This window comes from Ambystoma mexicanum, chromosome 2p (assembly GCF_040938575.1).
Source record: "Ambystoma mexicanum isolate Mex_15411 chromosome 2p, UKY_AmexF1_1, whole genome shotgun sequence".
Taxonomy (NCBI): Eukaryota; Metazoa; Chordata; class Amphibia; order Caudata; family Ambystomatidae; genus Ambystoma; species Ambystoma mexicanum.
The window spans coordinates 138289118-138361206 of NC_090923.1; positions in this window are offsets into that span (position 1 = coordinate 138289118).

The following is a 72089-nucleotide window of genomic DNA, read 5'->3' on the forward strand; positions in this document are numbered from 1 at the left end:
CATCCTAGGTCCATTGTATGTAGAGAATCAAGCCCATATATAATCATTGGTGCCATTACTTGGATATAGAGCTGACGCGTTCCCCAAAGGGTAAAGCCACCCTGTTTTTTTGTAAATGAGGCAATGAGTGAAGTGACTTGCATGGCTCTCATGGAGCGCCCCTGTCTGCACAATGAGTAAACCCCTAGGGGTTCAATATCCACTCCGAGGTAACGGTAGGAAGGAGCATAAGGGATGACACTTCCATGTACCATAAGATTCACCCTGGATGCTTTTTAATGGGTTTCTGGGATGTGTCTTACCTGTGCTTGTACAGGTAGGTGAGCTACAGAAGATAAATTCACTGTCCACTGTGTTTTAGTTGGTTCCAATGTGCCAATGTGCTTTTCTCACCTGTTGAGATTATTCTATGTTTCTGAATGTTGTCCAATAACCAGTGGCCCTTCATGCAGCCTGCATTGTTAGGGTCCCCCGACAAGGGAATTTCGTGATACATCCTGATTGCCTTAAATGCCTTTAGCGCCTTATTCCTATTTTGGTCAGAGACCTCCACAACCACTCAGGATGTTTTGTACTTCACTTCCATATGTCTCTATATACTGAACTTTACTCAGATATTGCAAACTGTTTTTTAACTGTAAATTGCTTTTAATTGTATGCAACATGTTCTCATTGGATGGGCACTATGATAGGTTTTCTGCAGATACTGACACTCCCAATTATTTTCCCCTTTGTTGGGATTGACCCAATGTACTTTGCATGTGACAAGGTGAGGATGTTATCTATGTTTCTCTTATATTTTCGCCTATGGACCACCACTATCATTGACGTCTACACATTTGAAATAGAAAGAACATTTAAACTATGTGGACATTCTTAATATTCCAATAACTAGTAATATGACAATGTTACTAAAATATGAACATACATAGACCTTTCTATGTATAGACTACTATGGGACAAAGGCATGAGGGCAATAAATAGAAGAATACCACCAGATATCCCAGGTCAACTCACTTCTAATGGTGTGAGAGGTTATTCGACAATAGATTAATTTATGGTGGGATAACATTATTGGCATTTGATATGCAAGATTGGGATCATAGAATGGGAAAGCAGTGATGTGTCGTCACTACATTAGAGCTTAATAAGTCAATTTACCAAATGAAATGAAAACTACCAAAACACATTTGTTAACCAAGGCAATATTGACGATTACAATGGAACGATCAAACAAGTGCCAACAAAATGGCTTGATTTTTGGTGGATAACATTGCATCAGATTTGTTTGGTCGAATCATCCACTCCAGAGGAAAATGTTCTTAGCTATAATATAAAAAAGTGGCTTGGTTTAGTTTATTCAACAACAGAATTGCATCAATTTGGTTGGTTTGATACAGCTTGTACAGTTAGTAAAATAAATATGTTGTAGGAACTTAAATCTAAAAACAGGCACAATGTTATCAGGTTAAGGAATATCTGAGTTAATGCAGAATATCTGGGAAGAATTGATTACAGCAGCAGTTGACCATGACATGTCTATTTTGGGAAATGGTAGCTTCAGTCGCAAACCAGTGTGTCAATATGTATGATTATGTCAGGGTGTGTTGGTCTGCAAACATATGAAATAAACCCCATGTCAAAAAATAAATAACCACGATGACACGGTCTATTGGGGTAATTGTTTCATTTTTGGAGAAATTTAAAGCACCTCCCTTGACAATGTTTATGCAGGTAAATAAGGCAACGGCCTAATCAAAGGCATTGGCCCTCATTACGACCATGGCGGAGAACCATGGTGCTATTAGCACCATGGTCCATGGCGCTAAGTTGCCAACTCCGCCATGGTGGTTGGCGGACTTACCGCCCCATTCCGACCTTGGCGGGGCGGTAAGTCCCCAATCCCCATTTACCCTTCCCCATTCCCATTTTTGCCCCATAGGGCATAATGGGAGTGGGGAAGGCGTTAATTACGCCACCGTAAATTACGGTGGCGTAATTAACAACAAGGTCCCTTAGAGCCATGGATTTTAATGCCTGCAAAAAGCAGGCGTTAAAATCACCATGGCGCTACGGGAACTCGTACTCAGGCGGTAAGGGTCGGCGAAGTTTACGCCGGCGTAAACCCCTTACCGCCTGGGTCGTAATGAGGGCCATTGTATGGTTAGGGTCTTTGGTGCCGCCAGATAGTAGGTAACCTTCAGAAGAGGCTAAATGCATTTTGCAGAAGATTATTAGCACTTCCTAAATCTGCACCATCCTTTGCTGCCCACAATAACGTTTGCATACGTTATTTGGAAGATTCAATTTAGCTTGCCCTGTAAACATGTTTTTGAGAATAGTGGCCAATAGGAAACATAAACTGAATAATATAATACAGAATCACGTGATGCAACCTGGCAGAGGTGGCAAGATAATCTGGGTTACATTCATTAATACAAAACTTTCCAAGGTGCAGATTTCAAGTGCAGCTGCTTATTGTTCTACTCTATTGTATTGTGCTTGTCATTTGTATAATGCCTTTTACCATTATAATAGTCTCAATGCGCTGTTAGTGGTAACGCACTCCGAGGACCGTAGTACACAGTGTTGGGGTATGATTACAATGCGTGTGCGCATTTGGCCAAAAAAGGCTTAGCAGGGCTGGCCAGGCTCCAGTAGTGAAGCAACCCTTGAAATCATGCATGTGGATGGGTGCTGAGAGGAGTTAGGAGATGGCATGAGTGCTAGAGACTCACTATGTGTTCAGTGGGCCGGAATTTGTCATGGGTCTGTACTGCATTCTGTTGTCAGAGGTGTTGCAGTGTACTCTGGTGTAAGTAGGCGGAGAATTATATGAAGATCACGATGAATTTTGACATAGTCCTTGCTGTATACTGATGTGTGTGGCTAGTGTGGCCAGTGATGTGGAGAGTGGTGTGGATAGTGTGTCCAGTGGTGTGTTATATGTACCTTGATAAAATTGATGGAGCTTTGTTGTTTGTGCGCACACACAGGTATTTGGCTTCGTCTGTCAGTTCTTGTGGCTTGCCTTGCATCTTACTGTGAAGACTGGAACACTAATAGTAGTTTAAACAATTTAGATATGTTTAAAAGAGAAAGAGAAGACATTGAATTGACCAAACCATTACATCAGGTTGTATTGGCAATATCTAGTGTGCCATTGCCCAAACAAACCCAAACCATACCTTATTAAGAGCATTTTTGCAAAAGACAGATGCTATACTACCTGGCTTTGTTTTAATTGCCTCAAACTAAACACTAGATGTGTTAGCCTCCAGAGGGTGATTGATGCAACCTGTCTCGTTTGCCCAAATTCCTCAGAATCCCACTTTCATATGCTGTGCTTTTGCCCAAAGTACAGTGTGCCAAGGTGCACTTTGCTTTATGCCATTCTTCAGAACAGAAATCTGATGCAATACCACAAGTCATTTATTTATTTACTTTGTGTTAAAGATAGATCAGTTCCATGGTCCATTATACGTTCTCGAAAGGTAGCTTTTCCTATCAGGAATAGACTGATCAAAGTGTAGATGTGGGATGCTAATGAATTATCAATTTTGTATATTTTTGCTTTTTATGTGGTGTGTATTTTTGCATTAAATGCATATATGTCTTAAAGTAGACATGAACATGTATTTTTTTAGTTTGTTATAATTTGTTTTTTTAATCTTATTTGTTTGTATGCTTTTGATGTTTATATGGATTATAGTTATCCGAAATGTACAGAATAGGGACTGACTGAACATGTATAAATAATTCTCACATTAATATGCCAGGTTTATAGGTGTGTGATGCAGATCACTATGCAGAGTTCAAATCTGTTTTTGGTTTTAACTCAAGCACAGTATTTAAAGATTATAGCCGATGATTTCATTTTGCAGCCATCCCAAATGAATCCATTCTTTTTTTCAAAAGCTCTGCACGACATACTTATGGAAGTTGATCATTAGCAGACATTTGCTGTACACATTGCCTGTGACCTCTGGCCATGGATCACACATCCGATAGGTAATAGTGTAATTGCTGTGCCTCAGACCAAAGAAGCCAGGGTTTTATGAAAATCTGCTTTTTTGTAGCATTGTTTTACTAAAGGACAGGCCCATGACGTTTCTCCCGTTATCCCTCATAAACTATGTAGATCCACAAAAGTGTTTTTTGGCATATATAGGCATTCATTTCTGTTTTTTTTCAGGTGTAACATATGATGTGAAAATACATAACGGAGTCTATTCAGCTCTGCTCACTGGCGTAACAGGAAGGGGGCCCCACTTATGTAAAAAAAAAAAGAAAAAGTCTTTTTTTTTTACATTTTCTTTTTGAATTCACTCTGCATGAAGGGCAGAGTGAATACAAAAAGTCTGGTGGCTACCCCCACTCCATGACATGAAGACCCTAGGCTGTAGGCCTCCATGTCATGGGGTGGAGGAAGCCCTATGACTTCAAAAATAAATAGTTTATTTTTGCAGTCACTCTGCCTTCATAAAGAAATTATTTCCATTATGTTTTCGTCCTTAACAGAAATAATTTATTTATGAAGTCAGAGTGACTTCAAAAATTAAACAATGGGCCTCATTACGAGCATGGTGGTAGCCGTGCCTGCATGGCAGGCACGGCTTCCGCCATGCTCGCTACCTGCACCGCCTCCTGCGATTAGGCAATAACCGGCCCATTACAAGATGAATGGGCCGGTAATTGCCCATTCACGGGTAGCGGTATTGCCGGGCTCCCGATCCCCATTCTGCCGTATAGGGCAGAATGGGGGTGGGGAGCATTGTTGCGCCGGCACCATTGTTAACGGTGCCGGCGCAATTACGAATTATGCTCGCTGGTGCCGCACAGCCCACCAGGTAAGACCTGGCGGGCTGTCGGGAACCTGCGAGCAGAACTCATAATGCGGCGGGACAGTATGAACGGTGCCGGTGCCCTACCGCCACCGTTCATACCATCACCGCCAGGGTCCTAATGAGGCCAAATGAATTTTTGAAGCATTATGGCTCCCCTCAACCCATGACATGTGCATGTGTGAGTGTATGTTGAAAGAGTGCACACAAATGTATGGGTGGCTGGTTATGCGTGTGTTTGTGTGTGTACGGTGAAAGTATGTACACTTAAATGTATGGGTGGCTGCCTGGGTATGCCTGTATGGTGAAAGTGTCCACACTTAAATGTATAGTTGACTGTGTGAGGGTATGCTGAAAGGGTGCACACTTAAGCTCTAAATGTATAGGTAGCTGCCTGTGTGAGTGTATGGTGAAAGGGTGCACACAAATGTATGGGTGGCTGGGTGTGCGTGTATGGTGAAAGGATGCACACTAACACTTAAATGTATGGGTGGCTGCCTGGGTGTGCCTATATGGTGAAAGGGTGCACACTTAAATGTATGGGTAGGTGGCTCGGTGTATGTGGCTGTGTGGTGAAAGGTTACACACTTTAATGTACGGGTGGCTGCCTGGGTGTGCCTGTATGGTGAAAGAGTGCACTCTTAAATATATGGATGGCTGGGTGTGTGTGTGTATATATGGTGAATGGTGTGTGTGCTTGTGTTCAGGGGCGCAACAAAACCTACATTTCAGGGAGGCTAACCCTTCAAATGATGGGAGAGGCGCTAACTTCATGTGTGGTGGGGAGGAGAAAACTTATTTGTGTGGTGCCATCTAACTTTTTTACGCATTTTAATGAGACTATTCTAGTGCAGCTTCAATGTTACAAGCAGTTAAATCTCTCCTTTAGTTCTGAAAGCACCCACTTATGGGCTGCTGTGAGAATGACTGGTCTCCTGTTTCCTCTCTACCCTTCAAATCACTTCCCTGGCAAGCAAGTACTAAACCCACATCGCAATTTCAATTGCTTAAAAAATTTGGTATTTGAATGCAGGTACTAAGAGTGAAATGCTGTACATTAGTAATTGCTGGGCCGGGCCCTTGTTAACGGCAAAACCCAGGTGCCGTTTAACATCTGTGTCCTTTTCTGTCCGGCAACTGCTCTGTAGGTCAGCCAGGTCAATTCAACATAGCCCACAATTTCAGTGGGGGGAGGGAGTGCTGAAACCCAGTCAGCTCAATGGTGTTGCACCACTACTTGTGCTTAATGCCTTGATTAATTAATTAATTATTGGTAATCGTCTTTCACCTATCCCTATTCTTCCTCATTCCAGTACTTGTGTATGAGGCACTATGCCTCATACACAAGTACTGGGATAAGGTAGAGGTACATGAAGGTATTGCCTGACTTAGCTACCTGTAATCTTCATGACTCCTAGTCCCACTCTGCCCCATCCCAGTACTTACCAGTGAGGCAAGGAGCCTCATACGTAAGCACTGGGACAAAGAAGAGGGACATGGAGGTAATTCTGGGCCAATGAGCTGATTTTGGAGGTTGGGGTAGGGGATGGGAGGGAGAAGGGGTGTGTGGGGCGGGGGGTTGTGAAATAAATCATAATGGTCGTCCATGTCCATGCTAGGCAGGCATGATATGTGGCATTAGTGGCTAGAGAGGCATTTTGGTGCAGCCAGTCTAGTCCTTCCTCAGTTTGGTATGACTTTTTTTAACTGAGCATTTCTGATAGAGCAGTGTAAGTGCTAAGTGTAATTACCTAGCTAGACTGACATTTGGGTTCTGCCAGTCTAGCCGTTTCTTACTGCGGCACTGTATATTTGGGCATCTGTGATAAAATGATATGTTATGATATGATAAGTCATATATAACACACCTGTACACAAGTGTTTTTAGGCACGACAAGACAAGGGAAGGAAAACTGAGGGAGGACAAGACAAATGATCTTACTAAGCCTTGTGTCATTCAGATCGTGCAAGTTTGAGAACGAGAAGTGCAAGGGGAAAGGGAGGGGGGAAGTGCAAGGGAGAGGGAAAGGGAAAACACGGCAGCAATGCTCTGAGTAAGTGCCGCCAGTGCAGCGTGGATCTGGGTAGTGCAAGGAGAACAAGGGACTGTAGGGTTACAGTTACAGCCCCTAACTGCGTGGTAGGCCTGGAGGCAGTGCAACGGTGACTGATCAAGAAAGAGCCTGGACTCAGTGAGACAGAGGGTAGCCAAGCAGCCAGTTGGTACAGCGGACAGGTAGGTCAGCAGGGGAAGGAAAGGGAAAAAGCAGAGGAGAAGAGGAACGTTTTGAGCTGCTTCCAGAGCGTCAGGTGGTCCGGCTAAAGTTTGGGAGGGTCAGGGAGGCCATTTCAGAGGGAGGCACCTGCAGGGGAGAAGGATCTACCCCCCGCCACTCTCTGCCTGGAGAAGCATCTAACCTTTAGGGCTCGAGAAGGAAGGTATTTTGGAAGATAGCGTTGGATGTAGTGCATATCTCAGCCCCAGAAAGCCTTGTGGAAAATGAAAAGGGTCTGGAACTTGATCCTTCCAGCCACCGAGAGCCAGTGGAGAGGTTTCATGGCTGGAGAAAGACAGTCCCTGGGCTTGAGGCCAAGGATAAGTCTCACAGTCCTGTTCTGGATTAGTTGCAGAGGGCGGAGAGTAGAGGAAGGCAGATTGAGAAAGTGGCTGTTGCAGTAGTCCACCCTAGAGAGAACCAGTGCTCTGGAGACAGTGAGTTTCTGGGGGAAAGTAAAAAATGTAAGAGTCCCTTTGAGGAGGTGCAGCTGGTAGTGGGATTTCATGGCTACGTCCGAGATGTGAGGAGAGAGAGAGTGGAGTTGAAGATGACACCTGGAATTAGCGAGAGAGGAGAGGCTGAGGGGAGCCTGAAGGAAAGCTGAGTGTAATCCGCAAAACACTGTATATTAGAGGACAAGGTAGAGATCAGGTGGGTCAAAGGGGCCAAGTAGAGGTTGAAATACCAGGGTGACAGGATAAAGCCCTGGAGAACGCTACATGTAGAGAGAGGTGGCGGAGTGAAAGGGACCAAGTTGGACCTGGGAGGGGCGGTCCAAGAGGAAGGAGGACAGCCACTCCAGGGCCTGATCCATGATGCCCAGGTTCTCACAGAGTCAATTGATCAGGATGGCGTGGTTGACCGTGTCGAAAGCAGAGGAAAGTTCCAGGATAATGAGGACCGAAGGAATGCTGGAATCAAGGTTAGAGATCAGATCTTCACAGGAGAGCAGTTTCAGTGCCTCTGGCAGCTCTTAAGCCAGACTGATGGTCATGCAGACAACCAACAGATTCAGTATGGAGAGTAAGCTGGCAGTTGGCCAGCTTTTTCCAAGAGTTTTTGAGAGGGGAAAGTTCCAGTGGCAAAAGTATGATTACAGAAATGGATCAAGGGTGTCAATGTGGTCCTTAATGGTTCTGGAGGAGCAGGCGAGCACCTGTTTCGCCGACACTTCCAGAGGTGGGAATTGTCTCGAAACCTAGTCAGGTGTTAGAGAGAAAGAGGAGAAAGGAGGAGGAGAGGGAGAGATGGCCAAAGGGGGCCCAGAGAGTAAGAGGGAGAGGAAGAGGAGATGGTGTACAGCATGTCCTGAGTTTTAGCGGAGAAGCGAGAGGCCAAAGCTGTACAGAGGACCTGTTGAGGGAACAGGAGAGGTAGGAACCGCAACAGGATTGGCCAGTTCCTTGCAGATTTTAAAGAGTTTGGCTGTGTTGTTAGAGGCTGCCGAGACGCAGGCTTGAATGTGCGCTCTCTTCTTGATGAGTCTTATTGCTTCGACTGGCATTTTTGTGTAACCAGTCTAGGCATGTCTTAATGTGGCCTGGCATGCTTTACTGTAATGTTATTATGTGTCTACACTGGTCTACATTGTGCAGCCAGTTGGACATTTTTTCATTGTGGCATGGCATTTTTAATAGCAAAGCATTCATGTTCATGTACACTGTTGGTGATTTGCATGTATTGGATTGCTGTTACCCTACACAACAATATCAAACACTGTGGCTTTTTAGCCAATTTTTCTCAGAAAGTGTGCTGTATATTGCAATCAAACACATATTTATATCTTTCTCCTAGTGCAGTGTGTGGTATACCCCTTCAGCAACACGTTTGTGCGTATTGCGCTAGCGTGGTAATCTAGGCCAGCCCAGCGTGTGGTGCGACCCGTGATTTGTTGCCGAGTTGGGGGGGGTCCCTCAGCATGGCTTGCAGGGGGGCCCCAGACCATGTGTTGCGCCACTGGCTCTGCTAATTGATATGTTACAGATTAATGGTGTGTCTGTTCTTCCACAAAGCTGACCTCTGATTGTTTTGTACTGAGAGCTGTTCTCTGATTAAGCACAGGCCAGGTTTACAAGATTCCAGCTGCATATAACCTTGAAAGTGAAAAAGTGGAAAACAATGGTTATGCTGTACTGTTCAATAAGCGAACACTTACCATTGTATGTCTTATCAACAAGTGTAATTCAATCAGCATAATAGATATTGTGTTACTGCATAGATTTGTAATTTTCTCACAGAATATCAGAATACACTTTATGGGTCAGTTATGTAACATGATTGCACACATATACACTGTTTACATCAAACATTTGCAGAGAGCATTTTTTATTTTGTGACATTAACATTATAGGGATGAAAAGCCATGCATAATGCACCCTATTTAGTAAATGTGTGTTACATTTATATTGAGCCAACTTAACAACTGAAAAAAACTGACACCCCCTACACATTTCCATAATCCAAATGCATTACGGCTATCCTGAAAACATGGATGGGTTTTACACTTTAGTGTGTCAATGGCCCTGATCCTAGTTCATGTTGGATGAATAGTATGAGGAAAGTGTGCTACTTCTAACCTAGACCCTTTCATGAACAGAAAACCTAAAATACATGTAAGCTCAAACCAGTGCTGCAAAGTTCCTCATTTGCATTGTATGATATATGTATACTTATGTGAACAAAAATAACTTTAATATAAGTATTTTAAAATGTTACTCTGTCCAAAATGCTTCAAATGTGTTGATTATCTCCCCAGGCCACGTAACATGCCTCCTCCAAATATATGCCCTGCATGTGCCTATACATTCTGCTAACTGGTACATCCAACCCAAGATTTGCTGCTTCCTCTCTGATGTCTTTTCTAGCACTTTTTCATATTTGAGAGGGCTGTAGAACAATATCTTTTTTAGCTACCCTATCTTTTAATGCATACATTTGCAGCCTTTGGCTCTCCAAATATTCTGGACTTCAACTGCCACGATCCCTCGTGATTGATTCTGCTGGATAGACATGATGGACATTGTAGTCCAAAATATCCGGAGAGCCATATTGCATCATTAAAGGCAAATGCATTGTTATAGGTTTATAGCGGCCTCCTATTCCAAGGCCTTCTGGTATCTGCAGTTTTCAGTTAGCATCACAGGGCTAATGATTCCTTAGGTTAGTTTTATACTTAGTTTCACTTTTTGTTAAAGACTTTCGACTGTACGAGGAGGGGTTGTACCCTTGACTTTACCCTTGTATGACCACTTTGAATAAACATCCAGTGTAATCATACTGACATGCATGCACCATACAAACAGCAATTCTGATTATATCTAATTTGTGGGTATACCGTCATGAAAGTGATATATGATTATCCTGGGTCAACTTCCAGCTTCCAAAAGTAGCGCAAACACAGTTCGCCACAACACAGTTTTGTAAAAAACCCTAACAGGTTAATAAACAAAAAAAAAAAAACAAAAAAAAAAAAAAGATATATGATTATCATACATTCATAGGTAGATTCATTTTTTACAAAACACATTCTTTTATCCACTAGGTTATTTGTTTTCAACATGACTTGAGGCATCAATGCCACTTTCTCAGACAACCTGTCCCATTCAGCCTCAAGAATCCTGGATACCCCCCTTGCTGAAAAAAACACCCCTGGAATCGGCGATGCCCTCCAACTCCCCTCCAATTACTACAGTACCCTTCCTCCTTAAGATCCTGGAAAGAGCAGCCTACATTGAGATCTAACATTACCTGGAATCTTATCATATCCTAGTGATTCGGCAATCAGGCTTCCGCCCGGGTCACAGCACCGAATCAACTCTATTGGATCTAAAGATCCAACTGGATGCCTTCAGAGATGAGGGCACACCAGCCATCCTTCTCCAATTGGATCTCTCGGCTGCTTTCGACCTAATAGACCATGAAATCCTCTGTCACAACCTCCCCATCTCTGCTAACTTCTCCAAAAAGGCCATTGCTTGGATTGCATCTTTCCCAGAAGGCAGTCCATGAGAGTATTCTCTGACATTGCGAGTACTCTGCCTATACCCATACCTCGTCCCTCAAGACTCCTGCGTCTCCTTCTCCCTGTACAACATATTCACCAAACCCCTATTTTACTTACTGGACGACATCAGCACATCCTACACCAACTATGCCGATGACACCCAAATACTCCTCCCCTGTGAGCTCCTACGATGAAAACTCCCTCAGGCTCAACAATGTATACACAACTATCCAGACCTTGATGACCATGAACCACTTATGTCTGAATGATGACAAGACAGAGAAGTTACTGGTAGGCTCTCCCGTTACACAGCAGAAGCTCAGCCCCCAGAAAACCACTTTCAGGATAGATGGAATACAGATCCCTATATCAACTGTAAAAACACTCTGCATCTATCTGGAGACATCCCTATCGCCCATCAAGCAAATGAGTGCAGTGGTCTCTTTAGGCAGTTTACACTGCCAAATGTATCAATTCAGCTAGACAATTCCTGTCACCCAAGAGCTGCCTAACTATTGCGAGAGCAATTGCTGGGGCAAAACTGGATTAATGCAATGAACTCTTTGGCGGGACCTCAAAACGGAACATCAATAAGTTACAGATATTTCAAAAGAACTCTCTCTGACCAGCCTTAAACATTCCCATTACAGACCACATCACTGCTGCTAGAAAAAAAGTGCATTGGCTCCTTATTAGAGAAAAGATTATCTTAAAAACATTATCTGTTACCCACAGATGCCTGAGCAGCACTGCCCTGCAATACCATGCTAAAGAAATTGTAAAATCAAATTCCAGCAGGCCAGTTAGGTCTATCCACGCACATTGGCTATACCTGCCCAAAGTGAAATGAGCCAAAGGAGGCAGGGTGAGCTTCCCCTTGGTGGCCGCAAACCAATGGAATGCCCTCCCCATGAACTAAGAGGACTCCTACTGGGCCTCCACAAAGCCCTGAAAACATGGTTATTTGCCTAGCAGCCCCCCTTAAACACGCCAGAGAACAATGGCTCACTGTATTTTCTGTGTTTTCCCTTGTCTGTGTGTCATGGGCAGGAAGACACATTTCTGATGAAGCTTTCGTATCATGTAACTGGTTTGCAACAGCGCCCTGATGCCTATGCATAAATAAATAAATAGATGATGCTGTGTATGAAAAGAACTATGAAATCATCCTACTTCTCTCAAACACTACTGATTCAGCAATCCAGGCTTTGTGTCTATTTGGCCAACATGTGTCTGATGGTGAACCTCAGAAGGGAGGAGGCAAGCATGCGGCACAGAATGAATGAGGTAAATGAGATGCGACATCCTGGAGAGGAGAGAAAATAGGAGGGGCAAGTGTGGCTCCTATGGGCATGAGAACATGGAGAGCAATTGAGGAAATTGGGGATGGGAAACTAGGGGACAATACCAGGAACCTAAGGCTATGAGTTGGCTAAAATTAAAAACAAACTCTCTACGCCCGCTCAGCATACTGGCGGACGTTTGAAGGGTTTGTTCATCTGTTCCATACAAAACGGTATATCTTTGCCCAGGGATAATATGTAGAAACGTGTAGGGCCTAGAAAGCCCTGACAAAGGAGATGTCCAAGATCAATAACGAGAAGAGTAAGTGCAGTGTAGGAGTATCAAGGAGACTGGAAAGAATTGTTATGCACATGTACAACCCTCAGCACTGTGAGTGACTGTAAACTGATCATAAATCAACAGGTCTGGAACCTAGACTGAGATGTGCTCCCTAAAAGACCAGGGCATGATTACCGTTTTAGCAGTAGTTCCTCAACAAATACCACCACATTCATTTACCATTGCTGCATACAATAAACACAGGGTACTCTTTCTGTTAACACCATAGGACTCCGTGAAGTGTTTCATTAAAGATATGTGGTAATTCCTGCATGTGGTAAACCATATGTATTTATGATTTTGTGTTGAGGTGCTTTACCCCATACAAAAACAGACTGTAAAAACAGTTTTAGTAATGAAACTTGGCAGAGTGGTAAAACATTTTAATTAATGTATACTTTACTACCGACAAATTCATAATTACCCGTTACAACTATTACAATTTCCTGGTCTACCACACATTCATGATGATAATGCTTTTCGAAGAAATGTCTTTTATGTCCACTATGCAGACCTGTGTTCCGTGCTCCTACATATCAATGAGATTCTGGCAGCAATGCAGAGCTCTCTCCCCCAAAAGAATAGACAGATGTGGAAGAAAAGGCTTGAAAAGCTATTGGCCCTCATTCAGAGTTTGGTGATATCCCACCAGTAATTCCAGAGCGATGTCACAAAAACAGATCTAGCATTCCCACCGTCTGACATCCCGGTATTACCTAGATATTATGGTCAGCAAGAATGCCAGTAACTACCAATTTCATGGAGTCCCATAAACTCCATGGAGGGGGTTGCTGCAATTACCAGCGCGGGTCGTACAAGTGCCGGTGAATGCAGCATTTTTTTATGCTGGGTTCCTGATCGACCTGCAGGTCAGGCCTGAATGTAGATCTGTAGCCCCCACGGGCAAACTTATGTTTCCCCGGTCCAGTAAAAATGCTGGTGCCGGAATTACTGTCAATTTTACTGCCATTTTTTCTAGACCAGAAGAACTGTAATGAGACACATTCTCCCTGTTTTTACTGCACATCCTCACCCTACAAAATGGAGGTGTAAAGAGTAGAATGAGTGAGCACTGTACTGGTGGAGCACAAAAGGTTGCTGATGGGGAACACTGTTGAAGGAGCACTGGGCCTCATTACGAGTCCGCCGGTCCGGACTTAAAGTTTCCGGTATATCCATACCGGCACCGTTTACCAGATCGGTGAATTCTAACCATCAAATCCGGAAATACCACCACCAGAAACCGCCACCGTGGAGTCAATGAAGCCGAAAACTGCATCGGCATGGAAACCCCCCGTTACCGGCAATATGTAACACTGTGCGCATTACAAGTAGCACGGACATGGAAACTCTGCCATAAAAATGGCAGAAATTCCGTGGACACGGTGGCGGTATCGGTGCCACCTGGGACATGATGTTAAACAGTGCCTGGTGAGCTGAATCAGTCCACAGGTGCACCAAATGAGCCCATCTGGACCCAGCAGACCACTGGGAGCCTACAAAAGAGCCACACCCCCACCCAGGCGGACTCCAAACACAACTATGCAGGCAGCTGCAGTAACAGCATTAGGAGTGGGTTCTATTGAACCTACAGGCAGCACTGCACATGGTGGCACTAATGGTGCAAAGGACGAGGAGGAGGAGGAGGCGCAGGCGGCAGTTAGCGAACCCTGCACCCATGCCAAACCCAACTGTGCAGGTGGCACGACCCTGCAGGCAGCCTGCAATACCTCACATGAGAGCCTCACCCTGGAACCTGACTCCAAGTCAGATCTACACATTATACCGGCTGGACCATCCAACAATCATGTACATCACCACCATGATTGAGGACGACATCAGCAGCCGCATTGGCATTTCGACCGCAAACCCCCCTTCTGAAGGTGGTGTCGGTACTGCATTTTCTTGGTATTGGAACGCATCAGCACATTGTTGGTGAGCTGCACGGGCTCTCACAACCCTGTTTTTCAAGTATACTGAGCCAGGTACTTGATGCCCTTCTGCACCATGTGTCGGAACACATCGCCCTACCCCGTACCCTTGCCCAGTTCATTGCCACCAAGTTGGCCTTCCATGCCATTGCCGCCATGCCAAATTGCATTGGTGCAGTAGACTGCACCAACATAGAGCTCACAATACCACGAGCAATGGAGATGGAGTACCGCAATGGGAAACTGTACGACTCACTGAATGTACAGATGGTATGTGACGCTGGACAAGTGATAACACATTGCAGCACACTTTTCCCTGGGTCAACACATGATTCAATGGTCCTGCGGAATTTGACATTGCCACGGTACATGGAACGCTATGCTGGACAAAGCACATGGCTATTGGGTGATTACAACTGCCAATGTACAGGCCCTGTGAAAGGGGGGGCTGCCCAGGGCAATGACGTGTGTGAGTGGCCTGCTACAACTGCAAATGCATCACCCCCTGCTCCATGTAATGGATAGTCACCACAACCTACAAGTCACAAAGCTACACATGACAGGTGGCCGCAGTGTGCCAATACACGCCCTGGCAAAGGAGATGCAGAACCATCAATCTGCTAACACTCTTTCCCGACTCCCTTTGTTTCCTCCCACCCTCTTCTCTTTCAATTGCTGACTCTAATTATAATCTTGCTCTTTATCTCAACACTAACTAAACCTTTTCTAATCATATCTCAATTACATCTTGTTCTTGCGGGTTTCATCTTATCAACATTCGGAAAGCTCTCCCTTTTCTTATGTTCAATGTCACTAAACTTTTGATACCTTCCTTAATTTCTCATGCCTCTACTACTGTTCTACCCTACACTTTGGTCTCCCTGCTTCTTGTTTGGCTCCACTAAAAACGGTTTTTAATGGCTTTATTCCTTTGTTATATTTGCTTCCTTCTCATGACTCTCTTTCAATGGCACTAATTTCTCTTGGACGGCTATCCTTTCATTCACGCTAAAAATATAACTTTCTTTGTATTGTATTTAAAGCTCTCTGTGGATCTACCACTGCCCCACCCCAGTATCTGTCTTGTCTTGTGTCTTTTTAGGTCCCTTCTCCTGTATTGCGCTCTCAGGCTCAATTCTTGCTACCAGTTCCTGGACCTCCTTGTATTAAATCGCAGTTTCTTTCTCATTGCTTGCCTCTTCCTACTGGAATTATCTTTCTCTGTCTCTTCGTTCTATTACCTCTTATTTTTTATTTTATTTTCTTAAAAGCTACCGTCTTCAGTCCTAAATTGAAATGTTGTATACTCCTTTAACTTACATTGATTGTATTGTAAGTGTATTCTTGTTTTAAAAAATACAAAATGTCCTTGAATAAAGCACTGATGGAGTAGAGGGGAAGGCCTGTGAGGATGTGGAAGCAGTAGTCCAGGCTGTCTAGAACATGGTGGATCTAAAAGCCTTGATGGAGAAGAAGGATAAGGGGGTGAATTCTGGGTGCTCACGTTTTAGGTTGCTTTCAAAGAGTACCCACAGGTTGCGATCCATAGGGGATGGTGTGATGACGTTGAGAGGAGAGGTGTGAAGAGGAAAGTAGAGATGAGGGGCACAAGGGGCCAGGAGATAGATAACCTCTGGTTTTGATGAGATCAGCATAAGTGAGCGAAGTTTAATCTAGTGATCAATGGCTGTCAGATAGTACATGATTTTCGAAGAGAGATCTTGAGAAAAGCAGGTGAATGCAAAAAACCTTTAGGTGTCATCACTGAAGAGGTGGCAGCAGATACCAAAAGAGGAAAGGAGCCTACCCATTTGGGAGATAAAGAGAGTAAATATAGGGAGGCAAATAACAGACCCTTGAGGGACCAGGACTGGAGTGTCCGCTTTTTTAAATCCATTTGATGATATGGAGAACAAATGACCAGTCAGATAGGAGGCAATGCTGGCAATGGGCCTCATTACGTCCCTGGCGGAAGACCATGGTGCTTTTAGCACCATGGTCCATGCTGGTAAGTTACCGACTCCGCCATGGAGAAAGGGGGAATTACCACCCCATTACAAAGTTGGCGGGGCGGTAATTCCCCCTTCCTCCATGGCCCTTCCCCATTCCCATTTTTGCCCCATAGGGCTCAATGGGAATGGGGAAGGTGCTAAGTACGGTGCCGCAAATTGCGGCACTGTAATTAGCACCAAGGTCCCTTTGCGGGTCCCTACTTTAACGGCTGGTCTGCAGCCTTTTACGGCGCCGTTAACTCATTAGCGCCTGGGTCGTAATGAGGCCCAATGGCTGTGCCCTGAAAGCCAAGGAGAGTCGAGAGCTGTGAGAAGTGATGACCAGTGCAAGGAAGGAGTAGAATAGAAAGCAGTTGTATGTGGTGGGAAGTGGTAATACAATAAGAGCTGTTTCCATGGAGCAAAATCCATGTAAGAAAGATGGGATGGCGGCGGTCATTGAGTCCATAAGATTACAGATAAATGTTTTTTTTGATTGAAGATAGCACGCTCATGTATCTTGGAATAATGAAGTCAAAGAGAGACAGGCAAGTTATTGTCAGGGTTGTTGGCATCATTACAATATGCAACTAACACAAGGTGCTCAGACATTGCTGGTGAAATTCGTATTAATTTTTATTTTGTACTTTTAGGTATCGCTTGCAACACCTATAAGCCTAAACTATTGGAATAGAGTAGAGATAGGGAGGAATGGCATATGAGGAGTGACACACAGTCCATTGGTGTTGTTTGGTAATGAGGCCACCCATTGACTGCACATGGCCATGCTAATCCCTATGACCATTCCCATCCATTCCTGCCTCTCCCTGCCCAAAACACTTCCTCATGCAAACTGTTTATGCTCGCTTCAATCAAGCCTTATCATCAACTTTGCACTCGAAATGCCTGCCAAGGTCTTTTCAAAGCAGTCTTCTGAGAATTAATGACGTAATTGGAGTTGTAAACACGCTGCTGGTGTAATTAAAATGTCATAACCAGGTCTGTCTTCAGCTGCTAGTTGTGTAGTCCCTATGCATGTCTTTCACTGAAGTCCTGTTAAAAGCAAGCATTGGGAAAGCCAACAGTTTTGTCTTGTATATAAGTATTAGACATATGCCAGGCACAGCTATTAAATGCCCAGTTATTTGCACCATTTTGCATCTGGTATCATCAATGGGCAGTTAATACCACTATTGCAGTGCCTGAGAAGTGCCTTTACTATGTCTACACACAGGCCCAGTCTATTGGTATTGCCAATGCTTGTTTTGTTTTTGGAAAATAATAATGTTGTAATACATCAATTCATATACTACTGATTTGTGAACCATTTTTGCACTGAAAATTCTGAAAAATGATATTTAAATATTTTTTAACTGAGCGAAGGGTGTACTGTACTAAATGGCCACTCTACTTCCTAGGGGCTCGTTGTGTACTAGGAAGCCACTGTACATAGAACCGGTTGTAGTAGGAGGATAACTAGGCCTTGGCACCAAGAATAAAGTTGTCCGCAGTCGCAAATCGCAGTTTGCGAATGTGTGAGCACATGTGATGCATAGGGTGTATTTGAAAGCACATTGGTTCAATAGCACTGCTCAAAACGTCCAGGTGCGCAGGGCCCTAAAAGATGAAGCTGGCCCACAGTAGACCGTGGCTCCTAGCCTTTTAGCATTGCCCTGTTCACTATAGGCGAGTCACCTATGTGCTATATGTATATTGATCAGAGGGAGTGGCGTGCTACAGGCATGGCACTAAAGGGACACGCAAGGATAAACCACTGTGCTAAATTGCCCCTGTGTTGAGGGATTATTTACTGAATGGGCTTTGCACTAAAGAGCCGACACAATGAGGGCCACACTCACTGTGGCAGACACACATTGGCCTTGGACCGTAGGGCTGAGCGAAGCCACACAACCATACACTTGTGAAAAAAAATCAAGCTAAGAAGCAGTGACACATGGGCCCTCATTACGACTCTGGCGTTAACCAATGGTACTAATAGCACCATGGTTAACGCCGGTAACTTACCAGGTCCGCCAATGGTAAATGGGGAATTACCATTCCAACCATTCCAAGGTTGGCGGGGCGGTAATTCCCCATTTACCATTGGCCTTTCCCCATTCCCATTTTTGCCCCACAGGGCTCAATGGGACTGGGGAAGGCGGTAATTAGGGTACCGCAAATTGTGGTACCGTAATTACCTCGAAAGTCCCTTTGCGGGTCCCTACTTTAACGGCTGGTCCAGACCAGCCGTTAAGGTCGGGAGCCGCAAAGGGACCTCGTAATCAGGCGTTAAGGGTTTAACAGCGCCAACACCTTTTACGGCGCCGTTAACCCCTTAACGCCAGGGTCGTAATGAGGGCCATGGTGTTAACTTTCTGAAAACGTTCAATTCCACACCACCATCTTCATAAGACTGTGTGTGGCAGTGACTGATGTGGGCACGAATCCACTTCGAAACAAGCTGGGTGCAAACCAGGTGCAAACCAGAGCCTAATGATCACTCACTATCTGAAAGATATGCCCTATCAATTATCCTGCAACACCGCGGTCGTTAACACGTGTAATCAAATTATCATCAAGATCCATTCCGCCAGGTACCCCCACCTTCCCCTCTCGCACCGGCCTGCATTGTTAGCTTGAAAACGAGAAGGCATAAGGCAGAACACCCCCTCCCCCATCCCACCCACCCGCCATCGTCTGAGCCTGGAAAGGATCTTATCAAAAGGAAACTGCTGCTCCCTAGTGTTTAATGCAATTTTGTGATGAAAGCATTTCAAGAGCCAGAGCCAGGGCTCGGGAGAGCTCGGCGAAGCTCTTGAAGGAGTGCCATGCAATAAGCTAATGGACCTGGGCGGCGCAGGGCTGCGTCACAGCCGGGGCCTTTGTTGTCTGCTCACATATTGATTGCAGTCCCAGCGGACAGATCTTAGGTTTTTCTGGTTGGAGTCCTTAAGTGAAATTAAAAGCCTGCAATACATTACACTGCTCTCTTGTCCCCCATTTCTGGCCTAGTGCCACTTGCTGCAACCCAATCGCACCCCCGGGAACGTAAACCACACGATCTATCCATGCATCTATATGCAGGGGGGCGTGAGCAGGCAGATTGTTCTCCCTGGATGCTAGACATTGCACTTTATTTTTATCATTGAAAAAAAAATGGCAGTAAGCAAACAAATCATGCCCCTGAAAACCAGCGTCCCATTCGTGCACTGCCTACAATGGTCACTAGTGGAGCCCTCTTGTAGGGTGAAGAATATTTAAATGCGCAAATGATCCATTGTTACTGAGCAGAACTTGAGCCAAATCTAAAACAACATTGTACGCTTTGCAGGAGCATTGTAATTGTATCATTCAGTTTCAAGCTAGATATAAAAGAAAGACTCTATAACAGGGATTGAGCAGCAGCCATTTGGAAAGAGAGACAAAACGAAGTCACCTTTCTAATTTATCCTTCCACAGTAAGTCAATTTATGATATTGTTCTTTTATAACGTGCTTAACACCAGCGAGTGGTGTCTAAGGGCATGATCAGGATTCGAGCCTGTGCTGTCTTGCTTCAAAGAAAAAGGTGTTGGTCCCTGAGCTATCTGTCCTCGCCTTTATGAGCACCTGAGTAGCCAAAGCATAAACCTGACTCATAATCATAAAACAAGCTGTGCTTGCCCTCAGCCTGTGAAATTGGAGCGTATTTTCACATTCTAGCATAATTGCTAAGTGTATGTGTGCATTGTTTCTATCAATGATACGTTATGCAATTAGAACTCACCTGCTATATGAAGAGCAGAACCTACCCTCAATAACTGTTTACAGGTGAGCTCTGCTGTTACAGTCAATCCCGGTGCTGTAGTGCCCGTGCAGCGCCTGCCTTTTCAGATTGGTTGAATGTGAGCATATGGTGGGTGGGTGGGCAGCCGGCTGTCCTGACTATGGCCAGTTAATAGGGGAAGCGTGGCTAACCATGCTGGGACTTCTCGAAATCATCTGAGGAAGGCCTCTTGAAGTAGAGACAAACTGTGGCACAAAAACAGTCACACAGGCATACAAAAAGTAGACCACATTTGAGAATCTCAGTTTTTCCAATTTCACAAGAAACTCGGGCTTGGGGTTTATATGTTAGGAAGGTGTTTATCGGATGGTGTGTTTGTTGGGATGCATTACAGCATCCCAGCCAGGCAAAGAGGTTTGAGTTGAGGAAAACCTATTAGAGATCAACATTATGGAAAAAGAGCAAAGGTTGTGCTGTGGACAGCACATACATTGTATTAGGTATGACACATATTAAATACTCACATACAGCAACACAGTAAGACAGAGGTTATAGATAGGGAGGTAGTGTACACCCTGTGTTTAGTTGATGTATTGTAGTGATGTAGGACAGCATGATGTGCGGAAAGGATGGAAATCACCAGAAGATGGAATAAGCAAGGTAGTTTGTTAACAGTGAGGTTGGTGTGTTAACTTGACAGAAGTGATAATATTTTAGAAGATCAGGTCCGGTACACTATGAACAGACGAGATCAGAGATCACAGGCCTTGGTGTGGAGCTGCGGCTCTGTTAGTTCAGCTCCAAAACAAATCCCCTTTTCCTGTCCCCGGGAGAGAAGCCGAAGTCATAGACACCCATGGTGGTTAGATAAGCACTAATGGTATCCAGCTGCAGGCCTGAATGTGATGGGAATGGAATGCCAGTTGATAGAAGAGCAGGAAGGGATGCACCCGTTGAAGGACAATTTCATGAGAATAAGATACGAGGCTCTGAGATGCCAATGAGGCAGGCAAAGATTGAAAAAACGGCTGCCCCACCTCTGGGCAGACACCCTATATGAATTACACCTAGACACACAACTTAAGCAAACAAATCTTTGAAAATCAGACTCAAGAGCAGAGCCCTAGTCACATAATTCCTGAGCACCTGTGGTTGTGAGGAGATATGGGGGGAGTCGTGTCTGGAACAACTTGTGACACGGGACAGGAGGAGCAGAGGTGATGCCAATACATTTAGTACAAGGTCGGGGTGGAGCTAGCGAGCGTCATGGCGTTTGGGTTAATGCGGCAGTCTATTGTCTCATCATAAGCATGGTTAGCCTTGCTACAGTTCCTTGATCGTGTCTGTAACAGGTGGGTGCACATCATGTGATGGCCCCAAGTTTACGAGCTTATAAATAGGTACCCACCAATTACACAATTGGGTTTGGCAGTGATGATGTGGAGGACCATGTGTCTAGGAGACGGGGGTAGTGTAGATGTGTCCAATTGGTCAAGGGACTATCAGGAACAATTAGCATGTTCTAAATGTGGTAGCCAATGAGGGCGGCTACATTATGTTGTACTCATTATTATGCATTGCAATGTTAATTTGTGTTTTCCCCGCTATATAAAAGTTGTAACATCTTGAGATTAGACGAGCTCCATGCCAGTTTGTTTCCATGGAGTCATCTGAGACCTTGTTTTCCTTGCAAAGTGGTGCAATGATTAGTTTGTCCATTTGGATTGTTTTTATTCTGTGTTTTTTTAGCTGCGTCCTTTCAAATTTTACGGCAAAGTTGGACTAACACCATTGGTAAAGCTGCTAGCTGCACAATGATTTCAATCCTCAAACTGGAAAAATGTGACTTCTTGGTCTGGCCTTCCAAGCATTGATCAATATGCCAATCCTGGCTAGAAGCCGTATGTGAATGCAGTAACCATTGAAGTTCCTCCAAAGATAGGGAATCCAAACCACAAAGATTGACAGTTCATAGGTATTAAATTACACCAATCTGCATGAGGGTAGTATTTGAACCAAAATCAAAACACTAGCTGAAGTGAAATTCCAAGAGATTTAGTGGACATTACAGGAAGTGCCATCACATGAGTTGTGCCTGTCAAACTATAAACAGACCAAATTGAAAACACAAAGCTGCCACATGTTTATAATCATAGATAAGAATGAAAGAGTTCTAGACGTTTATTTTACAGTGGTCATATTTTTAAAGCATAGGGGCTGTAAAGCAGGCAAAAGGGATTTCCAGCCTAGATGTAAGGGGGTTGATTACCAACACACGTTGCCCCCAGATGACAGATGATCTGCTTCAGAGAAATACTACGTGTCCAGTGTAGGTCTTTCTTGTAAATCTTCAGAATTTGTGATCACGAACAATTCAGAAACTACAAAAAAGGGAGTGCCACTGTAGGTGCTCTGATAACTGTCCAGTAATCCTCATTATCATAGTCCTACTCTTTCTCGTCACAGTACTCAGCACTGATGGCCTGCACCTATATTCATCATGTCAATATTCATGTATCCACTTCTCATGGCAAGAAACGTTTTATTGGTAGACAAATGGGGCACGTGCACCGGGCCCATCCCTTGCAGGGAGGGCCTCACCTGCTGCCCAACTTGAGGGGTGGTGCATGGGGCAGTACTACTTTGGGAGAGCAGGAGTCAGCACATCATGGTGTGTGGCCAGAAATCATGTTGAGCTCTTTATTTCTCTCTCTCAATTACATCATAATTTAGACACTGAAGAACATATGCTTTTTGTGTGCATGCCTGTACACACATTTGACAAACAAGAAAAACAAGAATCTGGCGGTGCCAACAGTTTGGGCTTTTGTGTAGGTATGGGAAAGGCACTTGCCAGGCACTGCGTAGTGCTATTAAGTGGTTGGTGATGGTAGCTGGTGCAAAATGGCGCAGCACCTGGCAAATGCATAATACTTATACCAAAGCAAAAGGTGTTGGCTTAACTAATGCTTGTTTTTAAAAGGACTACAGTCAAGGACACGCATAGTGCTTATAAATCGAGTGGATAAAGGCAGACCTGGGTCAACGTTTTATTACACCATTAGCGTGTTTGTAACTCAAATTAAGTCAACTTTCAGAAGAATGCTTTGAAAAAAACTCTTGCAGGCACTATGAAAACAATATTTGATGGTAAGCCTTGACTAAAGCTAGCTGAAAGAGTACACATGAGAAGGTGTTTTGGGTGGGCAGGGGTAGGAACTGGGAGGAAATGGCCGTAGGGATTAACGTAGTCATGGGTAGTCAATGGGTGCACAACTATCCAACAACACCGTCAACCTTTGTGCCCCACCTCAGATGCCATCTAATAGCCCAAACTAATGAGATGTCTCATCATTGTTTTTGTCAGACTGTGCAGCCCCACTACATGGCAACCAATCCGTTTGCTGATTGGACACGTGCTGCTCACTGCTGGTGCTAGAGCAGGGATGACAGGCAGGAACTAGGACGTTAAAAAACGCATTAGAAATGCCAACAGTTTGTCATTAATGTAGACATAGGAAAGGCTCTTTCCAAGCACTTCCACAGTGGTATTAGCTGGCTATTGATGGTAGCAGGTGCAAAATGGTGCAAGTACCTGGGTGTCTAATCGCAGTGCCTGTATATGCCTAATAATTATACACAAGACAAAACTGTTGGCTTTGCTGATGTTTGTTTTTAACAGGCCCTCCGTGACGGACACACAAGCGCTTATAAATCGAGTGGCTGAAGGCAAACCTGGTTCAGATATTTTTATTACACAAGCAGAACGTTTATCACTCCAACTAAGTCAATACATCTCAGAAGACTGCTCTGAAAAAGCACGGACAGGTACTTTGGGTCCAAAGTTTGATGGTAAGGCTTGTTAAAAAGTGAGCTCAAAGAGTTCCCATGTGAAGTTGTTTTGGGCGGGGAGGGCAGGAATAGTGGTGCAACACAAAATGGGGGGCCTGGGAGCCATGCTGTGCCCCCCCCAACTCGGCAACAAATCACGGGTCCCGCCACACTTTGGCCATCCTAGATTAACAAGTTTGCGCAATAAGCACGAACGTGCTGCTGCAGGGGTATGCCACACACTGCTCTAGGATAAAGATATAAATAAAGATATGTTTTAATGCAATGCACATCACACTTTAAGAGAAAAGATGACTAAAAAGGCAGAGAGTTTGCAATTGTTTTGTAGGGTAACACCAATCCAAAAATCCAATATTTGCAAGTCACCAACAGTGCACAAGAACATTACAGCGTTGCTATTAAAAATGCCATGCCACAAGGAAAACATGTCCAACTTGCTGCCCAACATAGACCAGTGTAGACACGTAATAACATATTACAGTAAAACATGCCAGGCCACATTTACACATACCTAGACTGGTGGCACCAAAATACCAATCGAAGCAATAACAATTATCATGGTTCTTTTATCAAAGATGCCCAGAAAAATACACAATGCCGCAGGAAGAAACGGCTAGACTGGCAGCACTCAAATGCCAATCTAGCCAGGTAATTACACTTAGCAGCACTGCTTTATGAGAAATGCTTAGTTAAAAAAAAAGACAAGCCAAACTAAGAAATGACTAGACTGGCTTCACCAAAATGCCTCTCTAGCCACTAATACCACATATCATGTCTGCTTAGCCTGGACATGGACAACCATTATGATTTATCGCATAAACCTGCATGCCTAACCTGGACCTGGCTGACCTACAGAGCAGTTGCCAGACAGAATAGGACACCGATGTTAAACAGTAACTGGGTTTCGCTGTTAACAAAGGCCCAGCAATTACGAACGTAAAGCATTTTACTATTAGTACATGCATAATTATTTAGGCAGTTGAAATCGTGATTTGGGTTTAGTACTTGCATGACAGGGGAGTGATTGGAATGGTAGAGAGGGAAGAGGAGACCGCTCATTCTCACGTCAGTCCATAAGTATCATGGTCACTAGCATGGGGTCCCATTCCTCACTAGCACAAACACATGGGAGAAGGTGGAAAGCACAAATAGGGGCAGAATGGGTAAAGGCCTAGCAAGAAAAACATTAATTTAGGCATTCATAGAGTGTACTTCACTCACATTGATCTTATTCTGGCATAGCCTTTATTTCCAGTTACTTCCTGTGCCTCCAATATGGGTGCCTGTGTGACATCCAGGAACTGTGTAGCCCGTTCTAGTGTCTGGCCGTGGCTGCCTATATAAGCCATGCCCAGAGACTAGCCCATGCTGCACGTGCTTTCTGTAGCCTTTGGCACACGCTCACCAAGGGTGTTTATAGAACTTTAGTGGGTTGGTTAAACACCTATCTACACCTATATCTAAGGATGGGCGCAAGTTTCGACCATCAAATAATAACAGCGCAGTGGTAGTCGAGTTTCTGTCAAAATAAAAGGGCCTATACTAATAAACCTATTGCCAATCCTTACTTCTAAATACAAAACTGTGTGGGACAATGTATGCAAAAATAAAAGATTTGCAAGAAATATATCAGGAAAAGTTTAATCTTTGTTCTTGCGCTCTTTATACAATGTTGCCGCTTGCAAACTTGACTGCAACACAGGCCGGTCTTGCATCGGTCTCCTCAACTCACCAGCTGTGTTGATCTCTCTGGTGCTACTTTGATCTTGGAGCCAAGGACGATACCATGGTGGCTGCTGTTCCTCCCAGACTCGGTCAGCCGTGCAGGAGAGTCCCAGGTATCTCCGACACGCAATACAGGATTCTTCAGTCTGCTTCTCACAGCTTCTCACCAAAAAAGGTCAAGGGTATTTCTCTGTGTGTGTACCCTTCTTGATTTGCCATCTTCCTTCCTTCATTCAGCTGCCGTCGGAAAAGTACTGTTCCTTCGTGTACTTTGCCTCGCTCAGAGTGTGCTCTCGTGCTCCGTCTTTTATCCGTCTGGGGAAGTTTAATGGAAGTCAGGTGTGAGTGATCATCAGTAATTGCCTGACCTTGCCTGACCATTGTAGTGGGCATGTCAGGTACAAAGATTAGGTGTGAGTCTGTTTTCTCTCAGAGTGGGCTGTACATGTGAAAGTGTGTTTGCAGGGAAAGAGGGCAGTGGTGGGTTTGAGTATCTAAATATCCTATTGGGTATGATGGGGCAAAGGTGTTACAGGGAGGGAGATACTGTGTCTCGCCATCAGCTGTCCCACTCCCTCTCCCCGAAGGGCCCTCACCCAGGTGATCCTCCTGCACTGGTCCACCCCCAGGGTCTAGATCCAAAGGTGATGGTCATGCCCTGGTAACCTGAAAGAGAAACCCCCGGGGACTAGCGGGTGAGATACCTTCTGGTTTCTAACACCTGTTATAGTTCATGTTTGGTGAAGGGCTGGCATCCACACCCTAGCCACCAGCACCAATCAGTACCTAACTAAGGTGATGGATGACAGCAAAATAAGAGTGATAATAGGCAGGACAAGTGTGATCTATTTGTCTGCATACAGTGAGACGTTGCACTGTGGGAGGGGGCTCCACCCTGCTACCTGGCAAAGAAGTTATTACACTTTTTTAAAGACTTAAACACATCATGGCAATGGATGGTGTGCTAACGAGGTATTGCAAGTTCAGATCAGATCTACGGAAACTCTAAATACCCAGTTTGTGCATTCACAATACAACCTTTGTTTTGATTCCATCTTTCTTTGGGTAAGATATTAATAAAATGCAATAATCAAAGTTAAAATTAATATTGATGAGTTTCACCATGGTGAAGAAGATAGCTCAGTGAGTTAAGCACATGTTGCAGAGATCCCTGTTCATGTGCTGGGGGTTCAAATTTGTGTATGTACATGCTGTTGATAGAAGCTCTTACTGTGCTACTAAACAAAATACCTGCCATAGAAATAATTAGTTGTGTAAACTAAAATAGTGTCATTATGGTGCTGGTCTATTTAGTGGTGGTGCGTGTCTTTCCTCAAACCAATCTTTTTTGTAGCAAGAACAGCATTGCAAGATAAATGATAGCTGTTGCATTTCTCAGTAACACCCATCTACTATTTCATTCAGAATGTGCAATGGGAAGTGTTGTTAGTGTTTCTCAAAGCCTCCTTATAATTGTACTCGTCATCTCTTCTTTACTTGACTTTAATGTTTGCTTTCATTGAGAAAAATATTTCATATTATCATTCCCCTTTGATCAATGTACTGTTATTTTAAATCAATTTCGTAGCATGATGCATGCCACAATTTAAAACGTACACAGTATGAAGAATTGCCATATGTCAAGGGTGCAAAGCCCTAGCTTTTTTGATTTGTGTTAATACATAAAGTGCCCGTTTCATGGAATTCTTTGCATGTTCAAAGTGACCTTTTGCACTGCGGACACAAACCCTGATTCATGGAGCTGTGTATTATTGCAGTGCAAAGTCGGCCTGCTAGGGTCTGTGGGATATAAAATAACATTGCAGTGATGCTGTCTTCCTGCTACAGTATTAAAGACAACACCTAACTCGAATTTATATGTGACTCATTTTACTGATAGAGAGTTATCATAAATGAAATATGCATAATATGTTCAGGACTACAGCAGGCTTGAATCACTGTCACAGATATGTCACATTTAAAATAATATCTTTCTCTCGTGTTCCCAAAATTCTCTTTGATATTATGCAAAGCACCAAGAAGTTTACATTGCATTATTTGTCCTCCTTCCCTTTCTCACGGATCCTCCCATGGGTGATTTCAGCACCGGCTGAAAATGTTAGTGATACGTTAAAAGTTTGGGGTGAGTCTTATGACAGCAAACCACATTTAAAATGAGACAGAGGTTATTTATTTATTTATTTATATTTGCATTTATTAAAGCGCACAAATCCCTTGGGTATCTAGGTGCTAGTTACATTGAGGAGAAAGAACGGCGGAGGGCAAGCAAAGAGGAGGGATATGCATCAGGATAGGTAGCGAGCCTTAGAAGGTGCTGTGTTACTTGAACAGCCAGGTCTTTCGATTTTTACGATTTTTACGGAACGTCCAGTAGACAGGTTCTTTTCTGAGGACTGGTGGGAGATTGTTCTATAGTTTGGCGGCTGCAACTGGGAAGATCTTGCCCCCCACCGAAAGGTGACTGAAGTTGGGGATCTTGAGGAGGGGACAGTTTGCCGATCTGAGTGGTCGGGAGGGGGAGGATTCTTCTGCGCAGTGTGAGAGGTAGGCAGGGTCTGTGTTGGAAAGGCATCTGTGGACTATGGACAGTGTTTTAAATGTTACCCTCTCGCAGATAGGTAGCCAGTGTGCATTTCACCTGGCTTCTGAGATGTGGTCAAATTTGAAGAGACCTGTGGCGGCTCGGAAGGCATTGTTTTGAATAGATAGTAGATCTAGTAGGTCTAGTTCAAGTTGCACTCTGAGGTGCCAGCGAAGAAAGCATTGCAATAGTCAATCTTATCTCCTGTGATGGCTCTTGCAATTGATAGGCGGTTGGGGATGGAGAGGAATGGTTTACTGGCATGGAGCAATTTGGCGCTGTAGGCTGCTGATGAGGCAATAGAATTCAACTGCCACGAGAGAGCAAGGGCTAAAACCAGGTATACACCTAGGGTTTTGGCTGCAGAACAGGTGGGGATTCGGTTTCCGTAAATAGTAAACTACTTGTAGGCTGGGTCTATGTTGCGTAGCGTTGAGTGCTAACCGACGATGAGGATTTCAGTTTTATCATCATTGAGGCGAAGTAGGTGAGATGCCATCCAGTTTTGTAAGCCTTCATGTACAGAATTGATGGTAGCTGAGCCCTGTGTCTATGATCCTAATAGGGGGATAAGGAGTTGCGTGTCATCTGCGTAGTTCGAATATAAGATGGCAACAAGGTCAAGGTGGTTGAAAAGTGGTTTTGTGTAAATGTTGTAAAGAGTGGGGAAGAGGCAGGAACCTTGTGGTACTCCACAAGTGACAGGTGTATGTGCGGCAGTAAAGTTATTGATGCATACTTGCAAGGATATGTTGACTAGGAATTACTTAATCCAGTTGGTGGCAGATGTGGATAAGTTGCTGTAGAGGCGTGTTGAGAGCAGAGAGTTTGGTGGTCTGCAAAGTCAAATGCTGCGAGGGGTCAGCATCATCAGAAGTGCAAGGTTGCCAGTGTCCTTGATGGCAATGAGTTGAATTTGGAGGTCTAGTTAGGCAATTTCTGTTCTGTGTTTGGGGCAGAAGCCTAATTGGCGGACACCTAAAATGTTCTCCTTGAGGTAATGTTGAACCTGGATGTAGGATACATGATCCAGTATCTTCAAGAGGTAGGGTACCGTTGTAATGAGGCAATAGTTTGTAGGTATGGAGGGGTCGAGGGAGGGCTTCTTGAGCAGCTGCAGGACGCACGCTTCCTTTAAGGAGGTTTGCACTGAATTGGATGTGAAGGAAACATTAATGATGGCAGAGATGATTGGAGTAAGTATCTCGGCACAGTCTTTGATAATTGGGGCTGGACAGGTGTCATCTTTGCAATGAGAAGGTTTGAGACTTGTGGGGTGTATTTAAAGGCCCCAAACAGAAGTCCCTTCCACAACAAAAGTGGCATGCCTTTTTTTTGTTGCCTTTCACCTGAATGGCAGGCATTTAAACACTGCAACAAAAATGTCCTGGCATTTGCTTTTCACATGAATGGCAGGCATTTAAACACTTCAACAAAAACGTCCTGGCTTTTGGTTTTGTTTCACAGAAAAATGTCAGGAAAGCAAAACATGATGTGTGAGTTGACCAAAGCTATGTACATTATGTTTCATCCACCAAACTCCAGTGACATGTGACAAGACACTTAGCCTTCAGGAAAAACCTGTACTGACTGAGGGCAAAACTTCACAAAGGAAAGCCCCATTTCCAGCTTGATGTCACAACTCACATCTACTAACCTGCAATAAAATGTGGTCCTGCTAAAGGCGTCAAGATTCAGTATCCTCCAGACCTACTGACTAGGGAAGCAAGGACTTCAAGAAAAAGCCATCCTTGGCTGGAACATGACTAAAAGGTGTTAATCCTTTTTACACCCACTTCAAAGAGCACACACACTAACTTCAAAGAGACTCATAAAAACCTCTGGTCACAGGCTGGCCAATGGGGACAGATGACTGTGGGGGGTGAAGTTGCCATCTCATTTGCTGAACAGGAACACTCACCATAAATTTAGAAGACTATTTTCATTTTAGGCAGTTTGCACAGCAACCATACTGTGGATTGATTTCATTATTACACAATTTTCCATTTTATTTCCAGCCAGTTTGGGGGTATACAATGCATCTACGTGTGACTATGGGAACTGTAATGTCCAGTTAGACTAGGTTTCTGGCTGATCTGAACATGTAACAAATGTGAGATTTGGTAAAAAGGTGGAAAATGAAAGTAAGGGAAATATGCTTGATAACTTTCATATTCATAATTGTTGTACATTTTATGAAAACGACAATCGTGTGACACATGGCAATGCTACATCGTACGGTTTTGGCAGTCGGCTTGTCTAATTCCCCATGATCAGCTAAAACAGAAAACATGTTTAATATGGCAGTTGCTAGTACAATTATGAAGTTGGGATACATAACTAGTTTTTGCCAAAACGTTGAAAGGAGAACAAAGGATGATGACAAATGGGAAAAGATAGATGTTGCTCCAAAGCCCTAAAACAATCCTGACTGGGGGCAGAGAGAGAGAGGGTAACGTCTAATCCTAGTGGCAGGGATTATTGCTGGGTACTTCTGCTATATAAGGGGGACTGTACTAGGACATCAGACACACACAAAACCGGGGAGACAGAAAAAGGAGGACGGAAAGAAGGCTGCTGAAACTTACCATCTTTTAGAGTGGAGTGACCAGACCCCTGTCCGATCTTTCCAGAGTATCCTGAGATGCAGCTGACTTACCTGAACCTTAAACAAAGGTTTGCTATGCAAGTAGCAATAAACCCAGCCTTAAATTGAATAAGCCCTTCATTCTTGTAGCATCATATCCAATTTTGCCCTCATTGAAAATGTCCATTGCCAGTGTATTTCAGTCATCTCCCCATAGAAGAATATCTTGCATGCCTGTGTATGTTAGCATATCCCCATTGAAAAATAAAAACCCTCCTTTGTCTGTGTAAATCCTTCATATTTTTGTAAGTAAATCTATTAATTCCCCCATTGAATTTCACTGTATCGGGATTAGTGGAATTCAAAACCAGCAAACTTTTTCCCAGAGTTTTTGTTAGTTGTTATAGTTATGAAGTGTTGCCCAAAAAAAAAGAATCCCATTGTGATCTGGGGAACTAATCTGTCCTTGTGTTTAAATTGTGCACCGCTAAACGAATTTCCATTTGCCACTGTATTTTCTCTTTGCATCTGTCATCCTGAACCCAACCCGATTTGCCTTCGATGAGCTACCCCATTTTTCCATGTGCCTATCTGTCATTGTAAGCATCAGTGAAAACAAATTCCCATTAGAATTTTTCTGTTGAATCTCCAAAAAAACGATGTTCCTACTCTATTAAAAAAAGGAAGTAGTATCACAGTATATCTTAACCTTGTTGCCTTCTAGAAGTCTTTGTATTTGTGTTGCCACAAAATTGGTGGCTGTTGTAATTGGTTGATTTTCCTTTGACAGTAAATAATAAATTAATACATATCTTATTGATACACACCGACCTGGTTCCTAGTCCATTGTGACACAGGGTGTTTGTGGAGGTTGGGTGCAAGATGGATTGGAAGCCTACTCAAAAGAATCTGTATTATACAAAAAAAATAAAAAGTGCTTTATTGTGTGCCACATTCATTGCAGGGGAAGGAGTTCCCTGGCTTGAGTGTGCCATGTTCCATGTAATAAACCGTGACAGACTGTTGAAGATCTTATTGACTTCAGGGACTGAGACAGGGTGGAAGTTGAAAGGGGCACAAGTGTGGCTCGGTAAAGCACTGAGGGAAGTCAGTTGCAATGGTTTCGATAGCATGGCTTGTTGATTGGAAATAATTTTTTCTTAGAGGGAGTTGATTTTCCGAGTGAAGGTATCTTGGATTTTGTTGCACCAGGCACTGTCCACTTTCAGGTCTGGCAAGGGAGAGGAGGGAGTCTCTAACTCCCAGAGGATCGTGAATCATTCCCAGGAGTTGGATTTGGTGTTAATGATCCTGGAGTTGTAGCTGCTAGCTTTTGCAGTATGGAATTCCCTTCTATAGTCTTTGGCGTGGGAGGGGAAAAGGACTTTTGAGGAAGGGTTGTGATTTTTCCTCCATGCCAGCTCAGAGGCACACTTTTTGGCACAAGCTTCGAGAAGCTCAGGTGTGAACCAGGTGTTTTTGTTTGTGTGCAGATTTGGATTTCTGATGTTTGAGAGGGTCAGGCATGTCGACTGCCTGAGCAATGGTTTTGTTGTAGATGTCGACCAGTGCTCATGGATTTGTTACTGAAGTTGGGTAGTGAACAAGGGTATCAAGTAGCGGGGCAAGGTTGTTGTTGTGCAGAGGGCCAGGCCTTCTAGTTTTGAAGGGTGAACCGGACTTGGTCTTCATATGGGGGTATGTTAAAGATAATGGTGTGGTGGTCAGACCATGGGAAAGAAGAGGTGACAGGGTCGGTGATGTTGCAATAGAGGCTGCTCATCCAGTCAAGGGTGCAGCCTTGATCATGGGTCGGCGCAAGTGATCCTTTCATGAAGCCAGCTTGGTTGAGTGCGCTGGCTATGCTGGTGGCAAGGGTGTCTGAGTGATTGTTGAGGCCTGAGTTGAGGTCTCCAAGAATTACGATTTTAGAGTTGGGCTTAATGGAGGAGTTGATGCTTTGAAGTAGGTTGTCCTTGAAGGTTAGACTGGGTCATGAGGGCGTTAGATAAGGAGGATGGTGATGGAATTGGTGGGGGACATGGTGAGCTTGGCGAGTATGTATTCACAATTGGGGATGGCCTTGGTGTTTGTGGCTCTGATGGTGAGGGTGTTTTTGAAAATGATATCCCCTTTGTTGGGGGATCTGTCCCATCTTAGGATGGCATAGCCCAGAGGAATGGCATTGGAAAGGGATGGGCCCACAGCGGGTTGCATCCAGGTTTCAGTTATGGCAAGTAGGTTGGGGTTGTTGAAAGTTATGAGGTAATGGATTTCAGATGCCTGAAACGGGACTGAACTGGTGTTGATCAAGGCACATTGGATGGACTTGTGGGTCTGGGCTGGCGGATTTGCGCATTTGCATTGGACGTAATGGCTGATGAGCATATTAGTATTAACTAACTAAGGCTCCATGGATCTGCACTGTCCTTTTTCTTAGCTCTGTTGCTGGTGGCAGCTTTGCATACACATCATATTTTAATTCAAACATGCCCACATGTGCCCTGGCTCCAGAGGCTAACAAAGGAGACAAGAAACCACCAACACCCTTTCATATGCACTGTGTCAACCTGGTGCCAGCTCCTGCCTTCAGTATCGATTGACAGGGAAAGGTAATGTATGGGACTGTGTGTTACAGTAGTCAGCCCTGCAGGGAGACCCCATTCAGAAGGTACGAGTATGTGTTTCACCGAAGCCTTAAGGGAGACATGCCACTTTAATCAAGAGCCACAGAGAGCTCCATTGACCAGAGAGACCAATAGAGACCCATTGATTCACAACAGTTAGAAAGAAGGGTGGGATTTAGTATAACATGTTTTCACCCCTTTACCTTTTCTGTTTCATAGCACTCTGGTTATGACCTCATGCATACAGGAGATTGTAGGTAAAGACCCAGGATTGGTTCATTAAGTCTGGCTTACTTACACCAATCATTGTGGCCCTTTTGGCTTTAAAAAAGGTCTAGCCAATTTCTTGGACAGATCATCAGAAGACTCTGCCAGGAGTAGGAAGATTAACAGCATTGGACAATGGCTGCAGGTCCCTGTCTGCCTCACATCTTCTTCCAGTGAAGGAAGCCAGGACCTCCGAGAGGGGAGCAAAATTCCTCCACCAAACATCTCCCAGAGAACAGAGTGAGATACTGAATCCAGAGGACTCTACATCAGCTCCAGAACTGGTATCAAGTCAGCACACATTGTACCCTGCTAGGCTAGCAGCAGGCATCCTAGGTGGGAAGTGCCAGAGACTCTTGGAACCAAACCAAGGACAGGGCAGCTGCCTGCAACATTTGCTCAGCTTTGGGCCATCCACCTTAAAGGACAACACAAGCCCAGTGAAGAAGCTAGGAGAACTGCATCGACAAACATCTACCCACGTCCACCTTAAAGGACATTTTCAAGCCAGTCGAGCCCTTCAAGATGCAACTGACTGCACCGCTGACTGTGGTTAAACCACAGTTTCTAGAGTCATCTGAGACTCCTCGACCAGTGCTTTAAAAACACTGACCAGCACTGAGACAACAATTCCTGACCCCGAGCCGCTGTGTAGTCCAGCCTGCAGCCGTCCATCCAGCCTAGCTCACCGAACTGCCTGCTGCCTGATACCAGCAACTGTCTCCCATCTTGAACTCTGTCACAGAAGCTGGAAAGAGCCATGAAACTGACTCGACCCCATCGAGCACCAATAACACCTACAGCACAAGGTACATTGTGGTTCTGTCCCTGTGGTCCTTCTCCAAAGGCCACTAGTGACATTTTGCGACCCATTTCTCCTTTTGTGTTGAAACCAAGTATCCTTGAACTATCACGATTAATCACTATATGTCTACCCTCCTGTCAGTATCCAGAGTACAACCCTTATCCTTCTCTGAAACTGTCTGTCCTCTGTATTCATTTTCAGGATGGGTTGTGTTTTGTAGTGTGCTAGACCTGTCTGTTGTGGCAATAATAAAGTAGATATGTGTATACAACCTTGACTGGACAGTCCCTTTTATGATTGGGTAATAATTGTATGTTCACTGTGTTGCAACTAGCCAATGATCAACAACCTTGCAGGGATTAGCCTGCTGTTCCGTCCATGTTACCACAATTTGGACAAGAAGTTTATAATTGACTTGTGTTTCCAGTCTGTTCAGATCATGTCTGGTGTACTAAAGGCATGGGGCTGATTGATGGTTTAGAAACCGATATTCATCCCTGGACCACTGGTGCCCCAGAGTTGATTTGTCACACATCGCAATATGATGATGCAATGCAAAGGCACAGCCCAATCACACATTTACTCTGCAAGCATGCAGAGGTGAGGCACTCTGATAAAACTGAGATGTTGCAATCTGCACAATATATCTAAACAAACACAGGTGACAAACACTGTTATACAGATCGTTTAAATAATTCGTTCTATACACAGGACAAGGGTATTCTGCAATACTAAAATATTGTCAAGGAAATGCTGCAAATAGTTCACTTTTCAAAGGATGAGAAGACAGAGCAGCACAGCTGAAAGACCTTTGGGCACAACACTAATAGCACTCTGGCTCCCTTTGGGGCACCAAGATGAACACACTTCTGATCTCAAAACCATCAAAACCATCCTTCTGCACTGCAGGCTTGAAGGCATCTGGCTCAGTCAAACTGCAATCAGTCTAAATTAAATAAATAAAATAGGCATGCTAGAAGGCCTCTGGATCATCCAAGTTTCAGTCATCCTTCCTCATGGTGCTCTATCAGGCCTCTGGCTCAGTCAAGCTTCACTTATCCTTCTGCATGACACTCTAGCAGGCATTTGGCTCAGTCAAGATTCAGTCATTCATCTCAATGTCATTCTAGCAGATCTCCAGCTCAGTCAGGATTATTCAGTCATTCATCTGAAAGGCACTCTAGCAGGCTTCTGGCTTAGTCACCTTTCAGTCATCCTTCTGCATGGCACGCTAGCAGGCCTCTGGTTCAGGCCATCTTCACTCTTCCTTCTGCATGCCACTATCGTAGCCCTCTGGATCAGTTAAGCTTCAATCATCCCTCGGTATGGCACTCCAGCTGGCCTATGGCTTAGTCCTCCTTACAGTAACAAATCTCTTGGAATTACCACCAGATTTCGAGTGGAGTAACACTAGAGTTAGTCCTCTTTTTTGGAGTAGATAGGACTCCCTGGACAATTTGGAGGATTTACCATGAGCTGCACTTTTCATAAATCCTCCATTTTATTTCGTAAATTGGAAGAATTTCCTCAAGTTATAGGGCGGTGAATAATCGTACATGTCCAAAGTGAGAATTTGGTGGTGCAAGCAACTGTTGGCTGTGGTGGTGGTGTATCTGTTAACAGCCATTTTACTGAAATTGTTTCATGGACCAAATATATTTAAACTTTCATATAGCAATAAACAATTGCCCTCTGATCTTACCCTGCACAGTGATGGCACGTTGCTTTCAGGGTGCTCTTGATATAGGATTTCAGGTAAATATGCTATAAAATACTGCAAATGATGTTTGCAGTCACCTGTCTGTTTCCATTTCCTTCCCACTCTCCCCCTCCCTTCCTTATCTATGGCTTAGCTCTTGCACTATCTGAAATATCATCAGGCTGAGTACAATAGTTTATTTCACATCCTGTATGAATTGTAAGTGATTTCAATACGGCATACACCCAAGTCACAGCCCAGCATGTAGTGCACAACTGAAACCCTTATTTATTTTTGTCTAAAAGTTCAATATTCTGAACGATATACCTCTCATAGCACACCCTTCTCCTGGAACCCCCCCTCGGCCACACTGAACCAGGAATCAGGCTAGTTTGCAAAGGTAGATATTTATTTATGTATTCAAAATGTTATCACAATATGTTTTAATAGGTACACAACAATCACCAATGGGGTGACAGAACACTGAATAATATCTTTAGTACACTAGGAATAGGCAATAAGCAAAACAAATGCAGCTCAGAAAATAATACGTTTGTGTTGGTTCAGATCAGATAGCACTGTGGTTAGAGGTTCCCCCTGCAACACCCCTCAACCCCACCAATAGGCAATGTAAAGAGATAGGAGGAGAGAGCACATATTCAGGAATGGCACACATCAAACAGCATATCAGTCCCATTTTCCTCTAGCAAACACAAGAGAAAAACAGAATTGACTTTTCAGGTGTCAGACTAGCTTCCAAGATAGTCTTTAGAGTGGAATGGGCAAAATCACCAAATATGGTCAAAAATACTGAAATTGTTATAAATTCCTATGGGAGCTACTTTGAAAAGTTGCACACAAGCAAAAGTGATGATTTGGTCAGCGGAAAACAATTGAAATCTTAAGGTCCAAGTCAGAAGCAGTTAAAAGCTATTTTACACGTGCAGTTTGTGCACGTGATTTGCAGTGCGGTTTTGGGTTCTTTGGCTAGCTATGGATGTTAGGTACAAGTAGGAGTTGAAATTTTGTTTCTACCAGAAAAACTGAGGGAGTTATGGAAGTTTTAGTAAAGGTTGTTTTCGTAAAATGGGCGTGAGAATGGAAAACAGAAATGCACTTTTGAAAATGACAAATGGGTTTGCTTACACTAGGGGATGACTATGAAGAAGCAAATACCACACAGGGATTTTACAGTCACTGGATCAGGGTGACCCACCTGATAAGGAAACCCGACTTCTTCAGATGAGAAAAGGGTCAGCACAAAGATAATTCTAACAATGCTAGTACTGAATGAAAGAAAATCCATGCCTGGATGCACTCCCACCCACCCAGCCTAGGAGCAGGAGCTCCAGGTCACGGATCCGCCTCTGCTGGAGCAGCGGGCCCCCAGGCATGAAGTCCATGCCACCCCTGAAGCATTTAGGTAAGCGCTGACATCGGATGCGCTCCTCACGAAAAGCGTTCGTTTTTTCACCTCTTTATTATCAGCTGTTGGATCGTTGCAAACGGAATGCGGAACAGCCTGCCCCACCGTCTTTCATGCTGAGAAATTCTGTCACAGCACCTTAACGCCAGTCTGGTACACGAGGTACCAAGGTGCTCCAAGATGGCCGCCTGCACTCCTTTGTGTGCCTCCAGTGCCTAACTAGAACCAGGCACTGCATCCTGATAGGCTGCCGAGCTCTTTTTCCCTCTGATTGGGCACCGGCAGGCGAAGCCGGCCCACCTCTTCCAAGGCCCACAGAAACAAGGCTAGTGCCTGTTTCATGCCTGTTACGCGCCCGTGTCTGCCGTCTGCCAGACCCCCTGCATGTCTCGATCTGCCTCCACATAAGGTAACCTGCAAACTGCTCCACTATCATCAATAAGCTTGCGCATGCACCTACTTATAGAGACTATATGCCCACTCATAATATGGTCACACTCTGCTAACACTCGGACTGATGATTCTCGACCAAAACCGCTTAGCATTATACTGTCTGTTAACCGAATGCCACTAAATGTTCACTCACTGTGCACACACTTACTTAACTGCTTCATCTCATTTGCAAATAGGCGTTTACATGTTGTAAGCAGCACATGTGCTTTTACAGCACTGGATTAGTATGCGAGTAGGAAGCCCCCACCTCGCCCACGAGAGCCGGAGCTTCACTCACTACATCACTGCACAGCCCGCTTACAGTACTTCATACCTGTTGATAATAGCTTAGTTTCATTATTTACTACACAAGCATTATGTCTGCCCACAACATACATTAGATATGCCCTGTGTATCGCATCTAGCCTATGTGTGTTACTGTATTAACTAGCCTAAAGTGCCTCGCGCCACAATTGCATTTAACCTATATGTGTTTTTACACTTTACTAGCCTAGTTGGGCCTCGCGCCACAACTGCATTAGCCTATATGTGCTTTCACATTCGACCAGTCTAGTTGGGCCTCGCGCCACAATTGCTTTAGCCTATTTGTGTTTTTACACTTTACCAGTCTAGTTGGGCCTCGCGCCACAATTGCTTTAGCCTATATGTGTTTTTACACTTTACTAGCCTAGTTGGGCCTCGCGCCACAATTGCTTTAGCCTATGTGTGTTTTTACACTTTACTAGCCTAGTTGGGCCTCGCGCCACAAATGCTTTAGCCTATGTGTGTTTTTACACTTTACTAGCCTAGTTGGGCCTCGTGCCACAATTGCTTTAGCGTTAGCCTATGTGTGTTTTTACACTTTACTAGCCTAGTTGGGCCTCGCGCCACAATTGCTTTAGCCTATGTGTGTTTTTACACTTTACTAGCCTAGTTGGGCCTCGCGCCACAATTGCACTTGTGTTTTTCTTGCATTGCCTAGCTTAGAAGGGTTCCAACCATAACTAGCATCTGATAGGCATAGCACTGAAGCTCCCTCTACACACATTAAACCTACCACTTAGATGTTAGCACGACCTCCAGTATAGTTTTACAATGACTTCTGCCTATCTGACTATAATAAGCTGCTAAGCTGCAACTATTCTGATTCTAACCTCATTTGCTGAAATTGCATTCAGACTGCCTGCAAATCTGTTCTGCATAGAACTGCACTTGAATTACTGCATTTTCATCTTGTGTGAATATGCTGATCCTAATGTCACCTGCTAAGTGGCACCAGATTGCCTGATTGACTTCCAACTGTATATCCATGCACTCCAGCCAATTTGCCTCATCTTGAATCCAGCAGCCTATCCATGCTTTCTAGACAAACTGCCATACCTCGAAGCTAGTACTCAGGTACTGTGGCCAATCTATGCGGCCTAATCTAGGCGTCATTCATATTTTAGCCAACTTACACCACCTCCACCTAGTTGCCGACCCAGGCACTACAGCTAGCCTGCCATATCTGTCCTACCTCCCAGGTGTTATTCAACGTATTATCAGTAACTATGCCCTACACTTCTAACCCAGGCCGCCCCCGCCATCACAGCCCTATCAACTACCCTTATCTAGGGGCTACATAGACCATCCCAACCACGTGTGGCCACCTTAATTCAGGTATTATTTAGCGCTTCATAACACTCTCGACCCCACCATTTAGCATGTGTCCACTCACCTCTATCTTGCCTGCTTACTTCCTGATCTTCACATTTCCGACCAAGATGGCTCCACACCTACCCAACATGCCAGCCCTACCTAGGCTTAACAACCAAGTACCATACCTAGATTCAAATGACTTTCAGGCACTGCTACCTTCCAGCCACCCACGCACCACTACAGAAAGGAATTTAGGACTTAGAGCTAGACTAGCCAAAATCCATGAACCCCCTGCCCGCTCACTGCCCACTACACAAAACTCTAGAACGTTGCCACCGCGACCAATTACCTCCACACAAACCAGTAACCCACTACAAACCCTTCAGAACCCCCGCAACCAGGGTACCCCTAAACCTACACAAGACAAGCGCCATACTACTACTTCAAAAAACATAGCCACTACTTCTAAAAACACAGTTAGCCCTAATATCAAGGGAGCCTTGATCAATGCCAGGTCGCTAGTAGCTCATGCTACAGAAATTGTAGACTTAATCCTCACTTGACTAGACCTTGACTTCCTCGCCATCACTGAGACTTGGCTACACCCAGCAGCAGGCCCTATGCTTATGTTGGCAGTCCCAGATAACTATTCTATCCTGAGACAAGACCGCCCTAATTCTAGAGGAGGTGGTGTCGCCTTTATCCATAAGTGCAGTCTTACCATGAGACTAGCTACTTCGACCGATGCTCTCTCTTGCGAATCACTAGCAGTCAAATTACCACTCACTAACTCCCAAACTCTCAACATATACTTGATCTACCGCCCGCCAGGCCCCATTGGCACCTTCGATGAAGACCTTAACTCCATCCTATCCAGCAACCTCAAAAGCTCTACTCAAGTTCTCACCTTAGGAGACTTTAACTTGGGCTACAATGACCTAGAAGACCATCCCGCTATAGCTAATACTCTTACTGAACTAGGCTTTGTGCAAAGATGTATGACACCCACGCATACGAAAGGCAGAACACTTGACTGGGTGGCCGACCACAACTGCCTAGCGAACATCACAAATATCTCACCCCAAGCCTGGACTGACCACCACTTGGTATCATTCATGCTCTCCACCGACAGACCTCCACCCCCGCCTACCACTAAGGCCCCATCCACTCTCACTAGAAACATGAAGAACATGACAGTAGAAAGACTTATCCCTAACCTACTCCCCACACTCAACTCACTTCCTGATAACCTGGACCCTGAGTCCCTGGTTGAAGAATATAATAAGATTATGGCCACCTCACTGGACCGCATCGCCCCCCTTAAACTGAGATCCAGTAAACCGAAAACGCACCTTAACAAATGGTACACACCATTCCTCAAAAAACTAAGACAGCAAAAAAGAAACTGCGAGGCCATCTGGAAAAAATCCCCCTCAGTCTCTAACAAACTAAAACTCTCCAAACTAGCTGCACTCTACAAAAAAGAAATCTACCTGGCCAAACGAGCCTCCTTTGACTCTCGTATATCCCAAGCTAAATCTAACATGAAAGAACTCTTCTCCATCCTTAAAGAAATAGAAACCCCCATAGCACCCCTTGACACGTGCACCAAAGATAAAGGGCTCATTACACGGTAGGCGGTGAGCCATGGCGCTATTAGCGCCATGGCTCATGCCGGTAAAATACCGGCACCGCCTTGGCGGAAAGGGGATTTACCGCCCCATTCCAAGGTTGGAGGGGCGGTAAATCCCCTTTCCGCCATTGCCCTTCCCCATTCCCATTTCTGCCCCATAGGGCTCTATGGGAATGGGGAAGGCGCTAATTACGCCACCGCAATTTTGCGGTGCCGTAATTAGCTCCGAGGTCCCTTAGCGGGTTGGATTTTAACGCCAGGCGTTAAATCCTCCAACCCGCAAAGGGACCTCGTAGTACGGCGGTAAGGGTTAACGGTCACCGTTGCCATTAACGGTGACCGTTAACCCCGTTAACCCTTACCGCCGTCCGTGTAATGAGGCCCAAAAACTGGTGTTCAGAAATTCAAAGTGCCCTAGCAAACAAGATTGCGACTCTTCAAAGTAAAATCTCCAGCAAAAGAGCATCCCTGAATGACACCCCCAACTCAAAAATTCCGGACAAACCCATGCCCACCGACCTAGCCCGCTTCCAATTCGCCAAAGTCAACATACTGGAAGTCGAAAAAATTATCCTGTCCCTGAAACCGTCTAATTGCCAGGGAGATCTATGCCCTGCACAGCTCATTAAAGATGCTGCCCGCAACCTCTCCCCTTTCATTTCAAAACTGATCAATGCTTCCTTCGCCTCTGGCTCCATCCCTACTAACCTAAAACAATCCTGGGTACTACCTCTACTGAAAAAACCCACACTTGACCCAGTCATACCCACAAACTACCGACCCATAACTACTGTTCCCTTTCTACTAAAAATTCTGGACAAGGTTGCCTATGTACAAATACAGAAGCACCTGGAAGAACACAACCTCTTAGGCTCTAGACAATCTGGATTCCGCCCCCAACACGGGACCGAAACCGCCCTTATTGACTTGAAAGCACAGATCGACTTGCTCAGAGACAACGGGCAAGCCGCCCTACTCCTCCTCCTCGACCTATCTGCAGCCTTCGATCTGGTCGATCACTCTGTCCTCTGCTCACACCTCCACACTTCAGCTCACTTCTCCAGTGAAGCCATCACCTGGATCACATCCTTCCTTAACAGCAGGACTATGAGGGTCTTCTCTCCCACGGCGGCAGCAGACCCTATACCCATCACATGCGGTGTTCCTCAGGGCTCCTGTGTCTCCCCCACATTATACAACATATTTAACAAGTCCCTTTTCGATGATTTGGATCATCTCGGTATCACCTACACTAACTATGCAGATGATACTCAGATCCTCCTTCCGCTTTCAGGAGATTATGGAAAGGATTTGGCCTTGCTAAATAGGGTGTACATCATCATCCAGGCATGGATGGCTACTCATGGACTATGCCTGAATGATGATAAAACAGAACTCATCATCTTAGGCACCACAATCAGTATAAAGAAACTTGGCCCGGCTTATAACTCCTTCATGATTGACGGGAACAACATCAAAGTCGGACAGGAGGTCAAAACATTGGGATTCTATCTAGACTCCAATTTTTCCCTCAAAAGACAAGTGAGCTCCCTTGCATCCTCCACGGTTTACACGTGCAAATTAATCCGTGCAGCCAAACCTTTCCTGTCGGATACTAGCTGTCTGACACTCGCCAGAGCCCTCATACTGTCTCGCCTCGACTATTGTAATGCCCTCTACCTAGGATCCACCAAGGCCACCACCAATAAACTGCAAACCCTTCAGAACAACCCTCTCAGAGCAGCTCTGGGCATTTCCAGAAGAGAACACATCACAGGATTCAGCCAACAGAACAATTGGCTCTCCTCCATAGATAAAATTCTCTTAAAAACGGCATCACTCACCCACAAGTCTCTCAACAACGCAGCCCCAACCTACCTGATCAATAGGTTCCACAAACAATCCTCCTCAAGAATCGTCAGAACCGCATACAAAGATTGTTTATCTGTTCCCCACTACAAACGGGCCACCATAGGAGGCAACAGCTTCCCGGTAAAAGCTGCCAAGCTTTGGAACTCCCTGCCTCCAAACCTTAGAGTAGACCTGCCTTATCAGAACTTCCGTTCCAAGTTAGTCTCCTGGCTGAAACTGGAGACCCACTAAGACTAGGTAGTGTCCAGCACTACACGCACACATTGTAACCACGTGTGCCTCTTGCTTACCTGTATATTATATTACAGCCTGTTGGTCTTACTGCTGATTTGTATATATTGTATATAACATTTGTGTACATATTTCTGTATTATGTATATTCCTCGTGTACTGTAACCAAGCTTCGAAAATTCTTGTAAAGGCTGCGCCCTGATACCCCCGGGTACGCTCGCGCATTATAAATAATAAAACAAACAAACAAAGATAGGATGGGTCTGAGGTAGGGATAAGACTATGCAGAGTACATATGCTATGGGACACAGTTCTTCCTATTTATACTCACAGGATACGTCAGTTCTGGTCAGGATTGGGTCTGGTCTAGGAAAGACAGCACATCAGGCACAGGACTGGATCCTCTAGGCCAGTCGCCGGATTGCCACAGGATCTGCTCCCCTAGTCTGTGGGTGTTTGGATCAGCTGGATGGCGAGTTCCTCAGGCAAGCCTAGTGGTGGCAAGCCAGAGAATTTCTGGATACTGGTTCAAAATGCCTTCTCACATCACACAGCGCTTTACTGAGTGGAGAGAATACATTTGAGGATTGGGGCCTTGCTGAAATCAATAGTCTTTATTGCTGGCAAGAGATTGGGCATCTGGGTCTGGAAGAATATTTAAAGCTGGATGTAGAAAGCTGGATCAGAGTGCTTCGCCGGAACCAGGAAGACGGCTGGATCTGTGAGTCCTATGTGTTGTCAGCTGCCTCTATTTATGCTATAGAATGACATCACAAAGGGGGTGTGTGTGCCGGCTTAGCTAAGCTTGCCTCTGTGAGCTGGGATTGGACCACACTTCATCTCCACCTTGCAATTTGAGTGATTGGATCAAGGCTGGGTGATGTCACATTTTATGATTTGCTTTACAATCCTCAGAGACCTCCCTTTAGCCACTGGTCTCCAAATCTGATTTTATATTAATTGTACATTTTCTACATTGGTCACCTTTATACAAATCACACACAAAGATGCCATAGTTTACATAGCATCTATTCCTCCAAACCCATCAGTGATGGGATATTGTCTCCCCTTTCTACAGAATGTTGCCCTTTTTGCTATGAACACAATCTCCAATTTTTCTGCAAATTTCCACAAGTGTGCATGTTTAACATAGGGATATGCGTGTACATTTTCACAATTCTAACAGCAATACATTTTGCATAAAATCACAAATCTTGCCATTCCTGTCCAGAACATGTCACACATTTCTGCTGCCTCTTCACACGTGCAGCCAGAAATTAAATTAACAACTCTGTCATTTTTATATTTTTCACCATTTTGAATAGCAAGTTATAAGTCTTTTAAAATGTGCTTTTTGTTCATGTTTAACAACAGATGGTTGCTTGGCTCCGTCTCTTTTTGTCTCCCTGCAGTCCAGGGCATCCCCCTCTTTGCTGGTTCCTTCCAGAGGCCATTTACAACCCCCTTTCACACTTCTAGTTTCCTGGACTGCAGCCCTGTCATTGTTCCTTTGCTCTCTGTAGACAAGATTCTGTCCTAACTTGCAATTAACACCTCCCCGTGAAATTCTGCTGAGCGGAAGGCCCTCCTTCTGGGAGAAAAACCTGCTTTTCCAGTTTTTTGCAGCTTCAGACAAGCTAATTAACTTTTACCCAGCGAAACCCACATTTGTTGCATCACATACAAATACATTTCTTTCTTGGCCATAACATCTTTGGAATCAAAAACACAACTAAAATCTGTATTACTTTTTGGCAACAATCCTGCTTATGTGTGCTAATTCAACAGACTTTTTAGTTTGAGGTCATTTTAAGCTTCCTCAGTACTCCTCTGACAGCTGTCATTCAGGTGGCCCCGGGTACTGCACCCAGATTTTGGCATAGAGGCTGTCAGTTTTCAGACTTTGTATGTTTCACAATGTTTCATTTGATACATGGATTTTAGCACCAGGCAAGATTGTGAATGTTGAAAAGTGTTGGGTTATAGGCATTTTGGAGCTTGTGGCAACAAAGCAAATGTCATTTTTAGGCACATTTTTGGGTTCCCCTTGCAAAGTGCTGCTTTTCTCTCTGCACTCTGTTTGCTGGTCATGGGACCCACTGGCACATTTCTGCAGGGTGTGCTCTATTCCACCGCACATGCACCATGGGTGGCGGGTTGTGCATCCCATTTTTTGTGTGCTGAAGCACACCCTTTTTCAGGTTTTTGTAGGTTTTTGACACGCACAAGGGTTTTGCTGCCATTGTTGCTGTTTCTTTCCCCACAACTAGCAGGGTGATGCCACATAGCATAGCGGAGTGGGTCAATACATCCCACAAAATGTCATTGTATTTTCCCTTGTTCCCTCCCTTGCCTTGAAGCACTTTGAAACACATTGTGTATAGGCGGTATATACATATATAACAAATTATCATATCATATCATGTTGTCTTGTTTAACCAGTTTGCTAAGTATTTCACCATCAATTAGACAGAAGCAATGGCGTCCACTAGTAGACGGTAGACCCGAATGTCATACAAGTCCCATGTTATCCAAGCCCCATTCAGACTTTTAAGTGCCTGTGTTCCTTAACAGTCTGAATGTGCAGATGTCAGGGCAGTGAGCTACAGTTTATTAAACGCTTGTATTAAAGAAATCATAATTGTCAAATTGTGCTTCATGACAGTAACAGTTGTGGAGTATTTGAGTCAGATATGTTACTCATGACTTGCTGTGAGCCTAACCCTACGGTAATTGCTGGTGTAGAAGTTTGTCAAAAAGAGTGTGACATTGGATCCATGATGACACTTCAAAATCAACAGAAATTGTGCAAGTTGAGTGCTGGCATGTCGAGATGAGCATTTTTGGTTATTGGAGTATTTGGTGGTGCTCTCGCCATGTATGTTTCCTAAGAGAGAAGAACTGTGTGAGAAACAGCACAACTAGTTGGCATGATAACTGTAAATACTTGGGCATGAATTAAAAAAAAACACCTTATGTTACTTTCTGTTGCTGCCTGTCTTTTAAATTAATGAGTGTAATTTTTATAATGATTGTGCCAATCTAGAGGACACTGCATGCACATATGCTTTCATCTGCTGTACGAGCTGTGCAGTGATTGTACCTTTACTGGCATGTTAGTCCCACTAGTCTCTCTGAGCCTGGTCCCTCTTCAGCCTCTTCCAACCTCCCATCATGGCCGCACACACTCTAGCCAGCCTCATTCATAGTGCCACTCTTTTTCCCTGTGATCAATGCTTCTCTCCCTACTTTCCTTGATGGCCATCTAGCTGGAGAAGAGGATCACTTCAATGAAATACTGAACTTGCAGAGGCGGGAGACCGGGCCATCTGGGTTAGCATGTGACAGCATAAAGCTTTGAGAGCTTGAAGTGACAACAGACTGTGGGGTTTAATCAAAGAACCAAGCAAACATAACTGACAGTCCCACTGGAACCATGAATTGCCAGCCTTCAAAAACGCCCACCCTGAAAATGGGCCTAATAATGTAGACTGTGTGCAGACTGTGTTTGTTCCTGCAAGTAACAAAAGGAAGAGCTATGTGAATGAAAGAGCATTGGAAATCAAAGACCTATCTTTCATTACAAAAGGAAAGGTCGAAATGAAAAGCAGCCTTTAATTTGCATTGTCAGTAGAAACATGAAAAGCAGGATTTTCAAACACTGGAACTAAAATAGATTTGTATGTGTGTTTTGCAGACATGAGAAAAATGTTCCCCAGCTAAAATAAAAATATCAGGGAAAAGACTTGGTGTGGGTTGATAAGATGCAATGTATTATGCTTCACATGCAAAATATCGGCAGCAATTGAGAAATGCTATTTTGTTTCCACAGGCCTGAAACAGACCCTGTTTTTGTTGTTGGGAAGAATTCACAAATGACTTTCTCATTGGAGACCTGTTGGCCCCCTGATCTGGAAAGGGGATCCGTATGAGGTTCATGCATACCAGTTATTTACAACAGAATTAAAGTTACTATCAGCCCTGGGTGGGGGAAAATACAAAAATACAGAAGGTTTTGAGATCAAAATTGTAGTCATCTTCAGATAAAAGGACAAAGTGCCAGATGCCAGTATGCCATAAGGGTAGCTGTGAATGGTCTACTGTATGATAAGGATCTCCTCAGCCCACCAACTTTAAAACAACAAATGGCTAATGGCTTTTACCCCAACCTTAAAATGAAATCAGTCCAGGAGGCCCTGGTCACATGCTTGCCAAGAAATTAAATTGGCCGGGAAAAATGAGAAGTAAGATTTTCATCCATGTGAAGATTACCCACTAGTTTTAATGGACTATCATAACTAGTGATTATATCAGCAACAATGAGTAACACTACATCCATTCATAGGTCCCTTGAAAGCTAGTAACATGCTGGTTATTCTGAGGTAAATATGATCCACATGTGATTTTTGGAAATCATGTTATCACCTGAATTATGTTTCTGGCAGCCCCGTAAAATGTGCATGTTCATAACTATTATATGTTTTAAATTGCACCTGGGGGAAATATTGGAAGAGGGCTGGAGCTGCCTATTTCCAGGGAGACTAGAAAACATTGGTTGTGCGGCTTACCTGGTATCACAGAGGGAAGATTGCTGTGAAATTCCATTCACTTTTATGCTGGCCAGAATTCTGTTTTTCCATAAGGGCAAAGTCCTGCTCAGTCTCCATGATTGCAAAGCCAACAGATTTAAAAAAGGAAGTAGAATGTCCAACCAAATGACAGCATGGGGATCTGTTTTATTAAACCTTTCTTTTTCATAGTGGGTTCTCTTCCATTAGTAGGAGGGGATAAAATGTGTAGACGCTTAGCATATTTGACTGCATATTAATTTAACTCCCAAATAGATTGATGCAGGGAGGAGCTTGAAAGAATTTGAAACATTCAACATCTCTCCTAGTGGGAAGATACCAGATAGTAATTTAAAGTAATTGGGCTGCCTTGATTTTGCTGTTCACCCCCGACTTCTCTAATCTCCCTTCCTAATTGGCAAATTCCCAAATCATCCCCTTACCAAATTTTTTTTTAAACAAACAATATACTTGCCACCAAGACAAAATTGATAAGTGTCATCGTCCCAAACCTTGCCTTTGAAAGCAAAAAATACTATCCCTAAAACGAAAATTCCCAACTGAAATGCATTCCTAAAAACGTGATTTTAAGTAAAAAGGTATTCTTATCTTAAAAACAAAATTCCCAACTGTCACCACTCTTTCAAAATTGCATTTAACCGAGGGGTGCCCTTGGCCCCTGAAAAGAAAATTCTAAACTGCCCAACTTCCCCATCACAGGCCTTTAAGTGAGGGGGGGGGGTCTGAAAAACCAAACTTCTAAATTTTCTGCACTCTCTAGACATCACCTGTAAGAGGATTCAATTCAACACTACAGCTAAGTCAATGCCTAGTCTGGGATACTGAATGGAAACCCTTATTGATATATCTTTATGTCCAGTTCATGCGTTCTGGATGACTACCCCTATATAACACCCCTCTCTTTGAATAACCCTGACCCCACTGAGCCAAGACGTAGTTCTGTTTTGCAAGTTAAAAGGTTTATTTGATAATTTAAACAATAGATATATATATCACGCTTTATAATAAATTAATAATTGAATATCACACTGAATCTGAGCAGTAATCAATAATAGATAGTCTGGCACTAGCACACTTGTGAATAGGAACAGAAGAATAAGGTGGTAGAGAATGCTTTATATAAGTTCAGATGGATGTAATGTTGAATGAAAATGCAATACAGAAAATAATCAATATGATTTCAACAAAACAATGTAATCACTTTTCTCTGGCAATCCCCTCCCCCCTTTATGCAATGCAAGGAAATGGAAGGGAAGCACACAGTTCTCAGAAATGCAATCAAATGTAATTCAGTTCACCCCAGCAAGCTTAGACTACAGAAGTTAGAAACACAGGCCCAAAATGCTTTTATATGTGCTGGCAATGAAGTGAAAAATATGCTAAAATGCTTTTAATTCCCTCTAGAGGTTCAGGGTGAGTGGTATCAAGTTAGTATTAGTGCAGGCTCACTTTAGCAAGGATCTAGGATGGTTCTTAAGAGGCAAACGAATTTTTAGCAACTGAAAGCAAGAAAACTGCTGTTTTCACACGTTGAGAAATTTGCAAATCGCGGCAAATTCGCGAGTGCGTTTTCCGCGATTGCGGCAAAAGTATCGGGGGTAGGAATGCGATTCTAGGTTTCTGAGGAAAGTTACTGCAAGTCTCTAGCACAAACGGTTACGGAGATATGAGCGATTAAATAAAGGTAGTTTTTCGGATTTGAAATTTTAAAATTCAAAGTGACAAGTGCAGCTTGCAACTAGAAAATTACAGGTGACAGTTAGGAGGCAGTTCTACTTAGATTAAAATAGATTGAATTATATTATTTTAACTAAGAGATTGGTTCTGCACAGTTCTACTAGGTACTCACAATATATTCTTGAATTAAATGGGCCTCGCTACGGATCTGTTCAGGTTTTCTTCACTCTGGTCTGGTCTCTGCACTTCACAGTGATCTGGGTCAGCTCTGCTCTCTCTGGTTCTGCTAACAGTGGTCTGGGTCAACTCTGCTCTCTCTGGATCTTTCTGCACAGCTTTCCCTGGAGATTGATGGATTTGAAGTCTGGATCTATGGATGTGGTATGGTCCGGCAAAGCGCGTTGCAGCAAATGGAATTGAAGGTCCCTGTCTGTCCTGTCTGTCTGCTTTTATCTGTTTTTAAAATGGGTGTGTGTGCAGCATCACTAGACCCTACCCCTCTCCACTTGCCATTGGCCCAATTCTCCCCTCTCCCATGATTGGGGAAGGAACTGTGAGTCAGAGCGATGTCATTTTACAGCCTGCAGAGAGGACACTCCCCTGTCAAATTGCACATAATCTATATTTGATAAAAAAAGACATATTTGTACAGGTACACATTTGTTTAAAATTACATGCACCCCTCACATATCACAGGAGGTATCCCCTGTTCAAACTCTGCTCTTCCTGGGGGCTTGCATTCAGAAATGACACATATTTCACTTTTTAACTGATTTTGTAATATCGGACATTAACCCAAATTTACACACATGTGCGCAAGGAGTATGGACATTAATTGATGAAGTGTCAGATTTTTAACATGCATACATTTAGAGTAATATCCTCTTTTCCGCTAAAACCCCCCTGAACATACCACCGGGTCCTAACACGTCTTAAAATGTGGGCAGAAAAATCACAAGAATTATGGTATCATTTAAATAATTTTCACAAGTCCGTACTATGAGTTATTCATCTTTTTAGAGTTATGTTCTGGCCCCAAAGGGGTGTGGTTTCCCCCCAGCACAAGGTTGAATTTCTGGTTTTTCCAGTTCTGCCAAGCCAGCTTGCTCTCACAGGCAGTGCCCCTCCCCTGTCCTTCCAGGAGGAAGCTCCATTTACGACTCCCGCCAATAAAACATTTGCCTGAGTCAGGACAGGGCTTTGTTCAGAGCTCCTGTATTCTGTGGGGGCTCCCCTTAATTCAATTATCAGAGAGATGGCATATCCTTAGTGTGGCCAGCAAAAGGCAGATAAGCCTGGGAACACAGCTGTGACTCAAGTTTCACTCCTGATGGGGGGTAGTTGCCAGGCAAAATTGGAATCTCTTTAAGCCAGTTTTTAGCTACATGTCATTTCTGTTCCCCAGTTTTCTGCATTCAAATACAACTAAACATTTTTACATATGCAGCTAGAATGCTGATTCTAAGTTTAAAACTATGACATTTAAACAATTGCAGCCTATGTGACATTCAAAAGTAGGTCACTCATTTCTTTTAAACATTTAGATTTTTAGTGTCTTTCAGTCCAAATTTACTTAAACTGCTGAAATCCACAGCTCAGCCAATCTTGTTATAAACCTTCAAGTCACTTCAGAATATAACTTTACATTGGATCCACCTCTCAGTAAGTCTTTCTTTGGCTTGCCGTGGGTTCATTTATTCAGTTTTACACAAAATCTGGTGGTTTTAAAACGCCGGCTTTCTGATAGTGGTGAGTACTGGTACTGCACCCCTTTTTGGGATTTAAGAAAATGAATTCCCAACAGTCATGGGTTTGCTTTTGGCAATCAGCATTGCCATTCCCAATGGTTTCAGACTACTGTGTGGGTAGTCCAATGGTGGTTTTAGGCAGTGTCCTTCTGTGCCCATAACATCGACAAAATGGGTGGCAGCCAATTCTTCATGCATTTCCCTGTGCATTTTCTGGGAAGCTCTGGCCATCATGATGTTTTCCATGTCAATACTGCACAGTTTTGAGGTAGGGCTCGGATGCATGGGTAAATACATCCCACAAGCCCCCCTCTTGCGATGGCCATTCAGTTTCACTGATGGGACTCGCAAGACCTGGGATGTTTCCTCATCTTCTTCCAATAGATGGCACAGTTCAGCATCTTTTCCTCCATCCGGTACTGGTCGATCGGTTCTCCTCGCCGGTCATGATGGGAATATTGGGCGGTACCCCGGGCCCATTGGATCTTCGTTCCCGTCTCCGGATCATCCTCCTTGGCCCGTCTCCAGGTTTTCTTTCTCCTAGGACGACAAAGGAAGAGCGGCAATACCTACTCTTAGACGTTTTTCCACCACTGTTGAGATAGTGGGGCAGCATATGTATTTCATCATAACGAAACATTACATTCTTATTTTGAAAAAACAAACAGTATAACTAAGAGACAGTTTCATGCAAATCACAATATTTTAGAGACTAGATGTGGTATGTTTTATGGTTGGAACTGAATTAGTCTGAGACAGTACCCACTAGGATTCCAGAGGATTCCTCCAGTTGTTGCAGAGTGTGCCTGGGATGGCAAAATTTCAACTGGTTTATGTGGACCCACTTGTCTTCCCCCTCTGCCAAACCGCCTTTGTGGATGTGGATTTTGTAGGCCACAGGGGAGATCTTGTCGATTATCTCAAAGGGTCCCTTCCACGTAGGCAAAAATTTCCGCTGTTTTGCCTGGTTTCTTTGGAAGTTGTATAGATAGACCCGGTCCCCCACCTGATATTCCTTCCTGGAAGTCTTCAGGTCATAGTGGGTCTTCATGCTATCAGCTGATCTTTCTAGATTCCGCTGAGCATAAGCAAAAGCATATTGAAGGTGTTTCCTTAAATTCTCCACATACTCATGAGTGGTGGAGGCATTTATCAGTGTCTGCTCTTGGGTCCTGTAGAGCAAATGCTGAGGAAGCACCATCTTGCGTCCAGTCATCAACTCAAATGGTGACATTTTGGTTGCAGATGAAGGGGTAGATCTGATGGCCATTAGGACCAGAGGTAATCGGATATCCCAACTTGGCCCAGAATCTGCCACAAACTTTTTTAAGATGCTCACAATTGTCCGGTTGTAGCGTTCCACTGCTCCAGAAGAAGCTGGCCGGTAAGCAATATGCAACTTCCTTTTGACCCCCAGTATCTCCCACATCTTTGTCATCACTTCACTGGTGAAGTGGCTACCTCTGTCTGACTCAATCCTTTGAGGTAGACCAAAACGGGAAAAGATGTGGTTGATCATCAGGGCAGCTGCTGTTTCTGCCTTGCAATTTGGGGCTGGGAGACATTCCACCCACTTGGTAAACAAGCATGTCACAGTCAACATGTACTTATTCCCCCTAGCAGAGCGAATCACGGGGCCTACAAAGTCGATTTGTAAATCTGACCATGGCAGTGTCATCCCCCTCTTTTGGAGAGGCGCACGGTGTGTGAGGGATGATGGCTGAAATTGTGCACACACAAGACACCCCTTCAAGTATTGGTCGAGGTCCTGCCCCATGTGTGGCCAGTATGCAACCTCTCTTAAGATTTCCAGTGTTGTGTGAAACCCCCTATGACCGGCGGTGGCCGCATCATGGGCGTGACTTAACATCAGACTTCGGAATGAGGTAGGAACCACCCACTGATCGTGGCCAGCTTTGGATTTCCTTACCAGCAAACCGTCTTGGATCCGGAACATTTTTGGACATTTCATCAACACTCTTAGGTCCTCTTTCCCAGTGTAATCGGTATCCGTCAGGGGAAAGTTCTCAGGGTCCTCAAGGTGCTGGTAAAATTTACCAATTATTGGATCCCCCTTCTGAGCGGTAATCAAATCAGCATCAGGGGTCTCCTTACTCCATTGTGCAATTGAAAGATCATTGTGAGCATTTGTCTGGGACCTAGTGATAGCAGTGACCTGGATTTCCCCCAACAGGGACTCAATCTCAATTAGATCCCCTTGGATGGCCCCGGTTTTGGCCAGCTGATCAGCTAAGTCATTTCCAGTTTTGTCTGGTCCCTCTACTTTGGAATGACCCTTGATCTTTTTCCAATAGATGGTCATCTCATTCGAGGTGACCAGATCATCAATGTTTTGGATCAACTTCCCATGTTTCAAGGGTTTGTTGTTAGCACATAACATGCCTCTGGTTTTCCGATTAACCAGGTGCTCCACGAACCCGTTCCGTACATAATCCGAATCTGTGATTATGACCAGTTCGTGGAGTTGATGCTGGACAGCAGTGAGGATGGCCTGATGCACAGCCATCAATTCTGCCACCTGACTACTTCGGGGACCAATTTTGTATCCAGCGGAGGGTTCTGGGGACTCATTCACCCATACATTCCCTACGCCGGCCACCAGTTCTTTCTCCCCGTTGTTGTCAACATGGTACGAGCATCCATCCACATAGACAGTGGGCATTCCCTCACACTTGTCTTCTTCAAAGACTTTGTGTGGGGAATTAAGGTATGCCTCCGTGTTGTCCTTGATTTTTAGACTTTCGTCCTCGAGACAGTTTTCTCTGGCACAATCATGCAAGTCAGCCAGACCTTGCGCGAGGGGACTCTTCTTGTTTTGGCCATATCTGACCTCCACAGGAAAGCCTTGCATTGACAGAATCCAGGAAGTAATTCGGGAATTACTCACATTTCCGGCCCGGATTCTGTCACTTTGGAGATATTGCAGAGGCTGGTGTGGAGTCTCCACTATGATGTGTTCTCCATGGATAAACGGGCGGTAATTCTTCAATGCCCACACAGTCGCCAGGAGTGCCTTCTCACAATCGTTGAATTTTTCCTCCACAGAGGATAAAGTTTTGCTCGCATAGGAGATTACTTTATTGACCTTGTAATGCTTTTGGTATAATACTGCCGTCAAGCACGTATTAGAGAACCCCGTCTCCAGGAAGAACTCCTTGTTTCTGACAGGGTAAGCTAGGCATGGCGCTTGTGAGAGGCTTCTCTTGAGTTGTCTTACTGCCTCGGCTTGTTCTGGACCCCATTCCCACTTGACCCCCCCCTTCAGGAGATGAATCAGGGGTCTGGTGATCTCTGCGTAGCCCTCAATGAACTTTCTGCTGTAATTAGTCAGTCCAAGGAGGCTCCTTAGTTCCCGCAGAGTTGTGGGGTCTTTCAGTTTCTGAAGTGCTTCCACTTTCTTTTCCTGGGGACAGAGACCCTGCGGAGTAATCTCATGCCCCAAGAAATTAACACGGGTTCTACACCACTGTGCTTACTGAAAGGAAAGTTTTGCTCCTGCGGCCCTCAACTGCGTCAGAACATAACAGATCTCTGCTATGTGTTCCTCCACAGATGAACTTTTGATGAGGACATCGTCTACATAAGCCAGGTTACCCCTCGCACCCAGGTCGGGCATGGCCTTATGTAGGAAAATGTTGAATTCATTGCCGGAGTTGAGGTATCCGAAGGGAGTCCGGGTCCATGTGTATTGCTGGCCCCCATAGGTAAAAGCCAGCTTGTATTGGTCCTCCCTACTGACAGGCACAGTCCAGTATCCATTGGTCAGGTCTATTGCAGTGAATACCTGTGACCCCTGGATCTGGGCCAGCCCTTGGTCAATGTAGGGCAGAGGCCATCGGGAAGTATGGACCCGTTTGTTGAGCTCCCTAAGGTCAGCACAGAGTCTCCACTGGCCGTTTGGCTTCAATATTCCCAGCACCGGATTATTGAAGGTGCTGTGGACTGGACGGATTATTCCCCGGGACTCAAGGTTCTTAATTATTTCAGTAAGGGACTCCATTGATGCGAGAGGCAAGCGATATTGCTTCACAAACACTGGAGTCATGCCAGGGTCCGTGGGGATTGTTGTTGTGTGGATGTCGGTGCGACCACAGTCATATGAGTCTACCACAAAGAGATCTTGGAAATCCAAGAAAACTTGTTTCAACTTTTGCTTTTGTTCCAGAGTCACACAGGCATCAGCTAGGTTGACTCTCTCTTCCACCATCTGCCTGAAGCCTGGAAAGACTTCTGGTTTGGCTATCTCAGCGGCCTACTCCAGCTGGGTGAAGAAGTCCCTGGTCAGAGTGCTGATTTGGACCGGAGGCTTCAGGTGGGAAAGGCAGCCCTCATGGACCTGGAAAATCACCTCATCCCTCCTGCAGTCACAAGTCACATCTTCCTTACCATAAGGGCAGGAAGTGTACACAAGGAAGTTCCCCCCATGCCGGGTAAAGATCCTGTCTGGTGTTGCGTTGTCATCACCGTCACTGTCAAAACAGTCCTTGGGGATTGGCCCTACCAGTTCATTACCTAAATCAATGGAAAAATGTCGGTCATCAACCGCCATTCCAATAATGGTGCCTGCGGCCAGAGTAATACTCTTTAAGTCGCTGTTATCCACCTCTATTAGAATGGTGTCATGTTCTATGTTGACTAATGGTGTTGGGTTTACCCCTAACCCTTGCTGTTGGAGAGAAGCATTTAGATGTATGTAAGCATCAGGATTTTGCAAATATTGTCCTCTTTTAGCTTTCACTTCCAGGGAGAATTGTCGGGTCCTTTCTGGGATGGTGATTTCCTCTTTGATCTGAATTTCAACTGCATAAGGTAGCAATTGAGCTGACCTAAATGCTTTTTCTGGATCATCAAAGCCCATGGGATTATCCGCTAATCGGGACCAAGCTTTGAAGTTTATTAGGTCCAAACTAATGGCGAAGCGATTGAGAATGTCACTGCCTAAGTAAAAGGCGGCATGGACGTCTCGCACGACCCAACAATTGTGGTCTATGCTCTTGTTGCCAATGGAGATTTTGAGCATACACCTGCTTGGCAGGAGATGTTTGGAATTAGGTGCTTCCAGGTCCATTTCCCATTTGTCTATCAGTTTGAAGGTGGGAATGGCTGGATCTTTTGGGAGTTGGCGAAACATGGCTTCGCTGATGAAGCTCTTACCATTGTTCACGCACACTCGAGCGAGAACAGAGTCCTTCCCATCATTTACCTGAACAGGGATGAACCACTGCTCTCCAATTTGCTGAATATCAGCCAGGCTCTGAGCTGATTTCACATCTTTCTGGACTATAGGAGTGGGAGTTTCTGATTGTGGATTAGTATAGAATCTCAGAGTGTTTCCTTCCAGCGTGGAGTACCACTTTAGACTGGAAGGAAGGTTGATTTTCAGAAATAGAGAGGACCCTCCATCACCAGTCTGTTGTCCTACTGCTATTACTGTCACGTCTGGAATTTGGCTATTCTGGAAGTGAAATTCTACTTGGTCAGATTTTTGTTCAACCATGTGGCAGGTGCCGTTTAAACTAACATGGTTGACACTCTGTTTTAATTTTATTGGTCGGCTAGTCTGGGTCCAGAGGACCTTGTTTACACAATCTATTAGGGGTGACGACCTTCTCAGGAGGTCATTCCCCAGTAAACAAGGGGTGCCCTCTGGAGTCACTACTATGACCGGGTGTTTCACCTTGTGTCGCCCGATCTTAATGTCCAAGTCTGCAGTCCCCTCAACGGGAATTTCCTTCCCGTCAAAGTTCTGCAGTTGTCCAGGAAGAGAGGTGAGAGGAATTTGGTAATTCTCTCCCCTTCCTGCATTCAGTTCATCAAAGGCCCTTCTGGACAGAAGGGTAGCTTGAGATCCCGTGTCCACCAGCGCTGAAATCGTACCCTTCCCCTGTACTTGTACCGGGGCATAGTATCTTCCCTCCTTCTCCTCAAGGGGGCACAGATAATGTACATTTTTGGACAACTGGTGGGCTAATTTTCTGGTTTTGGACATCGCTAGCGAAGAGATTTGGGCGGAATTCTGTGGAGAGCCTTGGGAATCTGAAAGAAAAAGTTGGCAACTGGAGATCAGAGCCATTGTGGGTTCCCCTGGCTCCGGTTCTGGGCCGCCCCCCCCTTTTTGGAGGCAGTCATCAGGATGGGTTTGAACCAGGGGATTTTCTTGCTGTTGGTTCTGGGATGAGATGGTGGGCGGCGGTAGCTCAGTCTCCACATCTCCCCAGTCTGGATTTGCATCCCTAGGGACCCATTTTTCTTTGGGAGGAGTTCCCCCCTCTCTGAAGGAGAAGATCCTTTTCCCAGGATCCTCTGAGGATCCCTCTCCCTCAAATTGGAAGATCTGTACCTCCTCCTCAAACTGAGTCTGTTTGGGTCTTTTGTTTCTCCTACCCCCCCTCTGCTCCTTAGGAGGCAGACTTTCAGGGGTCGGAGATTTTGTTTCCGGTTCCTGGGTTTCCAGGGGCTGTTTACAAGTGAGAAAGGAAGCTTCCTCCAAGGCTTTACACCCCCCTTCCCTTTGTGCCTCCTCCCTGGGAACCGGTGAGTTATCGGGGTGCTGCCCCCGTCATTGTTCTGGGGCACCAGGTCCAGAGTTGGGTGCGTTCTGCGCCGGCATGCCCATCTGAGGGTTCTGCTGAGCCCTCAGTATGTGACCCAGATCCCGCGCCATGTTTTGAACCTGGCGCTCTAACTGGGAAACCCGTTCAGGCTGATATGGGGCCCTGTTTTCTCCCCTGTGTGGATCCCGGGAAGGGTAGCTATCCCTTCTCTGGTAGTACCCCGGGTTGGGAAGATTTGGGTACCCCTCCACCCTTGGCCTCCCCTCTCCCGGATTCAGTGGTCTGGGCTCAGGGAATTGGGGAAAGAAGGATGGATGGTTTTGGGGCTGAAAGTTGGGTGGATACCTGGGGAAAAAGTTCTGCCCAGGATTTGGAGAATTTCTGCCCTCCTGTGGGAAGTTAGGAGGGAAGTTCCCTGGGTTAGGTGCTTGGCTGGATCCCCCCCCTTGGGCTGGAGGATTCCACACATAACCCAGGATGGGTCGATTTCCCTTGTAACGGGGACTTACATAAACAGGAGAGCGAGGGACCCCATTTGTGGGGCTGCCTCCCTGGCTCCCTGTCTGTGACTGGCCCGAGGACCTTCTGGGCCTAGCATTATTAGGTGCAGGTAGGTTTTTAGGCCCACCCATCTCCAAATCTAAAACGGGGGTGACCTTTACCTCTGCCACCTTGGCAGCAGCAGGGGTGCTGCTGGCTTTGGGGTTTTTCTGGGCATTACTTTTGCTATCTACCGGTTTCTGCACCTCATAGATCCGGGTAGCCTGTTCAATGACCCAGTCTAAAGATCTTTTCTCGTGAAAATCCCTCACGAGCTGGGTCATTATGTATTTGGGCAAGGCATGAAAAAATGTATTAATGAATTCTCTACTGTCTGTGCGCATCCTTCTGGTGGTCTGCGCAAAAGCACGTTTCAGTTCTTGCACAAATTCTTGTGGGGCCTGATCCTCCCCACATTGCAAATTGTAGGCTGCCTTGCGAGCGTCTTGAGGATTTCTGTGAACAGAAAAATGTTTCAAGATGGCCGCCTTATAGGTGGACCATCTTAAATGATTTTGGTCCTCCAGCCCCGCAAAGAAACTGGAGTATTCCGGGGAGAAGGTCCACTTTACATATTGAATACAGCTTTGGCTGTCCTTCAAATGGAAAGTCTCCATCATTTGCTCAAACAACTCTAAGTGCTCCCAAACAGAATACTTAGCGTTCTTATGGTAAGGCGTGATGACGCTCCTGATCGCCTTAATCTGCTTTAAGGGGTCCTTAAGCAAGGCCCTTTTTGCCTTACTGGCCCTTTTGGTTCGGGTAACCCTGGTCCATTCATCTTCTGACTCAGAGGCACTGCTCCCAGAGGTTCCCGTCAGATCTTCCAGGTTTTCCCGGATTCTGCGAGCCTGGGAATGGCTGGCAGAATGTGGGGACCTGGTCTCCTGTTTCCTGTGGTGCTCAGAGGAGTCTTCAGATCCCTACTTGCTGCCAGGATTTGATGGGTACCCCCCCACTGACCTAACTGGGCAGAGGTTTTCAGGATGCCCTTAATGGGCCTACTCACCTGGGGTTCCCCATCAAATTGCACTGTGCTTGGGTGCCCATACCCGGATGCCCGCCCCTCCATTCCTGGGTGGTACTGGCCTATGAGCCCCATGCTTCTGGCTGGATAGTAATCTGCCATCCCTGTGGCCCTGTGCTCATGTGCGCCAGGGGACATGGGGGTGGCAGAGTCCAGGGACTGAGAGAGATAAAGGCCTCTGGTACTAGGGCTCCTGAGGTTATGCTCAGGAGTTTCCCTTTCCCAGCGAACCTGGTCTCCATCCGCCCCTGCTCCCTGTTGCAATGCAAGAGCCTGCATTTGTGCCTTCAGTTCCTCAGTTAAGGCCTTACTAGACTCTATCAGTCTCTCCTGCATCGCTACCTGTTGTTGGAGCCTATTATTGTGTTGACAGAGGGCCTCATTTTCCCTCTGTGCTTCCTGGTTGGTCCTGGAGAACTGGGCCAGTCTTTGCTGCAGGAGGTTTACCTCCTGAGTCCCATCCCTACTGGCCTGCTCCTTTCTTGCCAGAGCCTCTTCCACCTCTTCCAGAGCCTCTTCTGGTGTGCTCTACCAAGTTCTGGTTTTCTTTTTGGAGGTCACCCAGCCCCTGGAGGGCCAGGTGATTTTCTTCAATTTCCTTTTTTAAGTGGCAGACTTCCTGGCCTAAAGTGTCTCTTTCCTGACTGAGAGCCTGCATCTGTGCTGCCAGGTCGTCCCTCTGCCGTTGGAAGGCACCAGCTTTCTGGCGCTCCTGATCAAACTCTGCCTGGGTATCCAGGTCTTTCAGAATCAGTTTATTGCTCTCTGCCTTATCCCTATCTAGGTGGCTTTGCAGGGTGACTACCTGCTCAGCACATACCCTATTGAAATCTAACTGTTGCTCCAGCTTTTTCTGGCTCTGCAGTAGGAAGTCCAAACCTTCTTGGTACTCCTTCTGCAAGGCCAGAAATCTGGTATCCTGGTCAGCCTTTTCCTGTTGCAGTATATCCATGTCCTCTTTTATTTTAATGATATACTGCCTACTATCATTTTCTGACTCCTGGCTCCTCTGCAGCCTCTGCTCAGAAGAGTCCAGATCAGATTGGGCCTTCTGTAATGCCAGCAGTTGCCTACTCGCCAAATCTTGGCCTTCAGCACATTTGTCCTGCATGGCTCCCATATGTAAATATAAATATGCCGCTACCCTGGCAATCTTGTTGTGCTCATCCTTGGCCTTAGAGGATATATATAGTTCACTCAGGGCCACATGTAAGGGACCCTGATCTCTCCATGTATCTGACCCTGTTTCCGTGACCTGTTGCGTGATGGCCTGCAACCAGACTGTTTGGTCCTGGTGAGTCCACTCACCTCTCACAAATAACTTATGTAAGAAGTGCTCTCTGGCTATTTTCATGTCTACTAAGGTCGTCATTCTAGAGATTGGTCTCTGTCCTGACTTACAGAAGTTTATATTTTATTTTTGCAAAACAGACCTTTTTCTTAGAGCGTTCCTTTGAGGAGTGCTTTACAGCGTAACACAGCGTGTGATCCGACCGGATATGTGTATCTGGTCAGCTGGCACGCTGTATTAATCTGCACAAGTGATAGATCTAATCCAAACGTCCGGCACGAGCCCCCAATTTGTAAGAGGATTCAATTCAACACTACAGCTAAGTCAATGCCTAGTCTGGGATACTGAATGGAAACCCTTATTGATATATCTTTATGTCCAGTTCATGCGTTCTGGATGACTACCCCTATATAACACCCCTCTCTTTGAATAACCCTGACCCCACTGAGCCAAGAAGTAGTTCTGTTTTGCAAGTTAAAAGGTTTATTTGATAATTTAAACAATAGATATATATATCACGCTTTATAATAAATTAATAATTGAATATCACACTGAATCTGAGCAATAATTGATAGTCTGGCACTAGCACACTTGTGAATAGGAACAGAAGAATAAGGTGGTAGAGAATGCTTTATATAAGTTCAGATGGATGTAATGTTGAATGAAAATGCAATACAGAAAATACTCAATATGATTTCAACAAAACAATGTAATCACTTTTCTCTGGCAATCCCCTCCCCCCTTTATGCAATGCAAGGAAATGGAAGGGAAGCACACAGTTCTCAGAAATGCAATCAAATGTAATTCAGTTCACCCCAGCAAGCTTAGACTACAGAAGTTAGAAACACAGGCCCAAAATGCTTTTATATGTGCTGGCAATGAAGTGAAAAATATGCTAAAATGCTTTTAATTCCCTCTAGAGGTTCAGGGTGAGTGGTATCAAGTTAATATTAGTCCAGGCTCACTTTAGCAAGGATCTAGGATGGTTCTTAAGAGGCAAACGAATTTTTAGCAACTGAAAGCAAGAAAACTGCTGTTTTCACACGTTGAGAAATTTGCAAATTGCGGCAAATTCGCGAGTGCGTTTTCCGCGATTGCGGAAAAAGTATCGGGGGTAGGAATGCGATTCTAGGTTCGTAGGAAAGCCACGATTCTAAGCTTCCTGAGGAAAATTACTGCAAGTCTCTAGCACAAACGGTTACGGAGATATGAGCGATTAAATAAAGGTAGTTTTTCGGATTTGAAATTTTAAAATTCAAAGTGACAAGTGCAGCTTGCAACTAGAAAATGACAGGTGACAGTTAGGAGGCAGTTCTACTTAGATTAAAATAGATTGAATTATATTATTTTAACTAAGAGATTGGTTCTGCACAGTTCTACTAGGTACTCACAATATATTCTTGAATTAAATGGGCCTCGCTACGGATCTGGTCAGGTTTTCTTCACTCTGGTCTGGTCTCTGCACTTCACAGTGATCTGGGTCAGCTCTGCTCTCTCTGGTTCTGCTAACAGTGGTCTGGGTCAGCTCTGCTCTCTCTGGATCTTTCTGCACAGCTTTCCCTGGAGATTGATGGATTTGTAGTCTGGATCTCTGGATGTGGTATGGTCCGGCAAAGCGCGTTGCAGCAAATGGAATTGAAGGTCCCTATCTGTCCTGTCTGTCTGCTTTTATCTGTTTTTAAAATGGGTGCGTGTGCAGCATCACTAGACCCTACCCCTCTCCACTTGCCATTGGCCCAATTCTCCCCTCTCCCATGATTGGGGAAGGAACTGTGAGTCAGAGCGATGTCATTTTACAGCCTGCAGAGAGGACACTCCCCTGTCAAATTGCACATAATCTATATTTGATAAAAAAAGACATATTTATACAGGTACACATTTGTTTAAAATTACATGCACCCCTCACATATCACAGGAGGTATCCCCTGTTCAAACTCTGCTCTTCCTGGGGGCTTGCATTCAGAAATGGCACATATTTCACTTTTTAACTGATTTTGCAATATCGGGCATTAACCCAAATTTACACACATGTGCGCAAGGAGTATGGACATTAATTGATGAAGTGTCAGATTTTTAACATGCATACATTTAGAGTAATATCCTCTTTTCCGCTAAAAGCCCCCTGAACATACCACCGGGTCCTAACACGTCTTAAAATGTGGGCAGAAAAATCACAAGAATTATGGTATCATTTAAATAATTTTCACAAGTCCGTACTATGAGTTATTCATCTTTTTAGAGTTATGTTCTGGCCCCAAAGGGGTGTGGTTTCCCCCCAGCACAAGGTTGAATTTCTGGTTTTTCCAGTTCTGCCAAGCCAGCTTGCTCTCACAGGCAGTGCCCCTCCCCTGTCCTTCCAGGAGGAAGCTCCATTTACGACTACCGCCAATAAAACATTTGCCTGAGTCAGGACAGGGCTTTGTTCAGAGCTCCTGTATTCTGTGGGGGCTCCCCTTAATTCAATTATCAGAGAGATGGCATATCCTTAGTGTGGCCAGCAAAAGGCAGCTAGGCCTGGGAACACAGCTGTGACTCAAGTTTCACTCCTGATGGGGGGTAGTTGCCAGGCAAAATTGGAATCTCTTTAAGCCAGTTTTTAGCTACATGTCATTTCTGTTCCCCAGTTTTCTGCATTCAAATAAAACTAAACATTTTTACATATACAGCTAGAATGCTGATTCTAAGTTTAAAACTATGACATTTAAACAATTGCAGCCTATGTGACATTCAAAAGTAGGTCACTCATTTATTTTAAACATTTAGATTTTTAGTGTCTTTCAGTCCAGATTTACTTAAACTGCTGAAATCCACAGCTCAGCCAGTCTTGTTATAAACCTTCAAGTCACTTCAGAATATAACTTTACATTGGATCCACCTCTCAGTAAGTCTTTCTTTGGCTTGCCTTGGGTTCATTTATTCAGTTTTACACAAAATCTGGTGGTTTTAAAATGCCGGCTTTCTGATAGTGGTGAGTACTGGTACTGCACCCCTTTTTGGGATTTAAGAAAATGAATTCCCAACAGTTATGGTTTTGCTTTTGGCAATCAGCATTGCCATTCCCAATGGTTTCAGACTACTGTGTGGGTAGTCCAATGGTGGTTTTAGGCAGTGTCCTTCTGTGCCCATAACATCGGCAAAATGGGTGGCAGCCAATTCTTCATGCATTTCCCTGTGCATTTTCTGGGAAGCTCTGGCCATCATGATGTTTTCCATGTCAATACTGCACAGTTTTGAGGTAGGGCACGGATGCTTGGGTAAATACATCCCACACACCTTTGAACAAAAGGGTGCTGTATATCATTGATGCTTAGGTTTTTGGGGCTGAGGGGAGAAGTGCTTTGCAAAATTGAGACCTCATGTATCCAACACTGAACGTGTGATGTATGTCTTGTTTTTAAATCAACCAATGTGTCTATCCCTAAGCTAAATGTTGGTGTACTATTTGCCACAGGCATTTTTACATATCTTTAATTTCAACTGCTAGCATTTTGAGTGTGCAGGCAACTCCATATCTCAAGCCTTGAAGGTGAACTAATTTTCATAAAACGAAATTGGTGCTTATGTTTTGATACTAAACCTCTCAGCCAGTAGTGTTGAAGATTAGGTTCTAGCATTGTGCCATATTATTATTATTGACATTTGAAATACAACAGGATTCATGGGGAAATAGTTTTGACAGTTTATTTAGCCTATGTTCCATGTTTGTGAGACAAATGTAAATACAGAAAAGTTTGCTTTGTAATTGAAGCAGTGTTTTCTACCACAAAGAAGGTGACAGCTGTAATTGAACACAATTTGTATTTATTGAATTTATAATTAAAATAAATATATATTCTTGCTACAACTTGGCCTGGTTCTTGGTCCACTGTAGGCAGAGGGTGGGTGAGATTTATGTGGCTCTATATGAGTCTTCAATAGGTAAAGCACACAAAGAAATCTTAGGCGAAATAGTGTAGGGCTCCATAATTGTGGAGGGGACTCCCCAGGCTAAGGGCTGTCTCTCAATATAATGCACAGAGCTTGTGGGTGTGCAAAAAATGCATGTTGTGTGTGTTTCTGTATGTACTCTTATGTGCATTCAGCAAAGTGTTGTGTGTGTTGTGTATGAAGGTAAGCATGAATATGCATGGATGCATGCAAGCGGTTGTGTATGTATGTGAATATGTGTATGGTTATGATGGGTAGCTTGTGAGCACGCACATTTACATGTATGCCCTTGTGAATGTATGCACATGTGTGAGTGTATGTTCGTGTCGGTGTGGGATTAGTAGACTTGGGGCGATTTGCTGCTACTGGTCCTTTTCATGGATGGGTGGAGGATGAATGTTTAGTACCATGTGTGGTTCTTAACCAGGAACACAGATCTTGCCATTCTGGATACACACCCCAGGAAAAGCGAGCTGCTCTCGTGTTCATGTATTCAAATACTCATCTCAAATTCAGCAGCCTTGGAAGCTGGAGCACCGGTATCCTCTCTAGTAAGAACCTGAAGTGCTAGAGAAGAGGGCGAAGGTAGAGCTTGCCTGGATTTTGGAGGTCAGGGTCCTCACATCAGAAAGGCTGGCAACAGCCTCACTGCACTTCTTGTACAAGAAGTATACAGCTAGGTGCAGGGGTAGAATAGGTTAATTGTTCTAGATTCGTGGGCATGGGTCATAGCATGCTCTCGATATGTTAGTGTTTAACAATGAAGGCTCCATACTTCTTTACCCATGAAATTACCTGTTTGGACTGCTGGTGCTGCTAATGGCTTGTGCGCCCTGTGTGCCATATGGAATTGGGGAGGTGCAGCATGATTTTAGTGTATATGTATTTACACAGATGAAAATAGTGGATGGGTGCTAAAAGGGAATCTCTCCCACATAAAACTTATTTACAAGAGTTCACTGAGACATTGTGATAAGTAAAATGTTGCGCACAAGGATATGATTAAATTACATTTTTTTATTGCAATGATATTAAAGGCAGCCTTGAGTGATGCTTTTATGTCGTGGATGGCATGAGCACCCATATACAATTATGCTTAAGCCACATTATTTGTTTGGTAACTGAGTCATTACATTCTTGGCCAACTGAGAAAAAGCGAGTTGTATCGCCCATAGAGGTAAACCCACTCAACACAAGGTGCTGTTTATTACAGCATATGGTTACTCCCAATAAACAAAGCCTAGAACATTTTTGAAATTTCAAACTAAAACCAGAACACAGATAGTACAACATGCATTAGGCGGAAGTCTGGGTTACATGGAAGAAAATGTGTCACTGCACCTGACATAAGACGTATACATGGCTTAAACCTACACGGATACATCCGTATACAAACATGACCTTCGAAAGTACTAGTTGCACTTTGCGACTCTAGAAACATGTAAAGCTAATACAAGTGGTGACTTACATTGTTATCGTCCATTGCATGCCTAATAGTTACACATTTCTACGGCTATCACCTCTACAGGGCTTAGGTTTTGAGCACTGCTTCAAAAAGTTACACTGTTTCTGATGGTGTGTGGATGTTATCCATCACTGGGGTGCACTTTCACCCTGTCAAGGACGGAAGCCCGGGAGAATCCCTGAGCATGCTGAGGAGTGAGGCAGGCCATTTGGATCGGTGTGCGGGGGTAGAAGGAATCTCGAACAGAGGCAGCAGTAAACACGTGTGTGTAGTGTTAGTGCAAGGGTGTGCATGCTTGCCCATGTGAATGAGTGTGAATCTGTGAATGAGTGAGTGTGTATGTGCATGCAGAGGTGCGTGTGTGTGCACGTGCGTGCAGTTGTGCGAGCGAGTTCAATATGGGTGTGTTTGTGTGTGTGTGTCTGTGTTTGTGCACACCCGCGGACGATAGCCAGTCGTTGGGATAGATAGAGGGGAGGGGAATAAGAGGTACCAGCAGTGGGAGTCTGGAGGAGGCATCGATATGTCTTCTTACATGTTCATTGGTGAATTATGAGCAAAGTCATCATGAACATATTCTTACGTGGGAACTCTGGAATGCTTTGGCACAGCCTGCATGGGCATTGTCTCAATGTTGCATTGCTGGCTTCTTTGGGTAAAGCCAACATGGGTGTGCTCTTATGTGGACATACAGACATCTACTAATAAAGACTACATGGGCGTTTTTTTGTTTTGTTTTTGTGCCATTACTGGAAGTGGCATTATTAGCAAAGATAACATCATTGTTTTCTTATGTAGCCATAATCCCATATCCTGGCGCATCCATCATGTACATGTCTTCCTACTGTGGCATTTAGTAGTCATATTACTGCCATACATATGTGCAGTCAGCAAGGACTTGTTTTTATTAAGCATTGAAGGAAATTACCAATTACTTTTCTGAATTATACCTTAAAAGGAGGCCTTGGAAGCTGGATAGCAAATACTTGGAGGTTGGGATAGAGACCTTTGAGTTTGAGGAGAGAGTCTCACAGGAGACCAGGGAAAGAGAAACCGGAAATTGTGGTGAGAAAAACATAGGCAACTTGGGGGAGAGAGCCATAGGCTATATAGACGAAGATCCAAGAAGTTGGAATGTGGGAGACTGAATAGATTGGAGAGACAGAGAGAACTAGGAGGCTGGGGACAGAAGGACCCAGAATGTTGCAAGAGAAATATTGCCATGACTGTCCTGTTTACAGCACTGCCTACGGAGTAGGGAGTAGGAGAAGTGAAGGGGAGGTGGTGAGAGAGAAATCAGTGAGCAGAGCATAAAGAAGCCAATGCTTAATATAGAGGTGCCTAAGTAGGAAACAGTGCCTAAAGAGAAGGTGGTGAATAGTAAGGAGACAATTAAAGGGAAGGGTGATCATATTGAAGTGGTGAAGTCAAGCATCACCAGGACTAAGCGACAGGCGGAGGAAAGGAAGAGTGGGGGGAGAATATAAGACTAGGAGGAGAGAGGCAGAGAGAAGGCAAATGGGGTAGCCTGGGCGAGGTCTACCCCTACGATGAAGCATCGGGGCGGGGAGGGGTGTGCAGTAGAATTACAGTGATCCTTTTAGACAGAAGAAAGAGCACGAGTAGATCCACAATGTACAAACATGTGGGCAGCAATTGCAGAAGTGAGAGAGGGTGGGCTGGAAGGCCCTAGAACCTTGACCTTAGGAGAGAGGTGATGAGAGTACGAGAGAGGACCCAGTTAACTCTTTAGTGTAGTCTCTTGTCTAACTAACACTCTGGATCTTAATTAAAGGCCAGCTCCAGCATAACACCAACTCTTATAATTGAACATCAGGCAAGATTTGGGACCAGGGTGGTGGAGGTCTCCACTGCATCCCCTCGCTGCACAAGAGAGTATAAGAAAACCAGACACTTTACCAGCGGACTGAATAGAAAGAGAGTGCGACATTAGTTTTCCTTAGAACTGTTTATGCTTTATTTGGAGCACTGAGAACCTAACATAATATTTGATTTTGTTTTTGAAAGCTGCTTGGGGGGTTCAGGACCTGGCCGTACAAGAGATACAAGAACCTTTCATGTTGTACCTTTTGAACCTTCACAAATGAGCCTTAAACATACTTTAGTTCACAGCCATCCAGGGATGTCATTTGGGGTCGCAGCTGCGCCTCCTGGGGTTATGGTCACAAACTGCGAGCTCCCATGCAACCCCTATATTTAAAAAAATTACATATGTGTTTTTCTTTTTTTAACAGATGCTCCAGCGGACTTTCTGTTTTAGTGGTGGTGCTAAGGTGGATGAAAACGGGTGCCGCCCCCTCCTCTGCCCAACCAGTAGCCCGGCGCGCATGCACCCCGCTGTTGCCTGTGCAAGTCCGTCTAATCATGTGCCTTGTAGGACTTCTCGTCGCATTCTTGACTTGAGAGGGCGGGCATGGTGGCAGTCTGAAGGCTGGAGGTGAGGAAGAGTGTGTTTGTTTCCTTTTGTGGTGTTTACACCTGGTTCCTGATGCTGTGATTTATTGGGAAGGGTCAGATTTTTCAGATTGTAATGGTGCAGAATGCATTGTGGCTTTCACGTGCCCTTCCTTGATCCTTTCCACGAGGATCCTGCGCTTCTCTGGCAGACGTATTGTAGGGAAAATTATGCTTTCAGCTGGGTACTCATGAAGATGATGTGCCTCTCCTGGGTACTCATGAAGATGATGGGCCTCACCTGGGTACTCATGAAGATGATGGGCCTCTCCTGGGAAATCACGAGGACGATGGGCTTCTCCTGGGTACTCATGAAGATGATGGGCCTATCCTGGTTACTCATGAAGATGATGGGCCTCTCCTGGGTACTCATGAAGTGATGGGCCTCTCCTGGGTACTCATGAAGATGATGGGCATCTGCTGGTGGGTTCCCTTTCTTCTTTCTCGCTCTCTTGCCACTTTCTTTATCCTGTGTGGCAGCAGGAGTTACACACACGGGGCATCTGAGCTATTAAATTAACATTAATTTGCTGAAATTAAAATTGACAGCTTACATTTTAAAATGTAAACAGTGTGGTCTGGGCATTGCTTTCTGTGAGAGGTGAACGGACATTGCTTTAAGGTCAAATAAACACAGTGGGTCTCATAACGAGGTTGGAGGTAGCCTTGCTGGTTTAACCGGCAAGGCGACCTCCATACCGGCATGAAAATCCAGCACCCATGAATGGGCAATTACTGAGGTATTCCGTGCCCGCCGGACCGGTAATTGCCCATTCCCAGGTGCCAGAGTATCCCCATTCCCATTTCAGTCCCACAGGGCTCAATGGGAATGGGGATGTTTGTAGCACCGGCACCATTCATATCTGTGCCGGTGCTACAGGCATGCTGTGCTCGCAGGTGCCTTGCATTCCGCCAGGGCAGACCTGGCGGAATGAAAGGCACCCACGGCACAACTCGGGGTTTGCTGGTCCGGTAACAACGGTACCGGCAAGCATACCAGTACCTTTGTTACTGGACTGCCAACCTCGTAATGAGTCCCAGTGTTTTTCTAAATCATGTCTTTGTGCTTGGACTTGCATGTTGTGCGCCGTCTACACGAGGGTTACATGTATCGAGACAGGTTTGTCTGTGACTGGACATGAACAGTGGTGGCACTGCTTGATGGTATCTCGAGATGGCAAAGTTTGGGTGTGCTGCATTACCAACTGCCTATGCTGCTAGCGCCCCATAAATGTCAGCAAACAAACGGTGCTCTGAATGTTTCAGTGCTATGTAACAATTTCAACGAAAGTTTTATCTCCCTGAACTGTGGTGTGTGACCCTCCCAAGTGTGTTGCCGCTTTAAGGGAATGTGTCGCTCCCATGTCTATTGCCTATTTAACATGGACCATGACTCTGTCATGTCTGAAGCTAATAAAAGGAGCCCCTGCAGACATGTGCACCATAACGGCTGCAGACTCCCAAAGAGGAACGACCGGGTCCGTCTCTCATTCATTAGGCCTGCAGGCCCACACCGTGTGAGCACGGGCCTGCCGGCCATGATGCCGTGGGACCCTCGTGCCAGGACGGTGGCAGAGGTCTGCATGCTCATGTGTATGGGCCACCCTGCAGGTACTCCAGATGGTGCTGATGCCCCATAGCACCAGGGGGCCTGCTGGATGCCCAGAGCAGACCCACCTCCCCATGCCCCCACTATGCCACATGAAACACCTGGTATGACTCGGTTCATCTTTTTTTTCTTCTCTGGTGGTCTCTTTTCTGCAGAAGCAGGACACGGATATGCCTCCATTTTACATTTTGACAGCAATTACCCTGGAAAGAAAACCATAGAGGGGGCCATAGGAAGGAGGTCACCTAACAGGGAACGTGCATCACTTTTATTTCTATGAAGTATGTGTTCACTGGAAGATACACATTTTGTTTTAAAGCTCTTATGACGTTGCAGTCCCTTTAGAATATGGCATGTGTCCCTTCCCATTGTGCTTCTATTGTTCCAACTTGCCCCGGAAGGAAAACTATGGCGTCATTTTCGCTTTGAGCATTTACAGCACTTAGCAATTTTAGACACTTCGAACTATATTTCGCGTCACCTTTTATTGGGTGATGTATGAGCGTGTGTGTGTTTTATTTGTGGTATAGTTAAAAAATGTACTTTCATAAATTTAAACACAAATGTAAACACAGTTATAATGAAAACGCGAAACGGTTGATCGTTGCTAAAAGATACATAAAAGAAATCAGTAAAAAGGGGGAAAAATAAATATTATGTATAATATTTGTATACATGGGCTGTTTGATGCAGAAAGCAGACGATAACAGTTCGTACATAAGGGGAGTTTGCAAGTGGCTGCCTACTGCCCTGGAATAGATACTGAAGGGCTTATTTGTTAAGGGGCAATCTTTTTTTCCCATAATGCCATTGGGCGAGGTCAGTGGGAAATGTGTCACTGGCTTTGGTCCATGGACTTCCTCCTCTGGAAGCATGGACAGAGGCGCTTCTCGTTCTAGAGCACTGAAAAGATTGTCTTTGAGAAGAGGCACTGCCAGGACTGTGGGTGTCCCTTGTGGCACTGGCAATGCAGTGTGTGCCTGCAGGGTAAGGGCTCCTGACAGGCCTGCTCCTGGATCTGGAGAAGTTCGCATGACTTTGTCCCTGGGGACACTGGCAGCTCTGCTTAAGTCGCCAGGGAGAGATGGCTGTTCCTGTCTTCAGAAGCCCCTGCAGAACTTCTGCTGTTGGGAGCCACCGAGGGGAGGGTCTACTACCGTCTCCAGAAGCAGCGCTTCGCCTGTCAGTCAGGGCGAGCTAGCATGAATGGGTTGATTCTGAACCCTCTCGCCTGCAGTCCACACCTTCCCAGACCGCTCATGGCTTAGCTCTGTTTTGATCTCATATAGACAGTGCTGCATGTATAGCGCCCCCACCCCGACCAGCCTCCGCAG